Raw genomic sequence first — 54394 nt, forward strand, 5'->3', positions numbered from 1 at the left:
TGTGGATGAGATCCAGCAGTTCTCATGCCTCTGCTCCTCGTGCCTTTAGAGGCAGTTTTAAGTGGTCTTTATTTCGTTCTCAAAGAATGATGTTTCAAACGCATTCAAGTAGAAACGACAAAGCGTGTTTTGCTGCTTTTCTTCTTTGGGTGTGCTGAATGATGAAAAATAAAATCCATGGGTTTTGAGTGAGAAACTTCGGGGGGGGGGTGGGCGGCATTTGCATTGGAGACAGGTCTGGTTTGAGTAACTTGGGTTTTTTTTTTGTCTTTTCAACAGGAAACAACAAGTAATACACTGTTCAAAATCAAAAGCCTAAAGGAATTGACACTTTATTGTTTTAGAATTCAAGTAGAATTGATGACATATTCAGGTCACCGGTTACTGGGACTGCAAAGTGTTCCAGAATGTTCCAGAACTACGATGAGTGGTATAAATCAAATTTTGTTGCTTTGTGTGTAGTGGGATGAGTGTGGAACATGAGTCTGGTCAGGTACCTACGTGTGTTTGTCAGGAGCACTAAGGGAGCACTACTGGTAATTTGCAGTTGTCATCGATGGCAAAATAAGGAATTGTTTCAGTCAGAAACTGAGGGTCTGCATTGTGATCTCCCCCTCATCCCTTTCCTTCAGAATACTGCTCTGGGTATTACTTTCTAGAAATATGCCAAGAAAGAAAATGGAAATACTGTGTCTTTAGAGGAAGTCATTGATGAAGGAAGTGATGTTAACCCCTGCAAATCATCTCTCTTGGCTGCTGTCTTCTGCAGGACAGGAATGTCCCTCTCCTCTTTGGTCTGCTCCCTTCACTGACCTTTCAGGCTCCTTGTTTTATCATGAGATAAGAGAGAGGGTGAGGGGAGAAGAGCCCTGTGCAAGATAACAGAGTTTGATCCTCTCTTGAATCTCTGTGTAGCCACCAACACGTAGGCACAACTGATGGTGTGCTCTGGACACACTGGAAGACATGTTGATGTAACCTGCTTAGGTGGCTTCTGAAGCCACCCGGGAGGTCAGCTCCCGGGTAGTATTGACCAAGTACTTTATCGCCAGCCCCCGCGCTGGGATGCTGGAGCCTGCTGCCCCCTTTGCTTTGGGAAGGTGGGTGTTCTGAAAGAGGAGCCCCTGGCATCAGTAGCCCTCGCTGCCTGATGGAGGGTGGCATGACAGATTGTGTTCCCCACCTGCCCTCTGCCCACCAGCAGCGATTCCTTCAGCTCCACATTGCCTTGGTAGCATGTTGAGCAGAAGCACGCCTTAGGCTGCATGAATAAGGGGATAAAGCCTGTGGGAGCTGGTGATTTCCATGTGGAATCCCAAAACAGGCTGAACACAGGGATCAGAGCCTTGGAAATGACACTTTGATTCCCAAGTATAGTAAATTTCAGCCTGCCATATGTTATTTTACACTTGATGATGTATGAATAGGAACCTACCATAGCTTACAGTGGTTGTTGTTTCTTTTTCAGAGGCAACCAGAGCTGGATATATTACACTAGTATTTCTGGTGGTGTTTTTCTTCCTAAACCTGGTAACAATCAGTTTCTTTCTTCTGTGGAGGAGACATCACAAAACAATTAAATACTGGGCTCAGCCACCTTTACAAATCCCATCACACATCGAACAGGTACGTGTAGAAATTTTTCTCCCCTCCCTCCCCCAGTGAAAGACAGGGATTGTCTTGGAGCGAGTGTGAACAACGCTAGTTCTTGTGTAACAGAAACAGATGCAAGTAATTTTTGACTTAGTCTAACCTGTGACTTTGCCCATCTATGATCTCCCACTTTATTCAGTTGGGTAAAAGAGGAATAATTTTTTTTCTCTGCAGTATGTTTAAAAAACCCCAAAAAGCTGCTATAATCCTCTTCTGAAATTGGAGTAAGATTCTCTCTTCCTTGACTACCCTTTGCCTGCCCTTTTCTTTGCTTATCTAAGTCAGCCTGAAACAGTGGCTCACTGGAAGCCAAGGATGTGCTGCGGAGCATGAACTTGGGACCCAGATCCCTGACTAGAAATCAAGTAAGGAAAGGTGGGCACCGATCGCTGTAAGAGCCCGGGCTGACTCTAAGGCTGAGGGAAATGTTCTTGGTCTTTGCCTTCTTCCCCCACCCCTCCCCCATCGTTTTAGCAACAGTCACATGAAAAAGTTGGGACTTTTTTTTCCCCCTTGTAGCTCACGTATTTCTGTACTGAACGATTCTGTTTCAGTCCTGTTCATCTTCCTCTTTTTAGTATTTAAACAGGATGTAGTCTTTTAAGCAAAGTTCTTGATTTAAAAGTTTTTGTTCAGCAAACCTTGTGTATTTTTAAAAGCTTGTGCTTGTTTTCAGTTCTTTGCACGTATCTGCATGTTGGGTTAGTCCATGGTACTACAGTAGTTTGGTGACTGCAGAGGTGTTTTCCCAGATTTTTATAGAATTATGGGTGAACAAACCCAGCCTTTGTCTGCAGAGTCTGGAATACATGATTTTTCCCCTCTTCACACTCCCTCAGCCATCATCTCCTGGGGATGCCATCAGTGTTGATGGCTGCACCACATCTCAAGCAATGTGTGCCTCATGTAGGAAGAAAGAAAATAAATCCTTGTAGAGTGTACTGAAGGAGTGCAGCATGTCATGCAAAGGGCTTGCAAGAGCAGAGCCTGGCATCCTGTGATCCGGAATAATTGTATTAATCTGGAAAATGGGCAGGAAAAGTAGAGATTCTGGGGTTTGGGCAAAATACCGATAAGAAATGGAGATCAGCAAAAATGCAGAATTTTAGAAACATGTATTTCTGAAAGGGATCAACGAGCCTGAGGCTTCTCTTGAAACACTTGCCCTCAGTGCAGGTTATTTGAAGGCAGTTCTCTCTGTACTTTTTTAGGCTTTCAGAAAAATCACATGCTTCCTTCTTTAACAGAAGGACCTGAGCTTTCAGCCTTCGAGTTGGAGGGAGCAGTTCTACCCATGAGCGACTACAGAGAAGCAATGCCCTAACTGACACTAAGGTTAACTTTGTCCTACAAGAGATGTGGCTTTAGTTGCAGTCCCATCTCTACCAGATTCTGACACCACCTACACTACAGTACTCAAGCTTTTGAGTAAAACTCCAAGCTGTTTTCAGTCTTTCAGCAACGTGAGAGTGCCTGTGCTCCACACACTTATTTTTTCTTCTTTTTTTTTTTTAACTGGGGAGAAACTGTTCAATGTCAGATACTTAGGGGTTTTTTGTTCAGTACACAAAGTGATAGACAGCTCCACTTCCCCGTGAAACACATCAGCTTAGTCATAAGGAGAGTACATGGGTTTTTTTTTTTCTAATGCTCCTTTCTTTATGACTGATTCCTTAAGTTTGGTGTAAAGGGGAGTAGAGGGGAAATCAAAGCATAAAGTAACTACAGGAGAAGGATGCCACTACATTTTCTGGTTAAAAGATGCAGATCTTACTTGCCTGACACTGAACCAACCAGAATCTTAGGTCTCCTTTGCTCTCTCAGCACCTTAGACAAGCTGTCAGTTACTAGGTTCCTGTAGTTGGAGGATCCTACTAGGAATTGCACTCCCAGTAGTGCAGTACCAGAAGCATGTTGTTCTGTGGCTTGCTCTTGACTAGTAGGAATTTGGGTGAACTGACAGGAAAGGAATATTAGCTAAAACTTACTTTAAAAAAAAAAGGAAATGCAGGTTGCTTTAGCTGGCTTAAACAGAGGTTTGCATGACTCTGTTGGGTTACACACACACACACCCCCCAACAGAAAGAAGGTATTTTTAACTTTCTCCTTGTATGGTGCAGTTTCAAGGCAGACAGAATAGAATACACACCTAGCAGCTCTGGCTGTGAGTTCTAGTCTGAGGCAACTTGCCTTCCAGGGGCTTGTACCTGCTCCATCTCTGTAACTTCTGATTGATCCGGTCTGCAGCTGGATACCTAACATGTTGCTTCTGGCTCTTTCCAGTACCTGAAGGACCCCAGGGTGCCTGGCTTAGAGGCACTGGACAGTCACATGGAGGACAATGCCCACGATTCCTTATCTGTTCTAGTTTCTGGAGAAGGAAACGAAGCCCGGGACAGCAGTTTGGATGATGAAGCTTGTTTACACAGCATCTCCCACACCAGTGATGTAACTTAAGCGATGTGCTAGTGAGAATACCTGTTACTGAGTCTTTGCAGAAGCTCCTGCCCATGAGCAGTGCTGCGTGGCTGCTGGCAGGACAGACAGGTGCCTCTGGGCAAAATGTGGCCATTGACAAATCCTGAGCGAGACGCCGCTTACTGAGAATAGCAGGGACCCAGAGCCTGGCTTTAGGCAGCTGCTGCTCTGCCAGAGAGCCTGAACAGGTGGGGTGTGAAAGAGAGATGAACACTAAATTGCCTTCAGATGTGGTTATACTTCCCACCCCGAATTGAAATAAAGCTTTGAGAAATAATGGCACTTTACCCTAGGATGTAGTACAACCGGGAATTTTTTATTGAGTGGCTTTTGTTTTGTTGGTGTATTTGTGAAGCCTGTGTGTTATATGTACCCCACTCTGCCTTTCTGAGTCATTTGAAAGACATGCAGTTTTCTGTGGCAGATTCTTCCCTCCAGATAAAAACAGCAGTCTAAAAGAGAAATTTTAGAGTACTTCCCTCAGCATGAACCTATGCAAAGAATTACTCCAAGAAAGGCCTCCTATCTGCCTCCCACCACAGTCCTGAGAAGCATTAATCTTCTGCAGTGAGACACACGTTCTTCACAGTAAAACAAACTTTAAAATATAGAACATCTAGTGGTAACTACTAGACACTAAAAAAAAAAAAAATCTCTTGTGGGCTAGTCAACACGTCCTGCATGTGAAAAGCTGACTGAGGGTCGTGGTTTGAGTCCCTTAAAACACACGCAAAAGACTTAGTGTTATGCCTCACAGCAGAATGCAGAGGGGTGGGGACAGTGTCTAATGAAGGACAAAGCACAAATGAACCATTTCTGTACTAAAACAGTTAGGTTTGTGTGATTTTTTTCCCTGGCCTTGATAAACATGGTTTAAAAATAAAATAAATATGCTTTTTTATTTGCAAATGACTTGGTTGTGTTCCTCAGCTGTGTTAATGAACCGGGTCACTGTCAGAGCTATCGTGTAGCTGAGGTTACCCTGTTCTGTCCATTCCACAACTACACACAACTCACCTGAAACAAACAGTAACTTCTTTTACAAAAGCTTCATGATTTGATGGCAGAGCTAATCTAATCAGCTGTTGTGAGCTGAAGCCTTAGTCATACCTCAAGCATGGCAAGAATTTATCAGCCTTAGTACCTTTTAAGTAAACTCATATTTGTTATTTGTTTCTACTGTGCTGTAAACAAATGAAGAAACACAGGCTCACAAAAGGACCCATCTAAACATGTAATAGAGGACATAAGAAGGCAGTTGCAACATCTCCTGGACGATTTAGCAATACAGCCTACGACTTGCTGACCAAGCCCTGCACGAGACTTCCGCTGGAGGAGTAGTTCTTAAATGGTTTTACAGCTGCCAACTGGAGCAGGCCAAGGCATTACCCAAAGCATGTCACCCCTACCCCCTTGGCCTGTACAGGAACTGCCTGCAGCGCAAAAGTGAGCCTGCACTGTTCTTGCCCTCCACCTGTTTGCAGCTTTGGCTACTAGAAGACACATCCTCAAAACTGCCTCTTCCTAACATCTGTATAGAGGTCTCAAACCAGAAGGGACAGTCAAGGAATACACACAAGAAAGCAGGCTTCTGGCAGAAAACACAGGTAACTTCTGTTACAAAGCTCTGGTCCTGCTCTTCAGGAAGCAGGGAACGTGCATTGAAACCTACTCCAAGGGTTCTTTCAGCATCAAACCCTTCCCTTGTGCTGTTCCAGCACCCAGGGCAGGATACTGTCATTGGGACCGGTTACACTTGTTTCTCACTTAGAACCAAACCTTCCCAAGCAAGAGACTAACAGACCTGAAAACAAAAACCTTGGTTGTACTTACAAGCTGTTGTAAGACTTGGGTAAGGGTCGGTACCTCTTGTGCTATGGAGCGGGGTATTTACCATACAAGCACCTTGTGTGGTTCACTGGTTTTGAGAACGTAAGAGAAAGTTTATTGCAGTTTTCTGAAGTTACAACCGAAGGGACAACTTCTGTACAAAGCTGTGAGTGACACCAGTGAATATCTCGTAACTCACTGCAGGACGGTGACATCGGGACGCAGTTAGTCTAGCCAGTAGCACAATTTCAGCTGCAGTATTTGCTTCATATTCTGTCCACTGGAGAGATTCCCACAAGGGAGCAATTAGATGACTAACAATATACAGTAACTGTGCACAGAAGTTACATTCTGCAGTCTACTTCTACTTGGTCAGCAATCTCAACAAGTGGAAAGTTATAAAAGCTTTTAGACACAACATAGGTTCAAATGTTTTTAAAAAAACCCAAACAAACACTCAACTCCTAAGATAGCGACGTCACCGACAGCAAGATGAAGATACAAGATCAGTCCAAAGCTGTAAAACACCATTTTTCTCCCCTTCTGCAAACTCCCAACTAGAAGAAACTGGATTTGATACTGGAAGCATTCCTGTAAAGTGCCTATGAAATTCAGGGGATAAATACACTTTAACTGGGACAAATGGCAGTCCTAAACCTGGCGATTATGTCAGGGTAAGACTGTGAGCAATAAATACATCTGCTATATCCCCAACTCAAAATGCTCGCTTTTTAAATCAAAGAGGTAATAGGTGACAGGGTAACTTGTCTTCTATCAGCAAAAGCTTCCCCTGAAGAAAATTATGCTAGCACAATTTAAAAGATATTAGCCTGACTCTCATTTACTCGTTATGTTCCTTAAGTATGACTGGCATCAGTTTGGGTTTTTTCATAGACCAGTATCAGTATAGACAGTAAATCATTAAATACTAATTGGCATCTATTACACTGAAGAGCATGAAATTAATTCTAAGACTGTAGTGCTACCAAACGTCATTTGTGCTATAGCACTCGAAGTCAACAACAGTTTGATGTGCCATGCAGAACCTGCTGAATATAGGGCCTTGTTTAAAAAAATCATAACCTTTTACAAAAAAATAGTTCCTCTATGTTTTTCCCAACAGTTATATAAAATTCTTAAAATCAGCTCTTCTCTCCACATACAGCAGGATTCACCCTCCGCGAGTACAGGCTGAGCTGGGTCAGTTCCGCGCGCTGCCTGCTTCAGGTTACACAGCCTGTGACATGGGCTCCAGCTCACCCACCCACTCACCCACCCACCCAGGAAAAGCAGTAGCCCCTTTCACCAGGTATGGGCTTTATCCTGCCTGTTCACTGTTAGCTCTGCTGAAGTCTCTTGACACGCGTGAAGCTTTGGTAAGATCAAGCCTTAGGAGTCGATGGAAACCCAGTGTGTCTGGAGCAGTAAGCCCGAGGGCTTCGGAAAGCAGTAAGCCTGACGTTCCCTTCTGAGGATATATATACAGTCCTATGTACATATTCACAAGTCTGTCCTGTGAAAAGAGGGAGCTCGATACCGAAACCGGAGCTCGGCTCGGGTCAATTTAGAAAGCAAAACAAGAACAAATAAATGTAAATATATCTACATACATCGTAGGACATAGCAACTATGGCATAGGCAATGCTATACGTGATCTCTCATCCCCACAACTCTTCTGTTCTTCCAAACTTGTAGATCAGGGTACTGCGGGGGGAGGGGAGGGCGGGGAGAAGGGAAAAGAAGAAAAAAAATTAGACCTTACACAAGGTGGATAAAGTAATTCTAATAACAGCCTGAGAAAATTATACCATAGACACTGGAAATCAACGTCCCTCCAGTAACCTCAACTTGATTATTCGAGTCAGCATCTGGTTTCTGCACTTCCATTTAGCAAACACTGCTAAAACTATGGGGGTCCAGCTGAAGCAGCTACTCAAATAAAAATCGGCCAGTCCCATGGTAGAAGCACCTGCCCTTGTGCAGGACAAAATACTCTGAGATTCTAGGACCCATCCACAGGAGTTACAGAGCAGCAAATCTCCCAACATATCATGCCAGGAGACAATCCAAGCAATTCCATTTTTATGAGCAAATCAGAAAAAAATATCCATCCTGTGGATGCTAATTATGATTTTTATTTCCAAAATTCTTTTATAAGGCTGGAGGCAATTACATATTGTCATGAATCAAAACCACAACAACAAAAAGCTTTAGGGAACAAGCCCAAGCATGGCTTCCTTACTGTTCCTTATATGATCAGTTACTTTTTTCTTTGAGCCAACAGGCAGGTGGTAAGGAAGGGCACGGGCATACTGAGCCATGAGAGAACGGACAGGGAAACGAGAACTGCTGACACCAACAGTGACAAGTAAGGGTAAGTAGAACAAGCTAGACACCTGGGCAATTAGCGAGAGAACTACTGACACAGCTTGTTAAAGTAAAAAAAAACTGGTGGAATAACATCCAGGGGTGAAGCACAAGTTCTGAAGGAGCTCCAAGGTTCAGGGAATAGACATTATGCAACAACGCTGACAGAAGAGAATCTGACTGAACCGAACAAAAGTTTTGGATAAAGACCCTGCTGATGGACCCAGGTCTGCTCTAAGGAAAAGGCAACACATGGACTTAGTGAGTGCTGCAGCCCTAAGTGTGTGGCGGGATGAAAACCAAACCTTTTTTTTTTTTATGAAGAGGTTGTCATTTGTCTCAGTTTGTACCCAGAAAACAAATTTTAGAAGCCAAAAGAAAAAACGCCAAAATATACCTACATGCAGGATGCAAGAGGAACTAAGGGAAAGCACTTTCAGAAACAAAAAGCAGCTTTGGAGAGAAGTTCATCAAACTACTGAAATAAGAGCAACGACTTCAGGTGGGGTGAAGCTCTTCTCAGAAGCCTGCCTCCATCAGCATCCCTTTCAGCCACGTACAAGACTATGGAAAAGAGTGAGGGACACTCCTCCTCAAGCACATTAAGTAATTGGCTCTCCAAGCAGGGAAGCAGAGCAGAGCCAGCCGATCTAGTGTGCCGCAAAGCATTTCATACAGTACTCGAAGGAAAAGTGTTAGCATGGCAATTTAAGTGGGTAAGAATGAGCAACAGCAGAGGTTGTGTGAACCTTTTCAGTGACTGATCTCAGAACTTAGCACTATTTAATGCTTTCATTGTCTTACTAATTAAAAAAAATAAATCACAGGCTGCACAACACATTACACGGAAAAAGCTGTACAGATACAACTTCAAAGTGTCCAATGATCTACTTATTGATATTAAGTGAAATAAAATTAATTTATCTAACTGTAATATTAGAAAGCATACCATCATGCTATTATATATTCATAATGGAATGCTCATCCAGTAGAAACAAATCTAGATGTTACAATTATCAGGTAATTGAACCTTTAGTATGAAAGAGTGAGGAAAAGGGCAACAGGATCTTTCACCTAGCACTGTTAGGATATATGCCAAGGTGTTTGAAGTAGAGAGATGAAAGGCATTATTGCCATTATACAAATACACTGACAATCTGTCACCCTGAATACTGTCTGTATCTTTGGTCACCCATGTTCTAGAGCTGTGAATTCAGTGAGAGCAGAAAGAGCTGGACTAAAAGGAGCATAAGGGGAAATGAAAAGACTCTCAGGCTAGGAAGGGGCAAACAAAACATTGCACTGGAGCAAAAGGAGTGGAAAAAAATAGTTTTGAAGGAATAGTTTGATCAGTTTATGGACTGAATAGTATCACATCAGTTCTCTGTACAATGGCAGCTTACTCAGAGACCCCAGAGGTTCCTTTGGCTCACGTACACGCTGCCCTCCTTGAGTAAAGGTCAGGGTGGGTAATAAATTGAAAGATGGAGGGCCCTGCACTCAGAGCAGCAACCTCCACGCTGGGAAAGGTCCAAGCCTGGAGGCAACCTCCAGTTTTCAGAACTTGTTTCCCCAGGAGTGCCAATGTGCATGGAAGCAGGTAAGTGAGATACTCCTTTGGAAGGTGGGGAGTCAGCTGAGAAAAAAAATCCCACTTACCTGAAAAATATCAACGCGTTTTGGAAAAACACTGCTAGTCCAGGGTAAACATTAGTGTCTGCAAAGGGAGCAACAGAGGAGGAAACAGTAAGTTCTTTTGTGTTCTAAAGTGCATTTAAAACATTGCTCATGGTATCATTCTCTGCCCCCAGAACTATATGGTATGGCTCTGACCAGAACAGAGCACATGCTTCTGTTCTTCTGGATTTTCTGCCCCTTGGCTGACAGCAAAAGTAACTTTTCTGCATGTGAAAATACAGGAACTTACTCTGGGTAACGTACGCTCCAAAAAGAATCCACATTGAAGCAATAAGCGAACCAAACATCAGCATGAAGCCAATGAAGAGCCAGATCCGGGCACCTGCGGGAAGCAGACAAAGAGAAACCAAAACTCTGAGAGCCACCTGGAGCATTAACCACAGTGACAGATGATCCCGTTATGATACAACTCTATTGTGACACAATATGTTATCTTGCTGAAGGCACAAAGGGAAAGGATGAACCTGCCTCTGTCAAGGACGAGATAAACCAAAATTTGCCTTCTTTAGTAAGACACAGAGTAGCTGGATTCCCCTTATTTTAGTGAGCAGACAATTGCCAGACACTTGGCCTCATCTGTAGGGAATGCTTATAACATCACTGAACACTACTTGGAGGGGACTAACAAGGTGGTTCTGATGTTTCTGAGGTAAAGGTGGCATTCCAATGGGCATGTAAAACCAACACTTCCTGTGTTTACTTCAGAAAGCTATTTCCAGACAGGCAACGTCTACCATAGCTGGACATCACCTGCTGAAAAAGAAAGATGGCACCACTGAAAGTAACTGACTCACTCACAGGAAAGGAAAAGCATCTCTATGCAAAGATTCTCTCAAGCCAATGTATAAATGACACACAAGAAAGTACTGTATACTAATTAAAAGAAAAAAAAAAATCAATAAATCCTACCAGATTCTGGTGAAACTTTCTACAAGTCACATGTAAACAGATGGCAGGAAATAGTAAGGGAATTACAAAAGAAAGCAGAGAGAGGACATGGGTCCACAGACACCACAGAGGAAACAGAATGCGACACGTTCTACTATAAGACGTGCTTAAGGGAGGTCTGCTCCATGGCCTACCACAGGGCAGAAATGTCTTTCTTCCAGCAGCTACACAAGATTTGCAGAGGTTTAACCACCACTTAGAAAAAACCCAACACCTAAATATTTAGTTTTTCAACTCAGCATGATTTTTAGGCTTAGTTTACCTGTTCTTCCTAAACACCCGTCACTGTAGCTGTCTCCTCTCACCTGTGCATTTGATACAGCGTTTATCCTAGGGACAGACAAAGTGCATCAGATTATTAGGAAATCAATTTAAAGTTATAAGTAAAAGGCTAGCTTTTTCTAAGATGTGAAAAAGCCTGGGGGAACACCTGTCCCTTAATGAAAGGATTCCAAGTGGATTTCAAGCAAACCCTATATTTGTTCACAAGTTTTACTTACATTTTTACATTAACAGGCCTGTAACATTAAAGAATTGCCCTTGTTAGTGACAGAGACATTCCTGGTCACTTTCTGGCTGTTTGAGTTTTAAAACACCTGAAGCCACCTCAGAGGAATAACAGCAGCAAGTGACACAGTGCTTTCACTATTATCACCCAAGTTGCTTTTTGATGCCTTTCCTCCACAATGAATACCATAAGCATCTAAGTGAGAGACACCCTGTAAGGAGGTGTCAATACATTTTCTTAAAATGAGATACCTTGCTGATGAAAAATTCCAACAAAACCCAGAAATCTTCAGATACCGAGTGTTAAAAAAGGTCTGGCATAGAACCATAGAATGGTCTGGGTTGGAAGGGACCCCAAGGATCATGGAGTTCCAACCCGCTGCCACAGGCAGGGCCACCAACCTCCAGGCCTGGATCTACACAAGGTTGCCCAGGGCCCCATCCAACCTGGCCTTGAACACCTCCAGGGACGGGGCATCCAACACCTCTCTGGGCAGCCTGTTCCAGCACCTCACCACTCCCTCTGTAAAGAGCTTCCCAAGAGCATCCTTGTTCTCACCAATAGTGCACAATTCAGTAAAAGCTCTTACTTGCCACATCTTTATAACAACAGCTATAATACTACCACCTCTCTCATTTGAGGAAGCTTTGGGCAGACACAGCTGTAAAAATGATTTAAAACCAAGGAAAATGCAGTCAAATGTTTTATATTGAGATAAGCAACTGGGCAGTATTATGTGAATGTTGATGTAGGAATCTAAACACTTATTGTGGAAAGCCACTTGCACAAAGGAAGGTCTGCTTTCTCACACTCAGCCAAAGTGCACAGGAAAAGCATTTTCCTATGGGGAGGTAGAAAGAACAAGGAATAAACAGACTACAATCAGAAACAAAAGCCATGGGTAAAAGAAGAAAGGCCTTTACATTGCCATAAAGGTACAACAAGATTACTCAGCAAGTAATTTATAACCAGGTGAGTCAAAGTTTTACAATATACCATATTGTCTAGTAAAAACAGTGTTTAACAGCTCCCATTTGTTTTCCAAGAACTCCCTTTGTATACACTTACATGAAAAAAGCTAGCGTTGAGAACACCCCACAGGTATGGAACGCATGGTTCATTTGTTCTGGCTTGGGGTAAACTACTGCAGCATCTATCATTATCCACCAACCTGTGAAAAACTAGGAATACAACAGACAAGTATTACAAAGCTGGCATGTTCATGTAATACCATTGATTCAATTAGCTTTTAATGAGTATAAACCATTCTAGAAAATTATCTGCCTTAAGCTGGACTCTAAATCTGTTTGACATGCAAGTGCTGCATGAACCTTAACACTGATGTTTTTGGAGAAGCCTTTTGGAATCGGCCACATTTTTCTATTTGAGTGAATCTTCAGTGTTTGGCTAAATTCCCTCTGCAGCTTTAAGGCCAAGAACCCCGATTCTAAACACATACAAGATACAAAGGGTGTGTAACATGGGTGTAACATACCCAACTGGGCCAAAAAACCACCAGGAATGTTGATCTTTAGGCAGAGCCAGCACACCACCATCAGGCAAAACGCAAAGTTTACAGAGAACTGCACAAAAAAAGCCGCCTGCCAATTAAAAAAGCAGCTAAAAAGTGTAAAGGAATACACTGGATTAAGGTGTCTAACCAAAGTGTAAGCGTGCCGTCCTTCCAGATTAAGTCTCCAGGGTTCCGATCCGCTGGCCGCCTCTCCAGACTTACCAGCACTCCCGCGACTATGGAGGCGATGGCGTTTCTCCTCTCGCTCCAGTCCACGCACTCGCACTCCGGCCACCGGAAGTTGTCCAGGAATCCTGCCATTGCCGCAGAGATCAGACTGCCTTCCTGGGTTTGTACCTGCACATGAATTCTTCCATCAACAGCTGCGCCCTACGTACCTGAAACACAGCCAGAGGGGCACTTAACACGATACCGCAGAATCTGGAGGTGCCTCGGCACCTCTTTTGGGCTATTTTTTGTTGTGGTTTGTGTTTTTAACAGAATTAAGCATTCCATGTGCTCTACGGACTCTGTATCGACCTATATTCAAAAAAAGAACCTATCTATCAATAAAACCATCACACAGCCCAAAAACTTGAGCATTACATATAAATTATCACATCTGCAACAGAAAAAAAAAAGTTAAATAGAACATCCTGTTTGTTCAAACATACAAAACACCCCAAAAAAGCAAGTAAGAAAGCAAAACAAAAAAGCAAATATTTCAAGCTAAGTTTCATCTTCAAACCATAATCCTCTCTGGCCTTTGCAGTTAAAAAAAGTAAGATATATACAACAGGCCTCCTTCCACTGACCAGAACTTGGTCTTTGAGTCAGGCCAAGCAGCTTTGCGTGAGAGGCCCTATTTCCAGTCTCTAAGGTAGGTAACACGGTACCTTTTTAACACAGGGAAAAAGGAATCCACTAATGCCAAAGGCAAAGAATGTACCACTTCACAGAGAGAGGATCACACAGAACTTTAAATACAGGAAGATGAAAGTGGAGTTAATTAGGGTTACAGAGCCACTACTGGAACACCACAGTTCTCCATCAACTTGCAAGACAGTAGCTGTGACCAATTCTACACCACCCCACCCCTTGTCTCACTCTGTAAGGCAATTAGCATATGTAGTTGGAGTGCCAGAAGTTGAGATATTTAGTTTTTCTATTGAGTGGTGACTCACAGACACTCCTAATACCCTTCTATTTTGGTTTACTATTGTCAGCTTCTTTATTTTCCGCTAAGCCCCATAAATAATTTCAGATACTTATTAAAGGCAAAGAAAGGCCAAACATGCCCTGAGACTGTATTACAGGAAAGACTGATATAGAATATCTTTCTGGTTAATAACAGTGATTAGAAGTCTATACTAAGAAGCGAAATAAACACAAGATTTGCATATGCTACAACCACAGGGCACCTCCTATGAATGAGATTTAAAAAATTGTCTTCCTGAATCTAATGCCAGAAGTCCATCCAGATTTAAGATGGTACCTTAAAGCACTAAAATCACTCAATTCCAAAATCATTTTACCTTTGTACCATACCTGGGCTGTACCACATCTTTATTTTCCCAGACTACACCATTACCTGGCCATTTCCAGAGCCAGATGCTTGCGTACAGAGCTGCCATTACAGATTTACGACGGCTCCTACAGCCCTTCCTTCTTTTCCGCTCTTGAAATGGCTCCATCTGTACTTTCATTTGTTCCTCTTCAAGCCCCACACGTGTCTGTCTCCCATACTGCAGGCATCCACCCTTCCCTTTCCCTCCCGGCCCCTCGCCCACCCACACTGGACCACAGCTCGTGGTTCCCACTGCTGTCACCATTACAGGCTACATGTGACATGGACATGACATTACATGGACAAACGTGCCGTGCCATTTCTTCTCTGAACACAACAGTGGTTATGTCCAACCTGCTGGAGTTATCACCCTGCCTGTAAATGCACTTTCAGAACGACTGAAGCTGTATTTCTTCAAAGCTGTATTTTCCTTTGGACTTTTTCCCCCCCCTATAATGGGTCATTTAAATTATATTAACACATCTAAATAAAAATCACCTCCCTCAGACAGAGCTCCTGTGCAATTCAGAAGGCAGGTCAAGAACAGCCACTGGAAAAATTATTTCAGGTAAGTCAACAACAACAGAAATTATTTTTCACCCTCTGCTTGGGTGCCATCCTGATATACTTCAGCAGGCTGGAGAAACCTGCTGACAGGAACCTCATCAAGTTCACAAGGGGAAGCGCCACATCTTGCACCTAGGAAGAAAACCCTCACACACCAGTATGTGCTGGGGCAGGGGGAGGGGCAGTAGGGGCATGCAGCTGGAGGGCAGCCTTGAAGAGGAGGACCCGGGCGTCCTGGTGGACACCAAGTTGAACACAAGCCAGCGATGTGCCCTGGTAGCAAAGAAGGGTGCAAAGAGGATGGAGCCAGGCTCTGTGCAGTGGTCTCAAGTGGCAGGACCAGAGGCGATGGGCACGAACTGAACCACCAGAGGCTCTGAACATCAGGGAACAGTTTCTCTTTGTGAGGGTGGCTGAGCACTGGCACAGGTTGCCTGGAGAGGTTACGGAGTCTCCATCCCTGGAGGAGATAATTCAAAAGCTGTCTGGACATGGTCCTGGGCAGCCAGCTCTGGTCTGCTTTGACAGGGGGTTGGACCAGGTGCCCTCTGGAGGTGTCTTCCAACCTCAAACCTTCTGTGGTACTTAAGAAATAGTCTGCTAAATTCTCAGGTGACTTAAAGAAATAAATCTTCCTACTTCTACAAAATTGCTCTAGTTCAAAAGGTTGAAACAAAACGAAAAAAATCACCCCTTTCCATGATTTAGAGGGGACAGTTTGTTTTCTCAGCTCATATAATTAAGCCAACTCCCAATCAAAAAAATGACAAGCATTTATCGTAGCAAAACCCCTTCAACTTTGAAGTCAGTAATGATACACTTTATGGATACCAGAAATCTCTGTCTGAATTAAGTCCTTTCTAAACATTAGTTGACAAAACAGAAGCATTTTTGCTCACTTCAGAATTCTGAGACAAAACCTCTCTCAATAGTTAATTGGACTGGATATCAAATGCAGTTTTTACACGTTGGTGACAAGCCAGCGAAGCCAGGGAGGCTAGAAAAACAGTTGATGTGCTGCTTTAAAAAAAAAAAAAACAAAAAGAGGGGGGAAAAAAAGAACAACTATCTGCCAAAGCACATTATTTTATCAGACATTGTATTTTTGGTGCCTGATGCTAGCTCACAAACCTGCACTTCACTTTAACCCGACCTTTGTGCTGAGAAGCACCCTTTACAATGGGAACAGGTGAAATAAGTACTATCCGCTGGCGGTCTGGCTACAGCAAAGACTCCTAACTGACCACACAGTTCTGCTTCACTGGAACAAGGTGACATAGAGAAACATCTCGTACAGAGTTTGCGACAGAACACAGACAAGACCACCAGAACTATTTCTACACGTGCCTAATGCCAGATGCTTTGATTTCCCAAAGCAAGCTTAGTGCTAGAGCAAGAATACCATGGGCAGTAAAAAGAAACGGAGGTGGTAACACGGCTGCCCTTTCTCTCAGGTGATCTAGACATCAGCTGGTTAACATGCTGAATCCTGCAGAGGAGCCCTTCCCAGGGGTATTTCAAGAGAGCCCCACTTAACAGTAAAAAAAAAAGTCACCAAGTATTTCTGTTGCTCCACATGACTTTGCAGACACACGCCTAAGCAGCAGCGATACACCACTTCTCCTGGCGATACTGAGCGTGCCTACATGCTGTGACCAATGTGTGGGTACTCCTCTCTCTGTTCCAGGACAATGCTGTCTCTGATCAAACACACATCCCATCAAGGGCACCCACACGCAGAGGGCAAGACAAATACAGGTCTCCATAAAAAGGGATGGCAGGAGCAGAGTGCTGGAAGTCCGAGCGACTACTTTGCCATGCTCTCATGCAGAAGATAAGCGTGGTGCTGATAAGACTTACTGGAAGGACAGACCGTACAAAGCCAACCCAGATGCAACAGGCTGCCCACCCTCTCACACGTCATTAAATAAATGCCTATCTGTTATACAAAGCTGTCCTTAATACGCTAGAGGGAAGGGACAGCATCCAGAAGGGCTGAAACAGGCTTGAGGAGTGGACCCATGCAAACATCATGAAGTTTAACACGTGCACAGTCCTGCACCTGGGTAGGGATGATGCTCAGTATCAATACAGACTTGGGGATGAATGGAATGAGAGCAGTTCTGCAGAAAGAGAACCCAAACCCAACCACAAAACAAACCATGAGCCAGCACTGTACACTTGCAGCCCCAAAAGCCAATTGCATCCTGGGCTGTGTAACAAGAGGTCAAGGGAGGTGATTCTCCCCTCTAGTTCACTCTCCTGAGACCCCCACCTGGAGTACTGCATCCAGCACAACACAGGCATGGAGCTGTTAGAGCAGGTCCAAAGGAGGGACACAAAAACAGTGGTCTTGAAACTTGGGAGGGCCACAGCACCTCTCCTGTGAGGACAGGCTGAGAGAGTTGGGCTTGTTCAGCCTGGAGAAGAGAAGGCTCCAGGGAAACCTAATTGCAGCCTTCCAACATATAAATTGGGGCTTATAAGAAGGATGGAGAGACACTTTTTACCAAAGCCTGGTAGTGACAAGTCAAGGGGCAATGTCTTGAAACTGAAATAGGGCAGGTTTATGGTTGGATACTGGAAATTCTTTATGATGAGGGTGGTGAGACACTGGAACAGGTTGCCCAGAGACATTGTGGGTGCCCCATTATTGAAAATGTTCAAGATCAGGCCAGATGGAGCTTTGGGCAACCCGATCTAGTGAAAGATGTCCCTGCTCAAGGCAGAGGCATTGGAACTAGATGATGTTTGATGGTCCTTTCCAAGCCAAACCATCCTGTGATGCTACATGTAATGTAGCATAATGTCCCACATGCATGTAATTCTCAATAATCCTAGCAAAGTAAGAAAATAAGCTGTATTTCAACTGTGAAAGACCAGTGACACTGTGAAGCTGAGTCTCCACCAAGACAAGAGCTAGGATAAGGTTTATCCTTATGTGGGTTAACATAAATACATATGTAAGTTTTAGCCCAAATGTATCCTGCTACACAAAAAGAAATCTTTGATAAGACAGATACTTTCAGGTTAATTTCTGATCTTAAGGAAAGTACAAAACTCTCTCTCTTGGTTTAAACTTTTACACCCAGATACTTTGCGGCAAGGAAACAGGCAAAACCCCTTGCATTAGCTGTCCTTCGATGCCCTTCCTGCAATCTGCCTCCTCCCCTTTTCCAAGGGCAGACAGGCTCTCCCACTGTTCTTGGGAAATGTTTCTCACTCATGTCCAATAAACAGAAACACAAGAACATCTGCAAGAACAAACTGGCGACTGAAGAACATGGACAGTTACTCTCGCTGTAAAAAATAATACTTGGCAGAAGCTGGGACTCAGGCTAAAACAACTGGTTCAGACAATTATTCAGGCAAATTGTATCAGATGATACAGGGTTTTATTTCTCCATGAACCTGTCTCTCGCTCCCCAAGCAAACTGGTCTCCCTTGGACAAAGGATTAGAAGCAGTTGTAGGAAAATACAAAAAAGCCTGCAAAAAGGCAACTGCCTTACACTGCACAAGGGCCCCATCAGCAAGGAACAGAACTTCCTACTTCTGAAGAGCAAAAGATAGGCAGGAGAAAGAGAAGGAATTTAAAGTCAAGTCAAACTCTTGTTTCCCTCCAAGACAGCATCTTCTGCAAGCAACTGACCAGAGTATTCTTTAGGCCGCGTAGTTTCCCCACACACTTGGGACAAGGTACAGGGCCCAGCCGCTGCAAGGCGCTTAGGCGAACGCTTCAGTGAAGCCCACCCTAACTCCTCCAGGGGGGAATCTTCAGACCACCCGCTCCTTTCAGCAGTTACAGGCAGTTTCACTTTCAGTTCCACCAGCCCCGCGCTAGGCTGCCCAGCTCGTACGCACGGCGGAAAGAGGGGAGAAGGACAGACAGACACTTTGAAACGAGAGGGGCCGTGCGGCAGGGCTCTGAGGCGGGCAGCCGCCCCGCAGGAAGCCGTGCGGTGCCCAGCCCCAGCCTCCAGCAGGCAGGCGCCGCTATAAAGCCCGGAGGGTCGAGAGAGGCCGGCGGGGCACACGGGTGCCGCGCTCGCCCTGCCCCTGCGTACACCCCGCGCACCGAGGCTGCTGCAACGGACCTAAAGCCGCGGCGGGGCAGCGCCAGGCGCGATCCCAGGGCTGCAGCCGAAGCCGAGGGCGGCGTTACTGGGAATAGGGAGCAGCTCCTTCAAAGAATTTCACCTGGGGACCTTAAGCTTTGCGCTCTGCCCCGCCGCTTTCGCTCCCCGACCCGGGTAGCGGCGAGCCGAGAGAGCCCGGGCCGCGGCCCCGCAGCAGGGCCCTGCTGCTCCCCCCCGGCCACCCCGGCCCACGGCTTCCTGCAGCTGAGGCCACGCTACGGCGAGAGTCCACGGCCCCGGCATGAGGGGCAGGGAAGCGCGGCCGGCGGGGCGGGCACCCTCCCCTCCCTACCCACATGCCCCCCCACCCCCCCCGCCGCCTTCCATCCCGGCCCAAGCCCGAGGCGCGCAGAGCCCCTTCGCGCTGCCCCAGGTCAGTACCGAGGGGTGCCCGGGAGCGCCGCGCCGGCACGGGCGGAGCCGCCCCAGGTCCCGCGTGCAGGCGGAGGGCGCCTCACGGCTCGGAGAAGCTGGGGGGGGGGGGGGGGGGGGGGGTGGGGGAAGAGGCGGCAGCAGCACCGGGCGCGAAAGAGCTGCCGGAGGCAAAGCGGGCGGACGCGCGCCGCCGCGGCACGCGGGTGTCCCGCGCTACCCTCCCGCCCACGCCCGCCCCTCACCGGCGCCAGCAGAGCGGCGGGAGACAAAAACGGCCGCACGTACCCCCCGTCCTGGGCGCGACTCTTCCGCCTGCGAGGAGCGGGGGCGGGGGGGGGGAGCAGAGACACCGGCGAGCGACGCGGCCACCCGCCAATCGGAAGCTAGCGCCGCGCGTCACCGGGGGCTGGGTGAGGGCGGGGCGCCACGATTGGCCGACGCTGCGGCCCACGCCAGCGACGGGCGGCAGGAGGGGCCGGCGCAAGCCCCGCCTCTTTCCCTCCTGGGCGGGGGGAGGCCGCTGCCGGGCTCTGCCCCCAGCCCGGGACTGAGCCGGGAGGGCGGCACCGCGGGCTGGACTGAGCATGGCGCGGGCAGCCCCTGGGGCGCAGCCACTAAGCGCTGTCACGCCTCGGCCCTGGGTCTGGGGTAACGATCGGAATGAACAGGTAACTCAGCGTCCCCCGCTGCTGCCCGGGAAGCAGCAGCTTCCCAGGCGGCTGCACCACTGCCCAAGCAGCACTGGCCCCACCGGCACGCCACCCTCAGCAGAGCCTGCTGGCCATGGCCCTGTCCTTCCTCATCACGTTCCCAGGGCTGGGGCTGAGCCCTGCACTGCTCCCCCTGGGAGAGAGCCTGGGGTGCCGCTCCACATGGCTTCGGTTGCACAATGGATGTGAATACGCGACTCCTCGCAACGCAGTTTTGGACGTGCCCCAACCAGACCAGCCGATCCAAGATCGCTGACTCTCAGTGGATTGTCTCCACGCTTCCCACGCACAGGCTCGCTTCTCTCCTTCCTGCCCCAGCACTGGGAAGAGGGCTGTGCCGTCAGCAGAGGTACCTTAAGAAAGAACCATCTTCTCAATTACAACAGATCTGACGTTGAGATTTTGGAGGTGGTAACGGCAAAACACCGCAGTTGAATTAATTTAAGTATTGATGTGGCGAGTCTGGAGGCTGCCTGGAAAGGGAGGAGGAAAAGTTTATGAGCCGGACAGGATAAACAAAGGGAAGGCATTTCAAGGACATTGCTCCAGAACAATAAAGAGCAACATGGGGCACCAAGTAAGGAAAGGAGCACTGTGAGAAAGGCAACCCAATGGCAGAAGAATATTCAGTTTCTCATTAAAACACAGTTAAGCTGTGGTCCCAAGAGATCCCACACAGATTGAAAAGTTGTAAACTTTATTCGTAATTCATATCCACCCAGCCTCCAACCTCTATCCCTCCTAACACACGTGCCACCGTTTTGCCACCCCCATGTGGAAGCGCTCCACACTGCTTGCTTTTGCCCTTCGCCTCCTCTCTCCTGGCCAGGCTCTTCCTGTCACACACCCCATGCGTGCACACACACCTTTGTTTTCTTAACAACTGATCTCAGCTTTGGGAAGGTGAACTCTGGTTGCCACATCTAGGGAAAGACAACTGATGGGGAAACAACTTCAAGGGACACACCACACCTCCCCTTCTCTTTGCAATGGCAGCTTCTCCCACCGCTTGTCTTTGTCTCCTGCCTTGCACCTGCTTGTCAGGAGTTTTATTCCTTTTCTTCATACCCTTCTCTGTAATTCCATATGCATCCCGAGCGCAGTTACTACTCTGAAACCACAAGATACTCAGCAGGCCTCAACATTTACAGTGGATGTAGAAACTCTTCTAAGACAGCCTGAGCCATTATTTCCGACAGCCTAGAGCTGTGTTGTCTTTCCCTTTAACTGGAAAGCACTCACAGGTGTAACTGCACAGCTTGCTAACAGCGCTTGAAAGAGCCATCAGATTGCTGGGCAAGAAACAGGCACCTCACCCTGAGAAAAGCTGATACCTCAGTATCTCCTAATAATACATATCAATAACGTCTTGTCTTTGTGTTAAGATCTTGTCATCTAGATAAGCCTTTTAAACCACAAGCCGTATGGTAGTTAGACCAACACACAGGGAGTTCTGGGAATGAGCAACATGTATTCATGTCTATGTCTGGAATCAGCAATGACTTCATCCTTTTGAGGTCAGCAATAATGTAACAGTAATCAAATTCAAATTAACAATGTAGTCTCAGATAGAAAAATTACTTCTGAAGGCCATTCTCTGCTGGCTTTGTTCTAATTTGTATTCTTGGTATTATTTATTGTAGAAGCACTGACTATATATGATCTCAAGTTTTTGTGAGCTCAGAGCAACAAAAACATAGACCAGTCCCACAAGGATATCCTCCTCCAGACACCTGGGGAATTTTTTTTCATCATCATTGCCGTAAATGTTCAAGAAGTGGATTTTTGTGCCTGGAAATTCTTCATAACAACTGCGTAAGGCTCATTTAGTGTGCTCGGAGTCAGGTCGCATCTACTCCATTGTACACCAAGTAGCCTTAAAAGGAACATAAAGACTGCTCGGTGTGCTGACTCATCCATTATGGCACCTTAAATATTTAAACGGCTGATACTTATCTTCATTGTGAGCCGAATTGGATTCCATCAAAGCTGGATTTATTGCAATCTGTTTTCTATTTACTCTTGTGCAATGAATGCCATTTGCAATTGGCTCTTTTTAAATCTGTCACTGGATTAGATAACAGCAATTCAGATCCAATTCCTGTAGATCATAATGACAATCAAAATTGGATCTTTTTAAGAGTACTATGTCAAAGGACTTCCATAAAAGTATGTTTGATGTACTTGGAGTTTTCATTAAAAGCAAGAACACGTATGTAAATCATTGAAACAAGCAGACATTCATACACATGGCTGCTAACATGAGTAAGGAACGCAGGAGGTCAAAGCCTGCTGGTATCACCCTGTCCAACACTGTGATGTCAATAAATCATACCCGTATCACAAAGGAAAGGACAGCAATTTGAACTCTTAGGGAGTCCCCAGAAGCAGAGGACTGCCATGTAACGCCATTTTTCTTTTCCTGTGTTTAGACTGGGGCTAGTTATGTGGCAGATCAAGACCACATGCACATTTTGTTCCCACTTCACCACTACAGAGGACCTAACTCCTGTATCTGCAAGACACCCATAACTTTTTGCCATCTTTGCAAACTTGGAGAGCCACTGAAGAGTACCTTCATTACTGGCTGGCCCGATTCACCCACACACCACTAAGACACCTATGCCTCCTAACTAGGAGGCCATAGCAACAAGCCAATTCTTTCAGCTAACACCAGGGAACAGCATGAGCGTCCCAGTGCCGTGACCTACGGGCCACAGATCAGTCTGCACATAATGCCTCTCCTTCTGACTTTTGCCACTGTAATTCCTTCATAAAGGTACATTACAGAAGATGCAATTATAGCCCTGTTTTCTAAAATATGATGCATATCTTGTTGTTATTACCTACTTGCCATAACAGAGAGGCTTGAAAGACGTATAGTGTTTGCCAATAAATAAATCTGTTTGTGTGTATTGCTAGATTATGTAATACCCTCTGTCAAACGCTACTTTAATTAATCCATACTACCAACAAACATAAATAAGGTTCTGCCTGCATGTTAAAACTTCATATAGATGAGCAAGAGCAGAAAGAGCAAGGGGAGCACATGCAGTGTTGCTGCCCAAAGGCACACGCATTAACCCTGACTCTGTTGGTGCCGGGGACACTCACCCAAGGGTAGTTGCCGTCATCCTCTGACTTCCATTTCTGAAACTCCCCAGAGTGGAAATTCCCGCTCTGCAGGACACCACAGCCTGTGGGACACCTTCCTACAGACCGGCGGAGCAGAGCACAGCACAACTCCTGCATGGGTGGTGACAGCGAGTCTGGGTCACAGGGGTGTGAGGAAGGGGGCCCACACAGATGCTGATACATCCAGTGACACCTTGTTAAAGGCAAAGTCTGGTTACAAAAGCTAAACAAGTCTTTGGCATCGTGGGACCTTCCCATCCTCCAAGCCACTGCCCAGAAACTTTAATAATACAGCAGTATTTCACAGTAGGTTAGCTGACGCCAACATGTTAAAATATTTAAACAGTACAATTACTTTTGAAAACTAACATTCCCTTCTCCTCTCACCACCAAAAAGCCTTGTGAGGAAGGTACAGTTTTGGCCAGTCCTGTCTTATTTGCTCAGAAGCTTTCTGAGACCTCCCTGTGTTTTAAAAGCCAGAGCCAAACCCAGACTTTGGCAGAATGTACAGTGCAAGGCCAGATATCAAGAACCCTCTCTTCAGTCTCATTTAACCTTGCAGAGAAGAATGTACTTTTTCAAAAATGCAGGAAGTCTGTCAACAATTTACAGTCTCTAAGCATTTAAATAAGAAAGGAGAAAGGTTGAATTAACAGAGCACAGTAAGACTTGTACTTCCGCTTTGTCCTTGATATGTTTTTATTGCCTCAGTTTCACTTTTTGAAGAGATAACAGACTGTAAGAGCTATTATATTCTATGCTAAAGTGAAGCATTCATTTTGTTTCAAGAAGTTGAATGAGCTGCAAGAGGATAACTGAATTTGTTCCTTAATAATATTTGTAAATAAATCATTAGTCACCTGCAAATTCACATCAGACTACCCAATTCCCTTTAACTGGTGTTATGGTGGACAGATGGATTTCACATTTTCAATGTACTTGAAATTTCTCTAGTGCTACAAGTTTCAGTAATAAAGTGCATTCAAAATCTTGACAAGACAGATGAATTACTATTAGCTTATTTCAGTGTAAGGTTTAACCACTTCAATAGAGAAGACTTCCACCCAAACCTTTTAACATTTTCCTCTTCATTTTCCTTTGTGTCTGAAGTAGAAGCCTCTCTGTTTTCCACCAAGGCTTCGTAAGTCTTTTGTGCTCGAGTGATTTCTTTGTCTGCACTGAAGTGCACCATTTGTCTGCTAAGAATAGGAACGACTAAATTGAAGTTGTCAATTCTTTTGTTTAATTTCCTGATATCTTCTATGAATTGCTCACAAATATGATTCCACTCCTTTTGCCTATAGGGTGTCATGGGGCCCCCAAGCTTACTTCTAGATGCCACTATACCCTTCCTTAACCGTTCGATAGTTTCCCGTATTTCCTTCTGCATCAGGATCCACTCTGGCTGGTACCCGTTGTCGATCAGAATCCTGTTCAAGTTGTGAGTCATAGGATCGATATGCGGACAGTCCGAAAACTTCTGCAAAGGCTTCCCTTTGCCACTGAGGTTGTCAAAGTCTCCTTTTGCCATTGATTCCTGGATGAGGTCCTCAACCAACCGCTCAACCGCCTGAGTTATTTTCACCTTTTTGCTCTGCCTCACATCTTTGGCTTTCATTAGGTCAGTCGCAGCGTACTGGCTTTCCAGCCTCTGCTGCCTGTACTCCAACACTTGTTCAGTAGCACGGTCTACTCGAAACTGCATGTATTGCTTTTCTCTTTGGCTTGGTGTTCCAAAGCCAACACCTTCAAAGCTCAGGTAGTGTCTGTGCTGGGGTGATTTTGATTTGAACTGGTCTTCCTCCTCTTCGGTACTCTCGCTTGATTTCCTCTTGTTCGCCACATCGCTGAGCACGACTCTGTACGCTTCTTCTACCCTCATGAATGCTTCGGAATCAGCTGTGGCAGAGCCGCTGTCCGGATGGTATCTTTTGGCAAGACTTCGATACGAGTTTCTGATGTCATCGAGGGAGCATCCTTCCTCAAGCTCAAGAATTTTATAAGAGTCCTTGAGGTTTCTTTTAGGTTTGTAACCTGACACCATCCTGTTGCCACAGATGTAGGGAAACAGCTTCAGGTTTCTTGGAATCATGGCTTGATGTACCATTAAATAAGGCCCTATGTTGTTAGTCAGCATGACACAAAGCCACTTGAGATTTCTTCAGAGGCTGCTACATTATAAACAATAACCTATAAACACATTTTTACAAAAATTCTGTTAAATACACTTTTAAAAATATCTTAAATTATTTAAGTTTTATCTTTAACTCGTTGTATTAAACAAATCCCTATAAAATTCCAGAACAGTATGCAATGTTCTTTACCTTTACAGACTAATATGGAAATCTGCATTTCCTACTAATTACTACTGAAGTAGCAGTATTACAACATAGATGAATATTAATTCACAATACAAAACCCAAAGGCAGCACAGGTTTGGTTTGCCCCACAGAATTTGTTAAAAGCCAAAGCTTTACTGCCTTTCTGCATACTCAGTTCAATGCACTCAGTTCAATATGCTGTATGTTGAGCAGTAACTCTGTTGAAACAAGTACCTCCCTTTTGCTCTATACACCCCCATTCAGCCATCAAGTGAATTTTCTTTTCATAAACACCGATGTCTCCAGATCTACTACCTGGTACATTCTCAAAGGATTTCATTCTGGTAGCCTTTGGGTGTTTTGCAGCTATGAGTGAGCTGCATTCAGACTATAGTCTCAAAGACTCATTTAGATCAACTCTTGTATCCCAGCAGGATGCAGGGCTGTCGCATCCTAGCGGCCAATCTCCTTCACTTATGCCAGGTAAGGTTAGACATCTGGAACTCAGAACTGATCAATAGCAGGCAGTACCTCCTTCTGTCAGGAATAACAGTGCTTCTGAACAGAAAAAAAAAAAAAACCCAACCAAACCCTTAGCAAATGACAACAACAAGTAAATTTACATGTAAAATAAAAAGTAGAAGAATACAAACTGCACACCTAATTTACATGTGTGCTAACTTCTTTTTCTTAATGAAAATCTTTAGACAAAGGGCACATATGTGATGCCAGTTTCCTCTTGCAGATTCATCACTGACCCCTACATATTCTTTGCAGACTTCCTGTCCAAACAAAAAAATAGGTTAAAACAAGGTTAAGGTCAAAGAATAAGCAACGTTTATAATATGTTACAGATGTAACAAACTGCCCTTCTGCACTAGGGCACCTGAAAAGGGATGGGAAGGGAGATGTACTTGGCACTGGATGACACACTGGATCAATCCTGAGTATTTTCAGCTGACTTTGACCTGGGAAAGGCGTTAGGTCATTGCTTTGAGGTTATTATAAAGGACCTTATTTCACCCCGTTTATGATATAGCTATTTCTCCCATTCTAGGTGACTGGCAAAGATAAGAATGTAGTTCCTTATGGTCATAAAAAATCCACGCAACTACTGCCTGAACGGTTACATCAATGGACGTGCTCTGTAAGTTCAACGTTCTGATCACAGACAGACTTCGCTGTTGATTCCGCAGGTTCGATTTCGCTAATTTGCGCTGAAAAACCAACCAACCGCCTCAGCCGGTACCTGCGGCACTCGCGGCTGGGGGGGGCTGTTATCCCCCGCCCGTGTGAATCCAGCTCGCCCCTTAGGGGCGAGGTAAAGCGGGGGGGGTCAAGCCCGACCCAGCCCCTCACCCTCCTCCCGCGCGAGGCCGAGGAGGGCCCCCCCCGCCCCGGTCCGGCCTGGTGCGCCAGGCAGCCTGCGCGGGCTGCGGGGACAAGGGCAGGTCCCGGGAAGAGGCGAGCGGCCGGAGGCGATGTGCCGGGCGGGCTGAGGAGAACAGCTACGGGTGACCCGGCACCCCGCCCCTCCCCACGCTGCTGTGAGGGGCGGGGGTTGGGGGGGAGGCTGCCCGCCGCGCGGCACGCACTCTTCCACCCAGCGCCCCCCCCCCGCCTCACCTGCTCCCCGCCGCCGCCCGCCCGAGGGGGCGCGGCAAGTGCCGGCAATGGAGGAGGAGGAGGAGGCGGTGGTGAAGGAGGAGGAGGAGGAGGAGAAAGAAGACGGGCGATGGCTTTTACCCTTCGCTCAAGGACGTCTCCTAACGGCCGGAAGGACGCTCGCGCAGGGGCGCACGCGGGGGCGGGCAGGCGGGCCCTGCCGCGCCGCGCCCCGCACCAGCAGAGGGAGCCCGCGGCCTGCTGCCGGCGCACGCTGCCACCCCCCCCCTCTCCTGACGGCAGCCGCCGGCACCGGGAGCACATGACTAGGCGGTGCGTGGGCGGGCGGGCGGACTGCGCGAGGCGCGTTGTCGGCGGCGAGCCGGCCGGCGCAGGCGCAGTGCGGAGGGGGAAGGGGCGAGGGGAGGGGGGGTTGCGTCCGGCGCTGCCAGCAGCTGCGGGGGGGGCTGGAGGAGGCGCGGTTTTCGTTAGTCCTTTCTCATGTGCGCACTTGCAGGTCTGAGTCGCGGTTTTAGGCTCCGTTCTCCAGCCTGAGTTCCACCGTAGCAGCGCTTTTTTGTCTCTTCGTGGGCTTGCGGAACGGCGTCCCCTGCGGTGCGGGCCCTGGCAGAGGCCTGGTCCTTCACAGCGCGCTCATCCGTGCCCGCGACGCGGTTCTCGGGGTGCCCTGAGCGCCTCTGAGCAGCCACCCCAGCAGCCGGGGGGAGCTGGCGTTGGCCGGGCTCCCTCAGAGAGGCCGTGCCAGGCCTGCGGGGCGTTAGCCGTGCTCCCTCAGAGAGCGGGACGCAGAGATAGGTTGCTACAGGGCATGTAATGCCTGCTGGGGTTTCCTTTCCTTACGGCCTCTCTGCTACAGGAAACTAGAACCAAAGGAGCCCCAAACCAAGAAGGTTCCTGTCGTGGTTTTACCCCGGCTGAGAGCCAAGATCCACGCAGCTGCCTGCTCCTTAAAGGAAGAGAGCAGGGGAAGAGGGAAGGGGGGGAAAGAGGGAAGGGAAGGGAAAAGGAAGGGGCAAATAACCCCAAAACCAAGAAATAAGAGGCCCGTGGGTTGGGATAAGGATAGTTTACTAAGATAACAGAAAGATACAATGTAACAATACTATCAGGACTTTAGAGCAAAAATATATGAAGCTGTTGATACACAATGCAGTTTCTCACCAAACCCACAACTCAGGCCGTGCCACCCAGAGCCGTCCCAGAACCCGACCGTCCCCCAAGAACCGCGTGTCCCGGAGCCGCCCCTGCTCTTCCTCCCGTCAGCCCCCGATATCCTGGGCAGGACGTAACTGGCGTGGAATACTCTCTTCGGTCAGTTGGGCCACCTGTCCTGGCTTCGCCCATCCTTTCTCATGAAGAGCTGAGAAAGTCCTTGACAGTCTGACAGCAACTAAAAACATCAGGGTGTTATCAGGACTGCTTTCATTTTAACTCTCAAACACAGCATTCATCCGCTGTTACAAATGAAGTTAACTCCATCCTGACCAAAACCAGGACAGTTCCCACCCTCAGCTTGGTGGTGCACCAACTGAAGGCCCGTCAGGTAGAAGACAAATACCAGTTTGTTTCCTCCCCAAACACCAGCATCTGTTATTAAAAAGCAAGCAAGCAAACCTCCTCGTGCTTTCTGTTAATGGCCCTTGGAGAGGGGTGGTTGAGCATGCTGCATATCCAGCCAGTGAAATGGGAGCACTGACATCCGAAAAGAAGCAGCAGCCACATAAATTAACCTGCTTCCTTTTACAGCTCCTGGTATTACACTCTAAAACTGAGTAGAACCATGAGTTTGCACGTCTAAGCCAGGGAGTCTACAGAGAGTAAGTGGTGCTTAAGGCTATTGTAGCAGGCGTGTCTGTTTAAACTGGGAGGTTCAAGTGCAGCATCTGTCCAGCAGTCCACGTGTCGTTAATTCCATAGAAGTTTTAAACAAACTTTACAGATTTCCTTTAAAAATTGTTTTAGTGATGTGAAAGGAATGGCTTGTCTTACTAATCATGCGTTTTTTTAATTACCAATTGCATGACTAAGACACATGAGTACTGCTCAGTGCTGTGTTGAGATACATTATTTGTTTTCATTAAAGAGTGGTAGCAGCCAAACATTAACCAAACACCATCATGAAAGGATTAGGCTGTTGAAGAGGATGTTGCAGGAACCAGTGAATGAAATAACACTTACTCTATATGTTGTATCTCTGGCATTTCTTCAAAATTTCTTCAAAAGGTAAAACGGGCAGTCATTAAGTGGGACACAATTCAGATGTGCACTAGATATTAGAATAACCTTTATATATACATCTAAGGATATATGCCATTGCAAAGAATAGGTCTCATAATAGGAGGTTATGTATGCAGGTTTTAACAGCAGTGTTTCTGTTTAGCTGTAGACTACAAAAGCTGTGTTTTATCATTACAGGTTGACTTGGAGATAACTTTGCTTGTTTAGAGGGTATAAAACGGCTCTTAATATGGGAACAGAGAAATTATCCCAGCTTTTTGATATCATATTCTAGCTTCTTTTTTTTCATTATTATTTCCTAGGGTTGAATACTATTACTGTGGGACTGCTTAATGGAGAGGAGTTGTTTTTTTGTTAGCTGAGGAAGAATTAAGAGAGAAGAGAATGGTCTGTGCTGCTGAAGTCAGTGAGGACATCTCCTTTGAAGGGCGGGCAACATTAAAGGGATCCTGCTGCAGATCCTCCTGTCAGAGAAGAGGACAGGAGACAGGGCAGCATATAAATCTGGCTGCTTCTTTCACCCTCTCACCCTTATCCCTGGCTTTAAGAGACAAAAAATCTTTTGGATCTGAAGCAGGAGCTGCACGAAGAACTTGAATCTGACTGAAGGGCTCCTCAGTCTTTTGTGTGGACAAACCATAGGATCTGACAAGGTAAGGGAAGTCGTCCCTCTCTACAGTCTTTCCTCCAGGACCAACTGTCTTACCAGCTTGCTTTATTTCCAGCATGCTTTTGAATTGTTTTGCAAAAAATGTCTTTAGTGTCCTCACTATGATGTGGAGTAGAAATGTGTGGTTTTTTCCCACAGGGTAGAAGGTACTGCTTGGATTCACTCTCTTCTAGTCAGGAACTTTCATTTATTCTACCTTAGAAAAACTTCAGTGAGTTGTGAAATTTTATTTTAGGGGAAAATAATTTTGCCTTTAGAAACGCTTTTCTTTTTATTAGTAACAGTTGGACCATAGTGCCTAATGGAGCTTTGCAGAGGGCGTGTTGGTATCTTTGTTAGCAACAGACCGGTTATAACTCTTTATTTTGAAGTTCACAGCAACTTCACAGTGACTTCAGAATTACTTGTCAAGCAGTAACAAAAGGAAAGACAAAGTCTGACATACAGGATAGTTGCAGAGTATAAAGACTTAGAGAAGTTTCTTGGAAGAAAATCTGTCTGGCAAGTGATAGAGCATATGCTCTGTATGCCTACAGCATTATTCCTAAAACTGAAGATTAGTCTCTTAGATAATCCACAAGAGTCTGTGATCCCCAGGGACAAGCTACTGGAAGTGCTTACATTGTACTTGGACAATTTAATAATCATGAAAATATACACAGTTAAATTTCATGTTGTTGATAATATGCTAAGACACATCAGTACTGTCGCTGGAACTCAAAACATGATTATTGATTTATCACAGTTCTATTAACATCTTTTCTGAATACTATCCTCAGTATAGCTTTTTTTTTTCCTTTGGAAGCTATGTAGTGAACTCAGACCAATGGTTATTTATTTTTATTTTTTTTTTAAAAAAGAATGCTGACATGCTGCTTGCAAACCTGGTGTTTTATGGTATCCTTAATTTATTATCTATTTCCTGGGTAAGGACTGGTTTATACCATTAGCATCTTCCCTAAAGGTCATGTTCTGGGGTGTTTTTTCTTTCTGACATTTGTCCACATTCAGCACAGAAGGAAAAATTAAGTTTGCAGATGTGACCTACGTTGAGCATGATAATATTTCTGAAATAAATCAGAACTAATTTGCCTAGACATATTATTGAGGAACCGATTTAAATGTCAGTGTGCTAGTGAACTTAATGGTTGTTCTTTTATTGCACACGCTGTTCTGCTGAAGTTGCCCTCTTAGCAGTTGCCCAAGTATAATATCTGTTCTGAAAACTGCCTTTGCCATTTATTACAGAGGATGTTTGCAATCATAAAAGTTCCTAGACTGACCACAGTGATCAATTTGAAATGTTATTTTCCATGTAAGTTACCTAGAGCATTTGTATGAAACTTCCTCTGCTGTGTGTCGATGAGGTCTGGTCGTGACAAGATCATTTCAGCCTGGATACCTAAGAGAGGGAATCTTGACCATGCTGAAGCAAGTTTAAAAAAAATTCTCAGTGATTTCATCCTTGTCACTATTTAAACCAGAAGTGTGAATGATGCTTCCATCCATTGACACTACTGGTGCAGTCCCTTTGTTTGGATGCCTTACAGTACTTTCCTAATACCAACGGGGTTGATGTTCCTCACCAGTCCTAAGAGAGGGATATGATTTTATGTATCTTTGCTTATCTTTACGTGGGCTTGTGTAATGAAGAGATTGTACTGGATGTTACAATTCTGGGTTTGCACAGGCTGATGGCCGACCGAGTGCTTGTGATTGGCAGCGGAGGGAGAGAGCATGCGCTGGCCTGGAAGCTGGCCCAGTCCCCACATGTAAAACAAGTGTTTGTTGCTCCAGGAAATGCAGGAACAGCTGACAATGGAAAAATTTCAAATTCAGGTAAAAAAATACATTGTTGTGCCAAGCAATCAGTAATACTGCTGCTGTTGGAACTGAAATGAAACTGATCACATTTGTACTGAGCTGGTGGGAGAGAACAATCTTTCTTTTCTTCTATTGGTACCACAGACATAGGCTTGCTTTTTTTTTTTTCCCCTGTATGTTTTGTTTCTGAATTTTAGAAATGCCTAGTAAGATATCATACTACATCTATTTTTAGCCCAGCCTTTAAGGTGAGGCTTATGTGAGACTGTGTATTTCTACACCTCATCTCTTTCCTTCTACTGTTACCTGTGACTTCACTGATCAATTTCAATGAAACTGAACAGAGGAATAAAGGGCTTAAACTTAGTAACTTCTGGTTAGAAACTTCTCTGGTGTCTGCTTAGGCTGCTCAGCTACATTTAGCTACACTGTGCACTGGCATTGAGTAAAGCTTTGCTCAGAAGTTGAAAATTAGTTTCCTTATGAACTTAGAGTTTTATTTTAAAAAAATATTCTATAATGATAAGCAGCTTTTGAAAGTTTATCTTGTATTTTGTTTGCTATCTGTAATCATTTCATAAGTTGGCAGATGTGTATTCACAGTAGTGCAAATTGGAAATGTTCACTGTTCTTTCTGGACTCGTTATATTGCTTCTTTTACTTTGCCCTTCATGGGCTGTTTAATTTTTTAAATCATCCTTCTTAGGGAGATAGAACAACGACATTCTTGTCTCCCATCTCTTATTCACACCTTACAACAGTAACTTAGTTATATTTACCCTTTCCTTTCAGCTGTATTAGTGAGCAATCACACTATTGTTACCCAGTTCTGCAAAGATCATAACATCGGTCTCGTGTTAGTTGGACAGGAGGCTCTTTTGGCAGCTGGTAAGGCTGGAATGAATTAATTTGACATTAAAAATCAGCACCTTGAATACTGCTTTGAAATTACCTCTTTCAGATCTTAGGACACACTGATTTAATCCAATTTTTTTTTGCTCTTTAATTATCTTGTAAATAAACATTTGGCTTCACAGCTACATGCTGCTTTGTGCATGTTAGAAATCAGCAGGGGAAATCATGCAACACCAACAATCAGTAATGGTTGCAGGTACTCTGGTGTCTTCTGCTTTGTTTTATACAAACAATTTTCCTTCAGTAGTCCTACAGGAAAGACATTGAGGCCCTGGAACGCGTTCAGAGGAGGGCTACTAAGCTGGTGAGGGGTCTGGAACACAGGCCTTACGAGGAGCGGCTGAGGGAGCTGGGATTGTTCAGCCTGGAGAAGAGGAGGCTCAGAGGAGACCTTATGGCTCTCTATAGCTTCCTTAAAGGGGGTTGTAGTGAGCTAGGGGTCGGCCTCTTCTCCCGTGTAGACAGCGACAGAACTAGAGGGAATGGTATCAAGCTGCGGCAGGGGAGGTTCAGGCTGAACATTAGGAAGCACTACTTCTCGGAAAGGGTAGTCAGGCACTGGAATGCACTGCCCAGGGAGGTGGTGGAGTCACCGACCCTGGGGGTGTTCAAGGAAAGACTGGACGTTGTATTGAGGGACATGGTTTAGTGGGAGCTAGTAGTAATAGGTGAATGGTTGGACTGGATGATCTTTTAGGTCTTTTCCAACCTTGATAATTCTGTGATTTCTGATTTCTGTGATAACACTGTTGCTGTGTTCAACAGTGCCCAGGCCATCATGTGCATTTACTGTATTGTGGTACAGTAAAATCTCCCTGTCTTAAATAGTGAATAGGTCATTGGATATGCAGAACCTTATTTTAAGGACAAGGAGACAAGGCAAAGTGTTAACAGACTGCTGGAATCACAGAATGTTGTGGAATGGTTATTGGAATGGTTATGTGTTTTTCCTTTTGTCAAAATGACTCAGTGTTTCCAAAGAGATGACCTGGTTCTTTTGCTATTTTTGATAAATAGGGATTGTTGATGACTTGAGAGCAGCAGGAGTTAGGTGTTTTGGACCATCTGCAAAAGCAGCCCAGCTGGCATCCAACACCAGTTTTGCCAAAGCCTTCCTGGATCGACATGGCATCCCGACAGCCAGATGGAAAGCCTTCACCAATCCCCAGGAAGCTTGTAGGTTTATTATCAGGTACATTGACACAGGAAACTCCTCTGTCAAGTTATCAGTGCATTTGGCCTTCACCCATGATGGTTACCTAGAACTAGGTAAATTTTCAACTGCTTTTCTCAAGTAGCTACTGAATGAATTAGTTTTGTAATTGGAGACAAATGATCAAGGTGCAGGGAACTTAAATAGGTTGACTTTTCTGCTCACAGATCACAGCTTTTCCCCTTGATCAGCTTCTTCAGGATGTTAGTCAGCCATTTAATAGTAAAAAAAAAAAGCAGCAGAGAAAAATATTTCAATAAAACTTCCTGTAAGAATAATTTCTACACAGACAGATACCAGCAAAATACTGTCTGTGGAGTGGTATGGGGGGGACTGGTCAAATACTCATAACTTCAGGAGGATACTCTTAGTTCTTCAGCATCTCTTACATGGGGAGAGAGCTATAGCTACCCATTTCTGCATTTGCCTTGAGCAGTAATGCCTCTGCAGTCACTGGGGTTCCTTTGGGAGAATAACTCACCGCTGTGGCTATTGCGGTCCAGTCTCACAGCAGCTGCTGTGTTCAGCTGCACTGGGCTGTGGTGGTTTCATGGGCTTCATGTCTTTGCTGCCCTGTGCACATGTGGTACAATTTAGTGGAACTTTTAACTTTTTTTTTTTTTATTTTTTTAATAAAAGCAACCTTTTCACTGACTTTGCTCTGTAACAGCGTTTAGTCTGTATTACAGCTACGCAGAGAAACAAGCCAACAACTTGTATGTCTGTAAGTACACATAAGACTCAGGTCAGCCCACTGAGATGTAGAGAAAGGGAGCTTTGTGTGAGCCTGCTTTTGGCTGCTTGTATAAATCTAGGGCTGAGATGTATCCTTCTATAACTTGTAATGTGGAAAGGAGGAATGAAATGTTTCAGGAAACAGGTTACTACTGTGCAGAGTCAGCTTGTCAAAAGGGACATTTTATGTGACTATCCACACGCCAGAGGTGAATGGATTGAAGTGTAGTTAAAATATGTTAATTTTGTGGTGTTTTGTGTTTTTTTTTTTCCTTCTCCTAGATTTAATTTGTGTTTAAGAGTTAAGTGCAGCAATTCTGGGGTTACAGTGTTACTAGTTTTAACATACCCTTTATGTGCAAGACCTAATTCAGCCTTAACCTTACCTAAAGATAACTTTCTGTAGTGGTATGTAGGGTTATGTACTGTAATGTGGTGTTACAAAGCATCAAGGAGTTCACCTTGCTAAACCTATGATGGGAATAAAATAGTAACCCAGCTGAGGGAAGAGAGGAAGAAACTGTGAGGTGTTAGTGACTTGTCCAAGGATATTCTTCAACCATTCAGGAAAAGGGGAAGAATATGAGAGGCACTTGGTTTAAAAATGTGGTTTCACTGGATGCAGGAGGGATACCTGAATCTCACTTTCACTTTCATTTAAAGCACAGACTTTCCTGCACGAGTTGTACGGGCAAGGGGCCCCGCTGCTAGAAAAGAAGTGACTATTGCAGCCAGCAAGGAGGAAGCCTGCAGAGCTGTCCAAGAGGTTATGCAGGTGGATAAATCTTTAATTAATCACTGGGAATCCAGTTCCTTCATGTTTGTAGCCTGTGATGTTGTAATTTCAGCCACAGGAAGCAAGTATTTTGGGGAGGAAGTTGTCCATTTGACTAAGGAATTTCTCTGTGTACCAGTCTCAAATTCCTCATGCTTGCCTCAGATGCTGGGCAGAACTTGGTAGAGTTTGTGGCTGAACTCTCACTGCAGGACTGAATCCTGCTGCCCTGTCCCTCCAAATTTTTAATGTCTCGTTGGCTCCCGAGGTCTGATAAGGTGCATTTCAATGTCTCTTCCTTATCTCCAAGTGAGAGTCTGTTAGTTTTGTTCAACATACCAGAATTTGAGCAAGCCTGTACTTTTCATGCACCTTGCTTTGTACTGTTAAAAGAAAGTAAAGAGATTATTTAGCTCGTAGGTGCCATGTTTGCTAACTGGAGGAATTCTTTATTACTTTTTTTGTACAGGACAGAATGTTTGGAGAGATGGTTGTTATTGAAGAACTTCTTCAAGGGGAAGAACTTTCTGTATGTGATTGATGGTGTGGTTGTGTGCCATTATTCTTTGGCATAATTGCTATGCTCTGTGCATCAGCACACAAGTTTATTGTTTGAAGTAGGGGGGAGTTGTCGTTTTATTTGCACTTACATAAATAAATATACAACCTAAGGAATTTGATAATCCTAAAGTGACCTAAAACATGTTTGTATGGACTTTCTCTTGGCAATTCTTGTTACTAGCATCCATAAATTTGTTCTAGTATTTATTGTGCTAGTATTTAGTGCCTATTTTAGCACTGTCTTTACCCTGGATTACTACTCAGTGGCAAGATAAAACTTAAGGATGCGTATTGTATGCCACAGGAAAACTAAACCTGAGGTTTCTGTGCAAGGTTTGTTCTGCACTGAGAATGCCTCACAATCACTCAGGCCCCTGATCTGCAAATGCACACACATTCGACTTGAAACACAGGAACAAGTCTGTCAGGTGAATGAAGACTATTTGCATGGCTCAAGGTCAGCAGATGTCCGTACGACTCATAGGTCAAGATGTAATTCATCAGAAAGGAATTGTTCTGAGGGCCACCATTTCTCTTGTTTATTTAAAAATGCGGAAGAAAGCTCAATGAATCCTTCAGGTCAGTGCACTTACAGCAGAGTAAGTGGATCCTAGTGCTTTCTGGCTTTGATTTCTAAATTTTCCTGGCAGAACTGAGCCTCAGCCTATGACCAGCAGTGTTAACTTCCTTTAGGACAGGACACTGTCACTGTCACTGTCTCTGTGTGTTCTGTGTCTCATAACAGTGCTTGTGCTTCACGGATGGTGTCACTGTTGCCTCAATGCCCCCAGCCCAGGCCCACAAACGACTGTTGGATGGCGACCAAGGTCCAAACACTGGAGGGATGGGAGCCTATTGCCCGGTTCCTCAGGTATAGCATCCTTCCTTCTCAGCCTGCAATAAGGCTGATCGCATCTGTGGTTAATATATCCCCATTAGGACCCAATCTTGTTTCTACCACCTGGGCCAGATTTCTTCTCGAATTGACTGATGCTTTGCTTGTGTAAGTGCAGTACAGGGCTCAAACTTTAGTTCTCATTCTTTAGGATTCAGTGAGCCAGTATTCTGAGGAATGGCCTCTCTTCTACCTTTTCCGTTATTCCTAAGATTGGAGTTTCTCTGATCCAATTAGCATCACTTGAAATGTCCCTGCAAAATTCCCCACATGCCTGGAGTCTTTGTCTTGAGCATAATCTTGGGTTTCTTCTTGTTAGTTCTTAAAGCTGACTGCATTGTTCTCAATATGCTGTAGTGTATTATTAGTGTGTTTTTCTCTAAGTACAGAAGCAATGTTACTGTGTACAGCCCAGGCTGCCAGTGTCTCAGACCTGCTCAAAACTAGCTGCCTAAAGAAAGAACCAAACAGAAAAGCTTGGGAGGCAGTGGGTAGGTGTATCTGTCCTTCAGACACCCCAATGGAAGGACCGTGCTTGTGGGGGGTGGGAGAGCCGAAAACATAGCCAAGGCATCTACATACCAGACCTTCCAGGTCCTATGAGCTAGTCCAGTAAATGTCCTCACTGTCTCAGTCAGTTTGATGTTGATCATCAGGTTCCAGAAGTTCTTCTAGAGAAAATCAATGATGCTATACTTCAACACGTTGTTGACAGTATGAGACAAGAGGGAGCAGCATATGTAGGTAAGTAGGCTTTCAACTCAAAACTAAAGTTGTATCAAGATTAGTTTCATTTTGAATTCCAAATAATATTTGGATGTTTGTTTTTTTTAAGGTAGTTAATTTTTCATGCAGTGTTGAGCCTCACTGGTCTGGTTTATAGCTCATCCTTTGGAGAGAAGAACTTCTGTCTTTTCTCCATAAAACATATTGTATTTTTATTAAATATTTTAATGAGTTGCAACCAGAATATTTTTAACATATGCAGCCAAATATTTTTAACAGTTGCAACCAGATCCTGTGTAGTTTAGGGTGTGGTAATTGCCTAAGTTTGGTTGTACTGCTCACTCCTGTACACAGCAGTGTAAGTTTTGTTTGACTTAAGGCTGATTTGAAAAAGAACGGTGATGCTCACAGCTGTCACTTGACACCAGTGGCTGCTTTTGGGGCTGAAGACTGTCGAGACCACATGCATGTGAAGAGATGGGTTCCAGCCTGCCATGTATTCCCTGCTATTTGGTAACTTTTACAATGCTGAAAGCCCCACTAAGAACGTAGCATGATGATGCTGGAGGACCAGATGCTTTGTGGGCTTTAAAGTTTTTAACACTACTTGTTCTCTGGGGTTTGTTTTTCTGGTGCAAGGCCTGTCTTGGATCACCATGTTTGTATATGTGCATTGCAGCAGAAACTACCCAATACCGATTTCAGTAAGTTCTCGTTCAGTTTTGTTTGGCAGTAGCAGTACTGAATTTTGGTCTGGTGTTTTGCCTGAAATGCAGAGTTATACATGTATACTTATGCATAGCAATAGGGCACTTAATGGTAAGAAAATTGCAAGGACTGGGTTATGAATGGGGTTTTATGGGAACTGTTTTTTTTTTTTCACCCTGTCAGTTCTTTCTAATCTCTCAACACCTGCATTTAGAAAGCTATAGCAGAAGGTGGAACTTGACTTTCTAATGTAGAGAGGTTAATTTCCCTTGTATTTCACGTAGAGAGTGATGCTATGTTCCTCAGGTTGCTGCTTGCCACTTTGTTGCTCCTTGTGGAAATACTATGACTTGGGTACAAGAGGTTGCAGAGTCCTTGCTTCTAGTTCCTTATGATTTGCAGAATGGCTTTCCACATTCCAAGGTACTGGGTTGTGCTTAAAGGAGTCCTTGAAAAATAAATGTTTCAATTAATTTGCTTGGCTGTGTATTCTTTCTCTTCAGGTGTGCTGCAAACAGGTTTAATGCTTACCAAAGATGGTGTGAAAATTTTAAACTTTAAGTGTCAGTTTGGTGACCCTCAGTGCCAGGTGAGTGAAACATACTGGAAACTTCATTGCTTTAGTGTTTTACCCCTGACTGTTACCTCTGGGGAAATGTGCAGGTTATATTTAGATTTGTGTCTTCCTTCCCCTGAACATGAGGATCTGAATGAGAATGTCTTAAACAAATGATGAGGCAACTTAAAACTTTAGCTAGGCAGCTTCTGTGAATTGATGGTTTAAAAAACTAAGTGAAAGAGCTGTTGCTCCAATGTTATTTTTTTGGATAGAAGCAGACTGCAAGGGGCCTAAATTCACATTCCTTCCACATAACCTCACATCTCATATTGTAAATTTCTGCTCATTACAAAGAGATGCAGCAAATTTATGCTCCCCTATGGTACAGATTTTACTCTGTTAATTGAATTTTCTCTAAGTTGAATTTCAACAAGTCAGCAAAATAAGAATTAACTTCTATCACTACATATTTTTCCTGCAGGTAATCCTACCATTGCTTAAAAATGATTTTTATGAAGTGATTCAAGCAATAATTGATGGTAAACTCTGCAGCTTCATGCCAGCCTGGTCAGAAAATACTACAGCTGTGTGTGTGGTCATGGCAAGTCCGGGTTACCCAGGAGACTATGACAAGGGACTGGAGGTAACAGGTAACTTCAGTAGGTTGTCTACTTTTTAGCCTAGTACTTCAGTAAGCTTGCATTTACCTCTTCTCCCAGAGAGCTGTACTGCTTTCCTCCATCCTCTCCCTCATGCTGATCAGAATCTGCCTTCATCTGTCACTCCTTGTTCTTGTGGAAAGGAAAGTTGTTCAGTGAGATCATTTACTGGGAGTGCATGCTTGTCCAAGTAGCACAGGGGCTAAATGATTAAAATTGCCTCATTCCATAAATCTCTGTCTGCAGCTGGTTGCTGAGATAAGAAGGTGATGGGGCGTTAGGTCCTCCTGCAGTAGCTCTGGTGCATCCATGTGGAGTCATTCCATAGACTGTACCAGGACATGAGGGTGAGACTCGAGGACCTGTAGCCTTAAAAATAGGAGCAGTTCACACCTACCATCAGCTCGGTTCCTTCCTTCCCAGCCAGCCAGGACATTACTGTGTAACACTACTAAGGACCTCTTCTCCATAGGGCTCAAAAGGTTTGGGGGACATTTGGCATGTAGGCTTTAGATTAATACTTTCTGTGTTAAAATTCTTGTGGCTTAATGTTATTTTTTAAAAAATGTTTACAATCAGAGGGAACTGTTGCAGAACTATTTCCTTCCCCCCTCAGCTACTGCTTTGCCAGTCCAACACTATGCCTTGTGTAAAGCAGCCCAGACAACTGATCTTATTTCAAGGACACCTTATTTTTGTCAGAACTCCAGTTACCCTATGACACTCAGGAATGAGGTTGTCTTACAATGATTTTTCCCTTGTCAAGATTTCTGCTGTCCTGTTTTCCTAGCTCACTCTCCTTTTCCTGTTCACTTACTGTATTTATTTTGCTTTGTCAGTGATATTCTAGGAAACTCTTCATTTCTGTAGCTGTAAAAATCCAACCCATGGATCTGAATGAATCCCTCTGCTAACAGACTGCCTTTTATTAGTCAGACTCAGGAACACATTTTTTTTTCAAGTTGGTATTCATACCTTTAGGAGTGAGGTTGTATGACCACTCTGCTTCTTAATCACGAAAAAAAAGACAGTCAAAACAATTAAATTAAATTCATTCTTTTATCATTACACTCCAACCCCTGTAGTTGTGAGTGGTTTCTTATTTTTTCTCCTATTTTTCACATTGATTGCCACATTTTAATGGCATTAATAAATATTCTCTTAGAGAGTATTTGCTAAAACCTGATGGGAAGGGGTTAGGTTTCCACCGCAGTAAAGCCAGCTGGGGCTCAGCTTTGACCTTGTCAGGGCAGTGCTGTGTGGATGTACTCTCTGCAAATATGAAGGTCCTTTTTGCTTGTTTATAAAATCTGTTCAGCTGGCAGCAAGGGGAAAACTCTGTTTTGTTTTGCTTTTCCCAAGCGATGGCAGCAGTTCCTCCTCTTTCCTTATCTTCTCCTCAAGATATGCATCTCTAAATAACCCTGGAGCAATTTTACTTTCCTCTAACAGGAAAATACACAGAAACAAATTAAAATAAAAACAATATGTAACTTGTTTTAGATACTGCACAGCCACCTGCAAGTGTTTGTAGAGGGCTGATTACAAGTGTGGTATGGTAGGGAATTGTGTGGAGTGGGCACACAGCGGAACAGCAAAGGGAGTGCTGAGGTGCTGTTAACATTAATGGTTTAATATGAGGGAGAGGAGAGAATCCAAGCAGTATACTGCTGTGGATTGTGATACAGGAAAGCCCTGTGCAAATTACTCACATTTAAATTATTCAGCGCAGTTTTGTCCTGCTACAGGATAGTTCTAGGACCTTTTGTGGCTCCCAGATCCCTTATTTCTGTCCCTGTGTGATCTGTGTCCTTACTGGATATCTTGTATGGGTGTCTTAGAGCCAGTGGAGTGGGGTACACTTCACTGGAACTACTGTTTCTTGGAAGGATGGTAAGGTGGGGAGCTTTGTTGTTGTTCAGTCTTATCTGAAGAACACTGCCTTGCCAACATAGTCTGTGATTTAAAATACTCAGAGAGTTCCTTTTGCTTTTGTAGGGCTGCTGCAAGCCAAAGAGTTAGGGCTGGAGGTGTTCCATGCTGGCACAACACTGAAGGATGGCAGAGTGGTGACGAGTGGTGGCAGAGTCCTCTCCATTACTGCTGTTAAGGAGGACCTGATGAAAGCACTGGGAGAAGTCAACAGGGGTGTAGCAGCCATACATTTCAAGGGTGCCACTTACAGGAAGGACATTGGCCATCGGGGTATACGGCTTCTCAGACATTCTCTGTATGTAAGCAAAGGCACTAGCAGAAATAGATGCTAGTTTTGTATCTATTGTTACCATTTGTGTGATGGTCTATGCAAAAAGGCCTTGCTACTGCTGCTAGCATGTCCTTACTCTTCACAGGGGTCTAATATACAAAGAAAGACATGTGGAAGCTGTAACCTGTGATGTTTTATTTCATCAGCCTGAAACATCAATTGTAAGTGGTACCAGATCAGGTAAGATTGGGAACTATCTTACTAATTTCTCAGCATATTGTATGTAACAGAACTTTTTTTCCACAGGAGGTGGTAAATGCATTTTTGGCATTGCAATTGAGCTTGAGAAACTGGACTGAGGTCATCACAAAGAAAGTCCTGATTTTTTTCTCATCAGTCCTCTTTCGCTTAATTAAAAATAGTTGGCTTAACATGGGGTTGATTGCATCTTTTCAAAGTTAGTCTAGTGAATGGAGTAACTCCTGGATTAGTGAATGATTTTGCATGTCACTGGACAAGTGATCCTGTATATACGAGTACTACATTCAACCAGTTATTAGGGTGTGGCTAATCCCTTGTTAGTGGCTAACAATCACTTACTATTTGCTCTTCTGACTATGTTCTTTACTCTTAGCAGTGATCTACTGAGGAGAATTTAATGTTGATTTTTTTCCCCTTAGAAAAAAGTAGCTGCATAAAGAAAACGGGTGAGCTCTTCAGTTGGGTAAAATGTTTAATCTTTGCTATATGCAATCCATAGGTCACCAGTACAGAATAACAAAAAGCTATTTACAACACCATGATATACATGACTTGAATGTTCATGCTTCATAAAGCTGTGTGTATTTCTGCAAGTGAACAAAGTGCTGTCTTCTCCAAGAAACCATAATTTGCCTTGATGAGCATTTTGGGACTTTTTTTCTTTTCCCTTAAAAATGTTTCTGAACATGTTTGTACTTGGCAGGCAGTCATTCAGAAGTAGGAGGCTTTGCTGGTTTCTTTGACTTGAAAGCATCAGGGTATGATGATCCCATCTTGGTATCTCAAACTAAAGGGCTTGGACCTAAACTGCAGGTAATTTGCAACTTGAATGTACCAAAGTTTACGGTATCTCTCAAGACTGTTTAAAGTGCCACAGCCAACTGCACCATCTGCACCCTTCTGAGCATTATAAATACATCTCAAGGCCGTGGCAGTGGTCATTTGGAGGTTGTAGATGATCTTCTGAGCTGAAGTAGTGCATGTGTCATTGAGAATGTGGAAGTTCTGTATATTTTGTGATGGAATGATAACAAAAAAACCCCCACAAACATTTAGCTGGACACTTGAGAAACTAAGAACCAGAATCTCTACTATAAAATAAAGGATCTGGTGGCTTTGAGAAACATCAGCTCTGAGAAGAGTTGATCCAGTGAAGGGCTGAAATGGTAACTGTCAGCTTAAGAAATTATGCAGAGAGGCAGCATGGTTGCTGCTGTTAGGGCACTGGGAAAAAGAACAATAGAGGAGATAAACATTCAAGAGAAAGAGAAGCAAGTAGATAAAGAATGCTAGATACACAAGAACACAAAGGATAAATTAAGCCAGGAATGTGTTTATAAGCTGAATCAGAAGGCGGCTTTCAGCCTTCAGAGGAGTGGAGGTCTGAAGCTGTCTTTCACTGACCAAGCACAGCAACTTCACTTGTTTCAAGGTGGTGTTTATACCTTTAGTAATGGGATGATATGATGTGGCTTCCTGCAACAGCAGGAAACTGAACACAATAATGCAGAAGAAGGTCTTTTGCAGTTGTACAATCACAGAATATCCTGAGTTGGAAGGGACCCATAAAGATCATAGAGAGCAACTCCTGCCTCCACTTAGGACCAATAAAATGGTGATCCTCACCTGGAAGGGTCCCTATCTAAACAGACCACACTTGTCCACCAACAAAACTAGAGAGCTCACAATTACATCCTTGGACACCTCTGAGCATGAGAAAGCAAGTGGTGCTGGCTCTTGTGAGCCTCAGTTCCAACTGCCTGGCAGAGAGACGTTCCCAACTGTGTTTACACAGACTGTTCCCAAGACTCTTCCTCAGCCAAAAAAAAGTTGGCTGATGCCTATGTGAGTTGTTATTAGATCAGCAGGAGGGAGGTGTTATAATGCAACAAAGACATGGGATAATGGTTTCCATAGCTCTTCTAAATCCACCAGCCAGTGAAAGAAATCAGGTTAGTAATCCAAACTCAGACTTTGTTGAGGTGCTGGTCTGTTACCCTTTTGAAGCCAGTGATAGTATTTATGTGCCTTTTTCTCTTGCCCATCTTTCTGTCCTGAGCTTTTCTGCGCCGGTGTAACTGCACTGATTGAGCTGTGTCAGTAGAAGGTAGTTTCCTTGAAAATGTGTCCACACATATGCAATCTTTGTCCTGTTTCTCACCCTGAAGGGGCAGTTGACAGGTCAGTTGCAGTGTGTGAGCTGGTGCTGTGTATCTGCAGCAGCAGTTGGCACAAGCAGAACCTCTCTGGTGTATCCCTGACAGCGTAGAAACCTCTGGTTTTAGTAAAGCAGTGTAAATATTGCCACTTTGTAGGAGCCATGATGTCTGAAGCAGGTTTCATTACTTGTAGGATGCAAACGCCTTCATGATTTTTAAAAACCAAATAGCAGCCTTCCTGAGGGAAATACTTTTGCTTTGGGAAAGACCTGTCTTTCAGGAGAACCTATAGACATGGCCCACGTTGTTGTCTGTAATGTGAGATAGCTTAGATCAGAAGACTCCTTGGGGAGGTTGGGAGTGGAGTATCTCATTCCCTGTGGACTTGGAGAAGAAGGAAAAGCTGCTTACTGAATTGTTTCAGTTTTGCTGCGTAGCCCAGTGAAATTAGTTGGCAAAAGTCAAGCAGAACACCCAGTGATGTTTGAACAACCTGATCTTATTTTTATAATCTGCTGGGATGTTCTGTAGGCTGATTAACCTCAGAATTTGTAATTGCTTTTAGAGACCTCTTGTTCTGGACTTGACATAATATTCCGGAAAGCAAGCAAACAAGCAACTGAAAATGACAATTTCAGGGGAGCTGGATCTGGAATTGGAATTAACATTTCAGAAAGCAAACCAAACTGTTCTTTTCTCTGCAAGGAAAAAAAAAAGAAGCTGGTTTCTCTTGATTAAAACTAGATGATGCACCAGGTTACCCTTTGCGTGCATGCTCCATTGTGATTTTGTTCAGGGAGCAGGCTATTTCTGATTATTTGGCTGATTAATATCTGAGTTTTGCATATGTTTTGTCACCACTGGTGGTTCCCACCGTGTTTTTCAGATTGCACAAGTGTGTAAGAGACACGACACCATCGGTCAGGACCTGGTTGCCATGTGTGTCAATGCCATTCTGGCTCAAGGAGCAGAGCCTCTCTTCTTCCTCAATTATTTTGCCTGTGGCAAACTCGATGTTGAAGTGACTGAAACAATCAAAGAAGGAATAGCTGAAGCCTGCAGAAATGCAGGGTGTGCTTTCTTGGGTATGAACGTTTCTTTGAGATTTGAAGGTTCTGGTGTTGAAACAATTACTAGTGAAATAGACTTTGCAGGCAGAGGCTGTGTGTGGTATTAGAACAGTTGTTTCTGGTGGATAAAATAAAAGTCAATCATTTGGGCTTAAATTCTTCCAATGGGTCAGCACAGAGGGGTGATTTTTACTATTCATGCATTTGGATCCTGATTCTTGCTTATTTGTCCCTGTACAAAGGAGAGCAAAACTGGATGCTTCACATTCTTGAAGTGTTAGTATGTTTTCATTCCCTTTCTGATATTCAGTCATAGGGGGGAGGTGCCAGATAAGTAACATGAAACAGGGAAAAGAAGAATTCTTCTTTCATTAACTTCACCAGACTTTGTCTTGAGGTGAGAAGGATTTTTAAAATGTACCTGAATGCTGCTTAGGCTTCATGTCACTGCAGCTACCCTGGGTATGTTGCTCATGTTAGGAGACACTGTAGACTTCGGGTTAACAATACAACAGGTTTGCAACGAGCACTGACTGCTTTCTCTCCCCAATCAGGCAGAGAGGTGGCTGAGCTGACTGGCACCTATTCTTCTGGCATGTATGACCTGGCTGGCTTTGTGGTTGGTGCAGCGGAGCAAGGGCAGATGCTTCTGGGGCTGCAGAGAGCTGAGGAGGAGGATGTGCTGATTGGACTGGCCTCTTCTGGGATTCACGGCCGGGGCTTTAGCATCATAAAGAAGATTCTCTTAATGTCCTCCTTACACTACTGCTCACCAGCACCTGGCAGTTGTGGTGACAAGACTCTAGGTACAGTATCTTTCTTCTCAAAGACAAAGCTGTGAATGAATTGCATTCAGACATTTTCATAACTAGATGCTGCCAAGGGCCGTTCACTTCAGGATGGCTTAGGGTTATCCAGTCTTTGGGAGCTGCCTCCACAGTTTGGAAGAGCATTTCTTGCTAGTTCCCAAGGTTGTCTGCCTCAAAGAGCAGAAGCACACCTGTTCAGAGGAGCATTCCCACTTGAACACCTAATGACCTTTTAAACAAATGGATTGAATTGCCACTTTGGTTTGCAGGAGATGTACTGCTGACCCCAGCAAAAATGTACAGTCCATCTTTGCTGCCTGTCCTTCGCTCGGGTCACGTGAAGGCTTGTGCCTTCATTGCTGAGGAGGGGTTGCTGGAAGGCGTCTCCAGAATCCTGCCAGAGCCTGTCAGCGCTGTCCTAGGTAAATACCAAAGATGGTTGTTTCTGTTTGACAAATACTGTATAGAGTGTGGACTTGACTTTTCAGCTTCAGCTATGACCTGAAGTCAATGTGTTTCCAAAGAGCCTAGCAAAACCATTCCTATTTCAAGGGAGCATCTCATGGGAGAAGGGAAATTTAAGGTAAATTTGAAGGCAGCTCATACTGAGGAGAAAAGGGATTTGAGAAGATGGTGTGTTCTGCTGTGCTAGACAGCTCTTCATAGTAAACATTTTGATCAAATAGTGAGGCTTGTTGCGAGAACTAATTCACATTATTTGCTCCACAGTATGTTTACACATGCATACTTTAGAAAATTATTATTTTATGGTAAGTGGTAACTTCCTCATAACAGATTAGTATTTGTCATCTCTTTTCTAGAACTGTGTAAGCCAAAATTGGGCAAAGTCTTTATAAGTTCAAAACATTAAAGAAAACCATGTGAGTCCAAAAATATTGTGGGGATGGGGAGGTGGGGGGGAGGAAGGTGCCTTTATGTCTGTATTTCTTTAGAACAAAATTACAAAGGAAAGAAAGAACCCCAGCTTACTAATATGATGCCCAGCTTTCCTGACAGTGCCTGGAACCACAGACAAGATAACAAGCCCAAGTCATTGTTAGTTTTCTAAAGTGAAGTTGAGATGGCAGGTCTGCACCATCAAGCCTTCCAGAGACAGCCTAAAGCCATGCCTGCATCAGTAGGGTCACTGTGAAAGCCCACCCATGCTTCCTTCCTATCTCAGTGTAGACTGCTCAGCCCTGTTCCTGCCTGCCCATAAACACTCTTATACTAATAATTGATTCTTTGAAACAGGAAACCAGGATCTGTTCCAGTAGTCCAAAATAACCCAGAGGATGATTTGTCCCACGGCTCCTTTATCTCTTATGGAAGAGATGCAAGTCATCTGTGTCTTCATCCCTCTGGCTGATGAGAGATAAATACACTTTAACTTGCCATCATTTCCTGTATGCTCCCATTAGAAAGGCTAAAGAGGACTTGGCTTGCACAGATTATGACTAGAAACTTCTAGCCAAGCAGCACCTATAAACTTGAGTGGAAGTTGGGTCAGTGTCTTCATCGGACAGTGTTCCTAAAATAGCAAGAACTAGTCTCTGTCGGCTCTTGTAATACACCACTGTCATTGTATGCAGTAAGAGGTGGGGACCAAACATTGGTCCTGATGATATACAAATTTAAATCCTTTCTAGATGCACTCAGCTGGAAGATTCCTGAAATCTTTTGCTGGCTTTACAAAGAGGGAAACCTCTCTGAGGAGGAGATGGCTCAGACGTTTAATTGTGGGATCGGTGCAGTCTTGCTTGTGCAGAAGGACCTGGCTCAGCATGTTCTCAAGGACATACAGAAACATGAGGAAGCATGGCTGATTGGGAAGGTTGTTGCCCCTTGTCACACAGGTTAGTGGGTGCCTGTCCTAATGGCAAATAAAGACACTGACAGAAGTGAAAGAGGTTATAGCTTGATTCATGATTGTAACAGATTCATCTGTCATTCACTTCAGAGGGCTTTCCACTTTAGGATGCACTATATAATTTCTAAGTTGATACACGGTAAATTGTTTTAGAGTGCAGAGCGCTGAGCATCTCTTGGGAGGCATCATCCGTTCTGTAAGCACTGAGGAGACTCCTTACTGCAAAGTTTGTGTAGTTCACATCTTTTCATATTTTTTATGTCATTTCAGTAGGTTGGACACTACTTGAGACTTTCACATCTAGATCTCAACTAAAAGCAGTGGGAAGTTTTCAGAGTGACAGTGTTTGAATAGTGTCTTACCTAGGTACTTGCTTGATACCCAAATAAATCCCTATGATGACCTCTGCAATGACTCAACCATTATTTAGTTGACTAAATTTTACCACAGTTATGATACTCAAGCCACGTCCTTTCCAACCCCTTCCCAACTCACATGGATCCTGTGTAAAGCCTGAAGATAGGACACAGCTGTGTGCAAACATGTGTGATGTGTTCATTCTGATAGGCCCATAGCTTGATGTACAGCAAGACATGGGCCAAAATCCCTCTGGACACCACATAGCTTGGGGAGCAGTTTGGGCAGCCAAAATGCAACCTCAGCTCTGTTGACATCACCTTGAATTTCTCAACATGAGAGAAGGAGGAAGACAGGTGTAAGAGATGGGGATAATCCTTGAAAAGGCTGTGCCATACCTAGGCTTTTGGAGCCAATTCCACAAGTGAGTAACACAAAAGAGATCGGCACAAGTAGCATGAGTTGGTTTGTTCAAGTAGTGTGTAGTTTGTACTTCAGTCAGCACTAGTGTAAATTAATTGCTGATAGGTTTTGTTCTCTTAATTGAAACTTACATAAGTTAACTATACAAACTAAATATAAAGGGAAAAGTAAAATCTAAGATAGATTTTTTTTTTACTTTTTTGGTCACATATTTGGAGGAGGTTCTGACATCAAAGTTGAGAATCTTCTTGAAGCTCTGCAGCTGAGCACCCCCCAGCATCTGCTGAGTAACGCTGTTGTTGAAAGTCAACACCAGCCCAGAAGGAACAAAGTTAAAGTGGCCGTTCTCATCTCTGGAACAGGTGAGCTTGCATTTATCACCACGCAGGGAAATGTCCTTACAAAGGAGAGGCTGAATTCGGCCCTCTTACAAGTGCACCCACCTTGCCTTTGTTTTAGTGGAGTCTATGGAGCCTTCTGAAACCACAGTTGCATTTTGACTGGAAGTCGAGGAGGTGTGTTGTGCTGCTCAACAAATGAGCTGTATTAGTGCAGATTCCTTAGTCCTGTTTGTGCAGTTGTCAACAACAAGTACTCTGTTAGATGAGCAGGACTGAGAGACGGTTCTTGGTGCCATAGGTGCTCAGCTGTTTCATGGACATTTGCTCTGTCTCTGTTCAAGGCACAAACCTTGCTGCACTCATCAGTTATGCAAAAGAGCCAGGCAGTTGTGCTCGAGTTGCCCTTGTCATCTCCAACAAGTCTGGTGTGGAAGAACTCCGAAATGCAGCCCGGGCTGGAATTCCCACCAGGGTAAAGACACACATTTCCCTTCCTTTTTATCACTAACTTGCAGCTGCTGAGTCTGTAGGTGTGCATGGAACACGCTGTGAGCAGCCACCTTTCACTGCTCTGTGAAACTCTTCTGTGGCTAAGGGGACGTAGCACAAAGCTGCTGAAGTTATCAGTAGAGACAGAGCTGGAAGCTGTATGGGCGGCGCTCACTGGAGGCTGTTGTGTCTTCCCCATCTCTTCAGGGAGTGCTACAGGCCAGAGTTAGGAAGGGATGTAAAATTGCTAGTGCTTTGATGGTTTGAGTCTGAGACTGTAGCCCATGCAGCTTCAAGCTTTAACTGAAGTAATTAAGACCTCAGGCTCTTCAAAAGACATAGAATAATGTAGGTTGGAAAAGACCCTTAAAATCATTGAGTCCAGCTGTAAACCTAACTCTGCAAAGTTCACCGCTAAATCATAGAATGTGTTAGGTTGGAAGGGACCTTTAAAGGCCATCTAGTCCAATGCCCCTGCAGTAAGCAGGGACATCTTTACTAAATCAGGTTGCTCAGAGCCCCATCAAGCCTGACCTTGAATATCTCCAGGGATGGGGCCTCCACCACCAATGTCCTTAAGCACCACATCTTTCAAATACCTCCAGCAGTGGTCACTCAACCACATCCCTGGGCAGATAGTTCCAATGCTTGATAACCCTTTTGGTGAAGACATTTTTCCTAATACCCAACCTAAACCTCCCCTGGTACTCGAGGCCATTTCCTCTTGTCCTGTCACTAGTTACTTGGGAGAAGAGACTGACACCCACTTGACTACAACCTCCTCTTCAGGTAGTTGTAGAGAGCCGTACAGTCTCCCTTCAGCCTCCTTTTCTCCAGGCTGAACAATCCCAGTTCCCCCTCATAAGGCTTGTGCTCTAGACCCTTCCCCAGCTTCATTGCTCTTCTTTGGATGTGCTCCAGTACTAACATAAGCATGTTGTCTCCTTGGCTCATCCTTTCCTAGAAAGCTCTTTGTCTCATGATGTGCTGAGTCACTTTCAGTGGCACCATACCAAGCCTGTGGTCAGTAGAGTAGCACTGTGTCATGGACTCTTTGATTGGCCCTTTTCCTAGAACAACAAAAAAATACAGAAAGGGAGTAACATCATGTCACATATTTGTCAAAGTATAGAATGTGCCTTCTGAAAGCATTCAACAGCTTCAAATTTCAGATGCAGCCCACCTCTTCTTTCTAAGATTTAGTGATTTTGAGCAGGCGTGATACTTGTATAGCTACACATGTATGGGAATTTAGAGGGTCTCTGTGCATTCAAAAAAGCTTTCAGCAAGTTTCCTCAGCAGCTGAGCTGGATTCATGCTACATTTTTCCGGCACTATAAACCATATAAACCATCTTCTCTGGGAAAATGATTGTGTCAAAGTTAATTCCCCTTTTCATCAGCAAGAGTGTGACAGCTTTGTTAGCCCCTTATTTGATTGTCCTCATGCCCAGAGTCAGGAGCCAACAGTTACCTGGGGAGCTGGAGCTGAGAGAAGGAGTAGCAATAGAACAAGACTTGACTCCCCCTCTCTCCCCTTACGCAGAATGTCTGGCCAGTTTGTTCTCTGCATGATTTTCAGTAAGCAACTCTACACTAACTGAGGATGAGTCATTACTGGTTTTACTTCAGTCTTTGGCTAGACATTCTGGAGTAAGAGGTCAGTATCTTCTGATAGGCACCCCCTTGTTTCCCCGTACACCACGTTACCCACGGTTCTCTTTTCACACCTGGCTTCTCTTTGTGCAGATTTTCTACTCCTCCTAGAAGGAATCCTGTGTGAAACAGCTAGTGTTACAGAGCAAGTGATTGGGGTGTTCCCAGGGGTGTTTGTATCACTAACATCCTGAATAACATACACATTTATAACTTTTAAATCCTCTCATCTCCTGGAATGAATCCATTTCCCTTCCTCTTTCTTGCTCAAGCAGCTGTTCTAGTTCACATAAAAGCCGTTTCCTTGATAGGGCTTTCGATCTGCTTTCCTGTTTTAGGTGATTGATCATAAGTTGTACGGGAGCCGCTCTGAGTTTGACAGCACAATCGACCAAGTTCTTGAAGAATTCGCTGTGGAACTAATCTGTCTTTCAGGATTTACGAGAATTTTGTCCAGTCCTTTTCTCAGAAAATGGAAAGGTAGGAAATTGTAATTGTAAAAGAGAAATTAAACTACAGATGCTTGCTCTCACTAGAATTATGGAGTTAGGGAGCAGGCAGGGGTTTGGTTCTGTCTGCAGTAGGGGGCAGGCAGCATAACTGGGTCATTTCTCAAGGAGCTGGGCTGGGCAGTTGTGCTGAACTTACTCCTTCCAGCTGTCGCTCGGGAAAAAATGGGAGTGAGACTGATTTCTTAATGCTTCTCCCTCTAGTGCTGCCCTGTGGGCTGGAAATACAGCCACTGCAGATCCTGGAGTGAGCACGGCCCTGCTCTGGGGGAGAGCTTGCTTTGGATGTGCTCCAAGCCAGCGGAAGGGGGGACTGCACACTCCTCTTTCCTCTTGGTGCTGGGTGCCAAGTGCCAGCTCCTGAGGCCTGGCTCATGAGTAACTGCACACAATGCGACTGCGCTGGGGCAGGCTCCTTTGGGAATGATGGTTCCTATGAAAATGACTTCCCTCTGTGCAGTGGCTCTGCATCAGGCTGCAGTGTGGAGTCTACTTCCAGGCCCCCCATCTGCAGCACATGGGCTTGTCACCTGGAAGTGGACAGACTTAGGACTCCATCTGTCCATCCACAGACACAAAAGCAGATGTGGTGTTTGGCCTCAACTAAAATATACTTGCCCAGCTACAGCCAAAGCCCTAACTTGCACCATCACCTGTGTCCCTGGAAGAGCAGTACTTCCTCAGATCAGGGCAGCGCTTCCTCACATTTCCTTAGAGATCATAGCACCATGTTTATGCTTTGCTTTTTAACCTGAATTTGAATATGTTACATTCTGACTGCAGTTGAGACCATTTAAGCTCCTGGGTGGTGCTCAATGCTGTTATTTTGAACCCATGATCATATCTTGCTTTATTTTTAAAGGAAATTCAGTTCAAATTGATTTTTTTTTTCTTTTCTTCTGCTCTCACACTGATGCCCAGGGAAAATTCTGAATGTTTCCCCATCGCTTTTCCCACCACTCAAGGATGGAAATGGCCATGAGCAAGCCCTGCAAAGTGGATTCAAAGTCACAGGCTGCACCGTGCATTTTGTCCTGGTAAGTGTCCTCTTGCCTAACAGCAAGTATGTTGTGGAAAGGAATTTGCTTTTCTCTTTCCTTTCTGAAAGGCAGAAACAGGAAGAGGTACCAGGAATGCCTGGAAATCTTGGGGTTGTTATTGGTAACTACAGGGAAACGTGGGGGTTACATTGTGTTTGTGGTTTCTTGTGGTCCTGTCTTCTGCTTTCACCTGTTCGTCTCCTACACTCAGCAAACAGCCCTCTGAATCTCCTTGCCCCTGTCTCTCCCCACTGTGCCCCCTTTTGCAATGTAGTTACCCCTAATGGCCGTAAGCCTCTCCAGAGGTGCTGCCAGCCTCCTGCACCCTACAGATGTGCTCCCTGAGATCTCTCACAGGACTTTCTCTGCCCCCCCTGCATTGTCCATAACCCTCCTGACACAGTTAACCGGCTGCCTCTGAAAGACTGCCGGTATCCCATTGCAGGAGGAATCTAGTCCGAAAGCGGTGATCCACCAGGAGCTGGTGTCAGTGAAGGCAGATGACACCGAGGAGACGCTGTCTGAGAGGGTTCAAGAAGCCGAGTGCCGGGCTTTTCCCATCGCCCTGCAGCTGGTGGCCAGCGGAGCAGTGCGCTTAGGAGCCGATGGGAAAACCTACTGGAAACAAGAGAGCCAAAATCTCTGTCTTCAGGAGGAGGCGTGCACGCCCTCTCCCCTGGCTCTGGAGCCTCAAGGAAACGATGTGGTGTAGCCAGGTTTGCAAGCAGCTTGCTCTCTGCTCATCTTTCCTGCCTCCCCCTGCCCTCCGTGTGCTTCTTGGCTGCAGGCATATCAGTGCCACGGGGTTCCACTCTGACTGTGATCCGTCTCCCTGAGCTTGCAGCTTTAGTTACACTCCTCCTGCAAAAGCGGCGGCGGAAGCCGAGCTATGATTTCAGCTTTTAATTCCCTCTGTTGCCCTTTCATTGGTAAAGGAGGTCCTGTGTTACAAATCAAAGGGGGGGTTAAACTCTAAGAATGGTCGACTGCTTCAGAGGGAAGTGAATAATTCTGAGAGATCAGGTTTTGTTGGCTGCAGCACACTGCAGAGCATCAGGAGCTTCATGGAGCGACTACAAACAGGACCCATGCTGCTGCAAGAGGGTCACTGGCTCCTGTTGGATGAAAAAAGCCAGGCATGACTGGGCAGGTCAGAAGTGAGGCCCAGGCTGGCATGGTGTGGATTTGGGGGTGAACAAGCATTAGGGATGAATGTTGTGTGTGGGGGGTTGGACTACATGATCTTTTGAGGTTCCTCCCAACCCCTAACATTCTATGATTCTATGATGCAT

The 54394-nt window shown here is 44.7% G+C and overlaps 4 protein-coding genes across 7 annotated transcripts in view; 2 read left to right on the forward strand and 2 right to left on the reverse strand.

Moving 5' to 3' along the window:
- Positions 1-5043, forward strand: part of IFNGR2 (interferon gamma receptor 2) — a 13260-nt gene extending 8217 nt beyond the window's left edge. For both annotated transcript variants that reach the window (XM_084280417.1, XM_084280418.1), the window contains 3 exons: positions 280-430; positions 1469-1626; positions 3937-5043. In XM_084280417.1, the coding sequence (XP_084136543.1) occupies positions 280-430; positions 1469-1626; positions 3937-4110 (483 nt within the window). In that variant the 3' untranslated portion in view covers positions 4111-5043. The remainder of the gene's footprint in view (positions 1-279; positions 431-1468; positions 1627-3936) is intronic.
- A 1010-nt stretch (positions 5044-6053) lies between these two features.
- Positions 6054-13327, reverse strand: TMEM50B (transmembrane protein 50B). The gene is made up of 7 exons (XM_084261448.1): positions 13218-13327; positions 12551-12663; positions 11237-11304; positions 10256-10348; positions 9988-10045; positions 7572-7665; positions 6054-6241 (listed from the first exon to the last, which is right to left on the reverse strand). Exons 1-6 carry the CDS (start codon positions 13314-13316, stop codon positions 7620-7622), a joined length of 477 nt encoding a protein of 158 aa, XP_084117574.1. The 5' UTR covers positions 13317-13327; the 3' UTR covers positions 6054-6241; positions 7572-7619.
- A 10844-nt stretch (positions 13328-24171) lies between these two features.
- On the reverse strand, positions 24172-27613 carry DNAJC28 (DnaJ heat shock protein family (Hsp40) member C28). 3 transcript variants are annotated; one of them, XM_084279152.1, is made up of 3 exons: positions 27556-27613; positions 26470-26591; positions 24172-25678 (listed from the first exon to the last, which is right to left on the reverse strand). In XM_084279152.1, exon 3 carries the CDS (start codon positions 25623-25625, stop codon positions 24507-24509), a length of 1119 nt encoding a protein of 372 aa, XP_084135278.1. In that variant the 5' UTR covers positions 25626-25678; positions 26470-26591; positions 27556-27613; the 3' UTR covers positions 24172-24506. The 3 variants fall into 3 exon arrangements, 2 of the variants coding, with proteins under 2 accessions (XP_084135278.1, XP_084135279.1); XR_014618125.1 differs by lacking the exon at positions 24172-25678 and adding an exon at positions 26307-26367; XM_084279153.1 differs by lacking the exons at positions 26470-26591; positions 27556-27613 and adding an exon at positions 27436-27553.
- Positions 27614-32037: 4424 nt separating this feature from the next.
- LOC311204952 (trifunctional purine biosynthetic protein adenosine-3-like) lies at positions 32038-53814 on the forward strand (the record flags this gene model as incomplete). The annotated part of the gene is made up of 21 exons (XM_084279219.1): positions 32038-32182; positions 32960-33055; positions 34100-34274; positions 35694-35805; positions 36275-36334; positions 37112-37237; positions 37918-38005; positions 39199-39284; positions 39736-39904; positions 41912-42143; positions 42265-42359; positions 43084-43193; positions 45426-45624; positions 46164-46415; positions 46688-46840; positions 48068-48274; positions 49287-49430; positions 49751-49881; positions 51892-52033; positions 52984-53099; positions 53548-53814. 21 exons carry the CDS (start codon positions 32038-32040, stop codon positions 53812-53814), a joined length of 3105 nt encoding a protein of 1034 aa, XP_084135345.1.
- Positions 53815-54394: the final 580 nt, after the last annotated feature.

Source organism: Gallinula chloropus, assembly GCF_964237585.1.
Source record: "Gallinula chloropus genome assembly, chromosome: 1".
NCBI classification, from domain to species: Eukaryota; Metazoa; Chordata; class Aves; order Gruiformes; family Rallidae; genus Gallinula; species Gallinula chloropus.

Bases quoted from the DNA above. Each gene is read 5' to 3' on its own strand.
- TMEM50B (XM_084261448.1), bottom strand. From the start codon at position 13,316: ATGGCAGGATTCCTGGACAACTTCCGGTGGCCGGAGTGCGAGTGCGTG. The intron at 10,046-10,255 runs GTAAGTTCCTGT...CTCCCTTTGCAG, and splicing joins TGGAGCGTACGTTACCCAGA to ACACTAATGTTTACCCTGGA. The intron at 7,666-9,987 runs GTAAGTGGGATT...CTCCCCCCGCAG, and splicing joins AACGCGTTGATATTTTTCAG to TACCCTGATCTACAAGTTTG.
- DNAJC28 (XM_084279152.1), bottom strand. From the start codon at position 25,625: ATGCTGACTAACAACATAGGGCCTTATTTAATGGTACATCAAGCCATG.